At 43.6% G+C, this 71,816-nt stretch overlaps 1 protein-coding gene and 1 long non-coding RNA gene across 4 annotated transcripts; one reads left to right on the forward strand and one right to left on the reverse strand.

Annotated features, from left to right (window-relative positions):
* Positions 1-17,181: 17,181 nt before the first annotated feature.
* LOC127212332 (uncharacterized) lies at positions 17,182-38,936 on the reverse strand. Of its 2 annotated transcripts, none has more exons than XR_007833540.1 (3): positions 38,386-38,936; positions 22,205-22,455; positions 17,182-17,314 (listed from the first exon to the last, which is right to left on the reverse strand). It is a non-coding gene; the product is annotated as an uncharacterized LOC127212332 (long non-coding RNA). The 2 variants fall into 2 exon arrangements; XR_007833541.1 differs by lacking the exon at positions 38,386-38,936 and adding an exon at positions 35,510-35,784 and having other exon boundaries at positions 22,205-22,451.
* A 602-nt stretch (positions 38,937-39,538) lies between these two features.
* Positions 39,539-48,640, forward strand: Nr2f1 (nuclear receptor subfamily 2 group F member 1). Of its 2 annotated transcripts, none has more exons than XM_051172384.1 (3): positions 39,539-40,088; positions 42,600-43,127; positions 48,162-48,640. In XM_051172384.1, exons 1-3 carry the CDS (start codon positions 39,635-39,637, stop codon positions 48,440-48,442), a joined length of 1,263 nt encoding a protein of 420 aa, XP_051028341.1. In that variant the 5' UTR covers positions 39,539-39,634; the 3' UTR covers positions 48,443-48,640. The 2 variants fall into 2 exon arrangements, with proteins under 2 accessions (XP_051028341.1, XP_051028342.1); XM_051172385.1 differs by lacking the exon at positions 39,539-40,088 and adding an exon at positions 41,653-41,914.
* Positions 48,641-71,816: the final 23,176 nt, after the last annotated feature.

The following is a 71,816-nucleotide window of genomic DNA, read 5'->3' on the forward strand; positions in this document are numbered from 1 at the left end:
TAAAAATGGCCATCCTACCAAAAGCAATCTACAGATTCAATGCAATCCCTATCAAAATACCTACACAATTTTTTAAAGACATTGAAAGTTCAATTCTGAACTTCATATGGAAAAACAAAAAAGCCAGAATAGCTAAAACAATCTTGTACAATAAAAGGTGCTCCGGAGGAATCTCCATACCTGATCTCAAACTGTACTATAAAGCAATAGTAATTAAAACAGCATGGTACTGGCACTGCAACAGGCTGGTTGATCAGTGGAATCGAATCGAAGACCCAGATATGAATCCACACACATATGGTCACTTGATTTTTGACAAAGAAGCCAAATCCATTCAAAGGAAAAAGGATAGCATCTTCAACAAATGGTGCTGGTCTAACTGGAGGTCTATGTGTAAAAAAATGAAACTGGACCCATATTTGTCACCTTGCACAAAACTCAAATCCAAGTGGATTAAAGACTTCAACATAAAACCAGAGACACTAAGCCACTTAGAAGAAAAAGTGGGAAAGAGCCTGGAACATATTGGCACAGGAGACAACTTCCTGAACAGAACAACCAATGGCCCAGGCCTTAATGTCAACCATTAATAAATGGGACCTCATGAGGCTGAGAAGCTTCTGTAAGGCAGGAGACACTGTCAAGAGAACAAAGCGACAGCCTACAGACTGGGAAAAAATCTTCACCAACCCTACATCTGACAAAGGTCTAATATCCAAAATATATAAAGAACTCAAGAAATTAAACACCACCAAACCGAATAACCCAATTGAGAAATGGGGCTTGGAACTAAACAGAGAATTCTCAACAGAGGAGTATCAAATGGCTGAGAAACACTTAAAGAAATGCTCAACCTCCTAGTCATCAGGGAAATGCAAATCAAAACAACTCTGAGATTCCATCTTACACCCATCAGAATGGCTAAGATCAAAAACTCAAGTGACACCACATGCTGGCGATGATGTGGGGAGAGAGGAACACTCCTTCATTGCTGGTGGGAATGCAAACTAGTACAGCCACTTTGGAAATCTATCTGGTGCTATCTCAGAAAAATGGGAATAGGGCTTCCTCAAGACTCAGCTATCCCACTCCTTGGAATATACCCAGAAGATGCTCCAGCACACAACAAGAAAATTTGCTCAACCATGTTCATAGCAGCCTTATTCATAATAGCCAGAACATGGAAACAGCCTAAGTGTCCCTCAGTAGAAGAGTGGATAAAGAAACTGTGGTACATATACACTATGGAATACTACTCAGCTATTAAAAACAAGGAATTCCCGAAATTTGTGGATAAATGGATTGAGCTAGAAATGATCATAATGAGTGAGTTAACCCAGAAGCAGAAAGAATCAAATGGTATATACTCACTTATATCTGCATACTAGCCCAAGGGGCATGTCCCACGAAAGCCTTCACTTACCAGGAAACTGGGACAGAGGGGAAGGCATCCTATTGGAACTCTATATGAGAGACGCATGGGAGAATAGCAAAATAAAAGGATACAGAGGGTCCTAGAAATCTACAAGTAGAACAATATGATAGGCAGATTTGGGCCCAGGGGTCCCACTCAAACTAAGGCAACCAGCCAAGGACAATACAGGAGGTAAACTTTAAACCCCTTCCCAGATCTAGCCAATGGTCAGAATATTCTCCACAGTTGAGTGGAGAGTGTGATACGACTTTCTCACGTACTCTGGTGCCTCACATTTGACCAGGTCCCCTGGAGGGGGAGACCTGGTGGCACTCAGAGGAAGGACAGCAAGTAGCCAAGAAGAGACTTGATACCCTATGAGAATATACAGGGGGACGTAATCCCCCTCAGGAACAGTCATAGGGGAGGGGAATAATGGGAAAATGGTGGGGGGAGGAATGGGAGGATACAAGGGATGGGATAAACATTGAGATGTAACAAGAATAAATTAATAAAAAAAAAAAAAAAAAAACAAAGTCTGGTTCCAGAGTAAAGAGTTAGAATAGACTCAATATAAATAATAAAATGAAATTAATAATAAAAATACTGACACAAATCATCTAAAAAGTTTTTAATCAATAACGTGTCCTTAAATGTGTGTTTTTATGCACATGTGTGTATGGTGTGTGTTAGTGTGTGTGTGTACATGTGTGTGAGTGTGTGTGCATGTATGTGTGTGTGCACGTAAAATTCATTTTAAAAAATCTAAAGGTGATATCAGGCCTCAATCACTCTCCATGTCATCTTTTCTATATATTTAGAGATTGTATTTATTTGTATGTATCTGACTGTTATATATGTCTATGCGCAGTGTATGTGCCATGTCCCATTGAGGGCACTAGATCTCCTGGGACTCGCAGTTATAGACAGTTGTTGGCTGCTATGAGGGTGCTGGGAATTGAACCCATGTCCTCTGGGAGATCAGTCAGTGCTTTTAATCACATTGCCACCTCTCCAGCCCTCCCACTGTATGTTTGAGAAGCTTCTCTTGGCAAATCTGAAGTTCACCATTTTGGGTGTCACTGACCAGTAGCCCCACTCAATGTCAGTATTGTGCTAACAGGCACATCACCTGTCTGGCTTTCCATGGAGTCCTCGGGTTTATGTCACAAGTAGTTTACACACTGGGCATCTGCCCAGCACCCAAGTATTTCTTTTTCACCCTTATTTTGTTTGCTTACACGCAATCAATGAAGCATCATGTTTCAACATCCCAACAGTGTCCCACCAAACACAGTAATTTTCCATGTATGAAGGAGGCAGTGACTCACCATACAAAGGGATGAGTTTCCAGCTGCTTCTGGCAGTGGAAATGCACCTGCTGGCTGGCTACTTCTATGTCCAAAGCTCCTTCCTCAACAACATCTCAATATCTACAAGGTGAATGCTGCCAACGCTACAGAAAAAAAAAAATGACAAAATGTTTAATATGGAATAAAACTCATCTTTAACTCCAAACCACTATATCCTGATTAACTAAAAAAAACAAAGAAAATCACAGAAATGTTTTTAAATTGTCTAATTCATGAAAATGTGCATTCATGTTTACTCTGGCACATTTGCTATATTCTAAGATGTCATGAGCATAGATATGGAAAAATCAACCCTAACCTCTACCCTCAACTGAAAATGCTCTCAATCGTCTGAAGGGAAAATTCTTTCTGATGTGTAGAATCAGATGTGTCTAATGGTGATGCTCAAAGCATGGATGCATGCCAGCCTCACATCCCTCCTCACCAGTAGCAATAACTGGGAAAATTACAGAATATTTTTGTTAATGTTAGCAATATTCTCAATAGCATTAAATGCAACATGACTACTGCCAAAATTACTTTGACATTTCCCAGAATTCTGAAAAATATTCCCACTTTTCATGAAGAAAAAATACTTTAATTTTTAGCCACTGTATTCGCTCTCTTTAATACAGAAGTTATGTAATGAAGTGCTTCTACCAAGTCTTGCAAGGGAATTTTACTGGTCTAGTTGACTCTGTTTATGAAGGTTGGGGAGCAGAGTAGACATTACTGAAAACATTACAAGTAAATTAATGTATTACCTCTATATTACATAAAAGGATAATATATTCCTGTGAAAACTGTTAAAAATCCTTAAGAAAAAGTTAACAATTACAACTCAAAATTGCAGTGCTCAGAGCACAGCACAGTTTCAGAGTCCTGTGAGCAAGAGGGCTTACTATATATACCATTTCAGAACAGCAGCAGCAATATCACTGAAATATTAGTTTTGGGAAAAAATCAGATGAGCAAATCCCAAGTCTCTGTCATTAGTAACTAGGGATGCATGGGATGAAATATATATATATTCTGAGAACTTTAAAATGGTTGGCATTTCTAGGAAGCAAATATATTCTATGTTCTTTACTAGTGTAATTTTGTAGGGAAACATCAGAATAACAAGCATTTGATCAACACAGTGACATGTGTGGCTCTTAGAAATATAGTTAAGAACTCAATAAAATTGGTTTTTTTTTTTTTGAACATCAATAAAATAATTGTCTCAGCTACGTATAGCTACTTACAGAAAGAAAAGGGTAAATTATAGCCAAGCTCCTCAGCTAGAGCAGATGGAGTTCAGTGGAAAGTGGAGCACCATACTAGAACATACGGATGGCCATAGACAAAGCCTGGAGTCCCCCTTGCAGGCACGGATGGTGAACAGCCAACAGAACTATGGAGGCCATCTGATGCAGCCTGTGGTGCAAAGCCATGGCCACCTGTAAACATGTAAACTCTGTTAGCCTTAAAGCACTGCAAAAATCAGTCATAGTTACATACTTGAAAGTAGTTCAGGTATATTCTTTTCATCAATAAAGTCTTCATAATGTCCTTTGTCCTTCAAATAACTGAATCTGGGATTCCTCTGTGAGGCTACAAGCTCTGACGATGGCTCTTCATTTTGATTTCCAATTTCTACAACACCTGGAAGAGCACTAACAAAAGTCTATATTATCAAAATACATTATATAAGCGTATATATGAAATTCTTGGATAATAAACATGTTATTTTTAAAGTCTAGTAAAAATGAAAAATATGAAAGTTAGCTTTTATCTTATCCTGTAATCAGTTCTAAAGTAATTTTTAAACATAATACTACAGATACTTAAGCATAAAAAGTCTGGCTTAAAATAAAGGCTTCAGAGGAACAATATTATTTGAGATTAATATTAAGAAAGTAGTTGCTAGGAAGAGGAACAAGTAAGACAAAAGGCCTTCTTGGTAGAGGAAGGGGTGAAAAGCTATGGCAGTGAAAAAGACTATCCAGTATTCGGAAAACAGAAAGTGGCTTTGGGGAAAGCAGATGATGGAATGAGAAAGACATCAGAAGGATTGCAGAAGGGCACAACAGATTAAAAAAAAAGCCAGAATTCTTTCTTCATCTAGAAGTTAAGCCAGGAGAACAATGTGATCATTAAAAATGTGTTGGCAGCAGTCAGAAAGTAGGAGGGACACGCCTGATGACAAAGAGCTCAATCACGCAAGACAAGTCTGACTCAAGCTAATGATGCTTGGAAACACAGTGACCCAACTCATCACCAAGTTAATCATCCAGCGGATAGTAAATTCAGATATGTATTGAGCATGCTATGGAGTCTAACTTATTTTAGAAAATATACTCTTTCATGAAAAATATGTTAAGAACTTAACAAGTATCTAGGATTCTGAAAAATTAATAATGTCTGTCTCTGAGCATGAGAGCTATGTGGCATGCTTTTCTAGTTAGAGAAATAGTATAAACACTGAATGCAGGAGTTGCGTTGTAGATGTGTCCATTGGAGCTGAGCACCATAGTTCTGCGTGTTGATTGCTTGTGTTTTTCTGTAATGGTCTTCATATGTTGCAAAGAGATATTTCCTTAATGAAGGGTGAAAGCTACAGTCACCTGTGGGTATAAGGACTCATACTTAGAATGTAGACAGGGATTAAGCTGGTTGAGTAAAATGGCAATTGTAGATCCTCCTCCAAGATGCAGGATTTCGTTAGCTTTTCCCTTCCTGTTGAGTAGGCTTTAAGTCCAATTAGAGAGCTTTTGGTTGCCAACAAGGCATTCATGACACTACTCTATCCTTAGGGTAAGCATGCCATTCTGGTAATTGTTTATGTGCATAAACAGCAGGGTACAAGTAGGACTGTTGGTTATTTCCTCCTTTGGAAGCTTGTGTGTCACTTCCTAATACCATGCAAGCTGGTCCTCAGGAAAGAGACTTTCAGGTTGCATGAAGCCTCCATCCTCTGGTCCTGCGTCTAATGTTCTTAGTGTCTTCAGGAACTTAGACTTACTTTCTGCCTTTTCGGGGTAACCAAGGACAACAATAATAGCCCAGAATGTTTTGGGAGTCTCTTGACCAGCAGTGGTCAACAATTCAAAGAGGAGATTCTCATATGTGGTGTTGGGGTTTTTGTTATTCTATGGCTCTTCGGTCAGGTCAGATGAAAAAATCTTCCTTTAGGAGTGACAGCGACACAAGATGGCAGCTGCCACAGACTTGGGAGTAAAAGTCCTTCGGAATTCCCAACTGTTGGAAGAGCAGGAAGAAGGCCAGAAAGGAGTATAGGTAATGGTACAGTTAGCTGGCATCTAGAGGACGAAGACACGACGCTTACAAGATGGACAGGGATAATAATTGGGCCTCCAAGAATTTATGAAAACCGAATGTACAGCCTTAAAATAGAATGTGGGCCCAAATACCCAGAAGCAAGATTTGTAACGAAAGTCACTATGATCAGCGTGAGTGGTTCAAATGGAGTGGTGGATCCAAGAGCCATGGCAGTGCTGGCCAAGTGGCAGAATTAGCACCAAATCATCCATCCTGCAGGAACTTCCACGTCAGATGATGTCAAAAGAGAACAGCCACCAGAAAAGGACAGTGTTACAGCAGCTAGTCACCAGGGCCCTGGCTCCTTTCCCCATCCACCTAAGTCTTCATTTTCCACAGTAGTGAATTTTCTAACTACATCCATAGACCTCAAAGTACTGGAGAGGAATCTCTACTGAGACATCACCCTGAGACACTGTTCTGAGACTAATTTCTTGTCCGTTTGAAATCCCTAAGTTGTGCTGTGTACCATCTTCTGTCGAGTGTAACTTCTGTCTGCCTGGTTGAACTTCTGGGACCAAGAAAGTGTGTTGAAATCAGTTTCCTCTGGAAGCAGTGGGCACAGCTAGTGCAACTGTGAACAGACACATCACACAATCACCTGCTGCTGGCACATGGCCTGGGTCTGCCTTTGCCCACCCCGCCCTCCCACCACAGCTGTGTGGTGGCCCTTAGACTAGATGGGAAGGCTTCAGGTGGCAGCCGTGGGACTGCTGCTGGGCTTGGGGCACTTTGGCTACACCCCTACTTTCTTAAGTCTTAAATGATGTCCCCTCCGTGCCATTGTCCCCACTCCTCTACTCCCACCCTTGGCCAGAGCTCAGATTGTAATCCTCCCTTCCCCCTGAAATTGGCTATGGGTGAAGCATTCAGGGCTTCCCGTCTCCCCACCTTTATCAAGGGGTGCTGCTTTCCCAATTCTCGGCTCCTCTTTTGCCCATTACCACCTTACACTTGCTCTATCCAAAAGCCATCAGATGAGATTGAAAGAACCTGGTTTGCGTCACTTAGCTCCCGACCACCCTTGCTCATCTGCCACCAGCCTGGGAAGGGACTGCCGGGTCCTCAGCCCTGCCACCACCATCAGCCCATGAGCTTTGAGCTCAGGTCCCGAAGGGAACAGAGCAGTCACAGGCAACCCAGACAGGCCAGCCATCAGGGTCTTTGGTGGTTCCGCCTAGAGAAAGGCCACGCAGAGAGTCTCGCGTGCACACGCTTCAGAGTTGGTTCCTTTTCCCACAATCACTTTGCTTTTAGACGTTGAAGAGGTCTGAGCAGGGCTCTCATTTCACCCTGGCCACCCAACTTGTCTAAGGTGGAGCCTGACAGCAGGAACACAAGGCGCTGACCCTGCGGACTCAGGTTTTACTGTTGCTCCTCAGACCTTTGGCGGGGACCCGGAGGAGCTCTGTGTCACCCTGTGTGCTGACCGGTGGGCCTGACCTCCTGGTTCATTGCCACGTTCCGCGCTCTGTTCAGGCCCGCCGAATGTTGAACTGTCGAAGCATACCAAAATAAAAGCAATTTGTTGTGTTGGGAAAAAAAAAGAAAAGAAAAAAAAAAAGAAAAAGAAAAAAATCTTTCTTTAAACTATTCATGTATATATTTCTTGTAAGAACAGACAAGTCCTGTCTCACAAAAAAAAAAATCATGTTTCATATGTGATTCATCTAATTGCATACACTCATGCCAGTGTTTTGATAAACTTCCAACATATATAAAACCACTATTAGAGAACTTTCAAATATACTATCTCAGAAACATCACCTGTTGTTAATGGGTTGAATTTTATCCCTCTCAAAAAATGATAATGTCCTAACTTCTAGTTCCTGTTAATGTGACCTTATCTGGAAATATGGGTTTTGCAAACAATCAAACTCAGATGAAGTCATTAGAGTGGATTCTGGTCCAATATCACTTATACACTTATAAATAAGGAAATTTGGATAAAGAAGGAAACATGCGCAAGAAGTGAAAGCACGTGAAGATAAAGGCTGAGACCAGAGTAACACATCTCCAGGGCCAAACCACCGCAAAGCCAGGGACAGATCCTCCCTCGCCACCTTACTGTGCCAACCCGCTGACACCCTGACTGTGCCATCTCCTTCAAAACTGTGAATAAAAACCATCTCTTGTTTAGGTCACCAGGTCTGTGTGACTTTAGCAGCATAAGATGATATGCTTTTTAGGCAAAACTATGCTTTTACTCCCTGAACGTGAAGATGTGAAGACAGATATAAAATAAATTAGGATTAAAAAAAAAATAAAAAATAAAAAAAAGATGGTGGAATGGAGTGGTGCCTGTGGCAGAGAGATGAGGAACTAGAGGTGCAGTGGAGACAACAGGTGTGAGAAAACGGTCAGCAGACAAAGCAGCAAGCTGTTGCCCACTAGGACCTGTTCTTGGGTGGCTGGAAGGCTCGAGCCAGACCCACCTTGCCCCATCGCTGCCATCTAGGCCGGAGCCGCTGCTCAGCCTGAAGGCCCAGATGCCTCTGATTGCACTGTTCATCCTTCTGGAGGGAGGGGAGCAAGGGGCTGCGGGGCTGCCAGTGGGCTTCAAACACGATGGCCAGCGCCAAGGGCAAGGTGGGAGCATATAACACCCTGGGGCTTGTACAGGTCCTGCCGCTGGAAATGCTGCCCAACTGCGCAATCGCTCTGACCCTGAGCAACAGCAGATAACCAAGATGAAGAATGGTTCATTTTCTGGGTTAAGTCTCCTCAAAAGACTTTCATGATCCATGCTGGCTCCGGAAGGAAACTATGTTGATGTCCGCGATCCCTGCTGCCACCGTAAACCATGCTGGTGTCCATGATCCCTGCTACCACCGGAAAACATGCTGGTGTCCGCGATCCCTGCTGCCACCAGCTGCTGCCGGCAGAGAATCCAGAGAATCTTTCTTTCTTTCTTTCTTTCTTTCTTTCTTTCTTTCTTTCTTTCTTTCTTTCTTCTTTCTTTTTCGAGACAGGGTTTCTCTATGTAGCCTTGGCTGTCCTGGACTCGCTTTGTAGGCCAGGCTGGCCTCGAACTCATAGCAATCCACCTGCCTTTGCCTCTCCAGTGCTGGGATTAAAGGCGTGTGCCACCACGCCCAGCTGAGAATCTTTCTTTTGCAGTAGTATCAATGACTTCAGACTCCTCACTGAGAATGAGAGACACTGAAGGCTTCTGTGCCAACCTCAGACTCCCCAAAAAGAAACAGTCCAGACACGGAGCTATTGAAAAGAGTCCTTAAAAGTTATGATAAAGATGGCTTGTGTCGTGGGGGTTGGAGAGAGGAGTCAGGTTTCTTTAAGGGGTTGGCCACTGGGAGTTTGACCATGCTCCGATGAGTACGGACAACAAAAATTGGATTTGATGTTTTTTCTTTTCTTTTGTAGGGATGGGGCACAAGGATAAGAGGGTAGACCTGGGAAGAATTGATTAGAGTATGTTGTTTGAAATTCCCAAATAATTAATTGAAATATTACGTTTGAGGTAAAAAAAAGGAAAGTAAACAAATTACAAAAGTAAAATGAAAAACTAAAAATGTTTCATTCAGCTGGTAGTAAACAGTAATATCTAAGCCAGCCTACTGGCAAAAATCCTCTATATTTTTTACACAGTTACATCTTTATGCTATATAGTTAGTACCATTGGTACAGATAATGTCAAATAATCAAATGTTAGAGAGTAGTATTATACTGTGGACATTAGGATAGAAGAAGAATGTGAAGTTATAAAAACTCTCCTCTGCTTTATACAAGTTGCTTATGCAGGTTTGGGGTCCTGTAAGAGTGTGACTTTATGCAGTATTAAAAGATAACATAAAAGGGGCTGGAGAGATGGCTTAGTGGTTAAGAGCACTAACAGCACTGACATGACAGTTCACACCTGTCTTTAACTCCATGATCTGACACCCTTACGCAGACACACATGCAGAAAAAAACACCAATGCACATAAGATAAAATAAATAAATGTATTTAAAAGATAACATAATAAACTACTTGATTGAGAACAATGACACCATCACCAACCAGAAATGGGTTTCAGACTGATACATATATTAACTGAAATCCTTATTATACCACTCGCTGTCTCTTCGACTTGGACAAATTAATGTCTAAGCCTCTATTTCTTTCTAAGGTTTATTTGTAATTGGGTATACTTATTTGTAGTTGTCTGGGAGGACGCACTTGTGTGAAGGTGCCTATGGATGACAGAAAAGGGCACTGGAGTCCCTAGAATTGAAATCACAGGTTATCATCAAGCACCTTTTGTGGACGCTGCAAACCAAACTCAGGCCCTCTGCAGGAATAGTTCATACTCTTGACCTCTGAGCCATCTTCAGAAGTCTTTACCAGAAAAATAGGAAGCTTTCATTTTACATTAAAATGAACTAAAGAGTATATGAAATGTGCCTGGCATACAATGATTGGCCAACAATACCACAGTAGTTCTTTATTTATAGAAAAGGAAAACCCATAAATTAAGGTGGATGGAGTTGGTAGTAGGTTTTATAGTTTTGAGGTTCAAGCCCAGGGATATAAGGGTGCCAGGAAGGTGCCCTGTCATGAGGTTTGTCACTGGAATTTTTTTTTTTTCTTTTTTCTTTTTAACTAGTTCTCACTATGTAGCCCACCGGGGCCCTGGACACAACAATCCTCTTGCCTCAGCCTCCAAAGTGCTAAGGTTACAGCTATCTCTAACCATCGTGATGATGCATACAGTATTTTAAAAAACACTGCCTTGTCTAATTCCTCAGTAGAACTATACAAGACTTACACAAGTTTTAGATAATTTCTCAAAGCACATCAAACTTAATCTTAGAGCTGAAATAGAAACAGGATCACAGTAGCCCTGGGCTTTAACACAGGCATTTCTTGGTAGTGCTTTCAGAGCTCCATAATACCATGCCTATTCTACCAGATCACCAGGGTCAGCCAGGTCACAAATCAAAATGGCGTCAGAATCATGTAATAGGGTTAAATATACTGTAAGCTTATGCCATGTACACTGGTGTGTCCCTTTATATATGAGTCTCAGAGAACATATATCTCAAAAACTAACAATGATTGAAACTACAACTCAAACTGGCATAGAATTTGACAAGTACATACACCTCCATTGTGTGCAGTGGGTCCCCAACACTGCAACAACAACAATAGTTAATTCAAAAAAAAAAAAAACTCAGAATTTTGATTTCAGAAATACCCAAAAATGAAAAAACAATAGATCATCAAAATCCAAGCAGATCTGTGACATCATGAAAGTGCACTGATCAAAACAAATTACTCTTTGACAGCTAATCATGAAACTCGGAAATTAAAATACATCTGTAGCTACATTTTTGTCTGTTTTTCTTTTTTTTTATTATTATTATTAAAAATAGATTCTTCTCTCATATAATACATTGCAACCGCAGTTTGCCCAGTTTCCCTCTCCCCGAGGTCCACTCTCCTTCTGTTTTCCTTCAGAAAAGAGCAGGCCTCCACGAGACAACAGACAAACTAAACAGGATGCATCAAGATAGGGCAGAAGCCCTCATACAGAGGCTGGAAAGTCAGTCCAATAGGAAGAAAAGAGTCGCAAGAGCGGCAAAGGAGTCAGAGTACTCCTATTTCACTGTTAGGAGTCCCACAAAAACTCCAAGCTAACCGCTAAAACACACATGCAGAGCCTCTGATGCAGACCTGTGCAGGCCACTGCTTGCCGTCTGTCTTTCTGAGCGTATATGTCCCGAGTGAGCCACGTTCCCCTGGTGACCTCAGTCCCTTCTCACTCCTACACTCTTCCTTTCCCATTTTACACTGTATTCGCCAAGCTCTGAGCAGAGGCACCCAATGGAGACCTCTGCATCTGCTGGAGGACGCCTCTCAACAACAACAACAAAATCAATGAAGTGATTCCTGATGATTTTCTGCTATACTCATATATTTACCCTTTTAAAAAGAAAAAAATAACACAGGCCAAGGAAGGCCGCAATCATCATAGGGGAAATGTTGGCATTTTTGTCAACTCTTTAAAGATCTAAAACATCTATCTATACTTGGATAAATTTAATGGAAAGTATAACAAAAACTCAACTCTTTCAAAATAGCTAAATATTAATTATTTTTAAATATTATTGAATAAACTTTGGTGAGCTACAAAAAACAATAAAGATTCAGTATTAATATCAAAGCTCATGTGTGTTTAAAGCCAGACAAAGTAATTTTCTAAATATTTGTAAAAGCCAATCTTACTTTGTAGTTAGGGTGCCCTAACTTTAAATTAAATATGCTGTTAGTTACACTTTAGAAAAATATGAACCTATTTTTTGTTAATCTAACAATCTAAGGGCCTCTTTCCTGAAAATTACCATTACACAATATGTTTTCACTCATAAAAAATAATTTGACATGCTTAATTTAAACAAAATATTTTTTGTATTTTTAAAATTTTTAATTTTATTAATTTATTCAGATTATATCTCAATTGTTATACCATCACTTGTATCCTCTCATTCTTCCCTCCCTCCCGCTTTCACCCTATTCCCCTCCTCTATGACTGAGGGGGACCTCCTCCCCCAGTATATGGTCATAGCAAAAATGAAAAGTCTTAATCCATATAAATTAAACAAAATATTTTTAAAATATTGAGAAAAATTTAAAACTGAGATAAATGCTGCAAATGTCATATACTACTCAGGGTAAATAGCATGAGATAATTGTCCCCAAACTATGATCTGAATTTTCTTTCAATGTGGCTATAGTAGCTTAGACTTGTAATCCTTTACAAAAATTTGCATTTAATATTCATACGTTCACATAATATGTTTGGATCAAATCTACTACCCCTTCTTCTCTTGCCCCCGACTCTCTCCCTAACCTCTTTATGCTACTTTTCACTTTCGACTTCATATGATCATTTTATTTTTTATTATTCATTGATCCATTTAGTGCTGCCTGTATGGACATCGGTATGAGACCATCTACTGAAGATGGGCAGCCTTTTAGGGCCTACATCCTTGAAGCAAACTGATTCTTCCTCATTTGGCCATCAGTTGCCAGTAGCTCCTCAGCTAAAGGTGGACTTCATGAGTCCCTCCTTCATCCATACTGGGATTTTGACCGTCTTCATCTTGCACAAATCTTGTACATGCAGTGCCAGCCACTGTGAGCTCAGCTCTGCAACTGCACTGGCTTATCCAAAAACACTGTTCCACTATAGATAGCTACCAGGCTCCTGCTCTTTCTGTCCCATCTTCTGAGCTAATCTCTTAGCCTTGAGGATAGAAAGTGATACAGATATTTCATCTAGACTTAAACACTCCACAGTCTCCTATTCGCTTCAGGTTGACTGGCTGTGAGTCTATTCACCACTATCTACTACATGGAGAACCTTCTCTGGTGGGGGTTGAGAGGTGGGCTGAGATACACACACCACAGATCACTGGGAGTTCATTTAGTACTATGTCCACTTAACAGGCTAACAGCATCTGGTTCTTTTCTAGGACCTAGGACCTATCTATCCATTAAGTTTTGACCTAGTTAATGGTATCAGGCTGGCTGTTCAGATATTCAAGTCACCCTCAACTGTATAGGAAGATTGAATTCCACTGGGCCACCATGAGACCCCTATCTCAAGAAATAACAAACAATCTAAAATAGAAAGAAAATGAGATGTATTTCATTTTTCTGTTAATATAGTCATATTACTAAAACCACGTGAGCATTTTAATAAAAATGTGATCTGTTGAATTTTGGGTAAAATGCAGGATCATTACTATCATTATCCTGGGGGTAAGGCCTATGTCTTTGTCAATCCAGTATACCTTAATTATAGCAAAATGTGTTTGTATTTATACTTCAAAAAAAAAACTAAGCTAAAATTTTAACTTTCTAAAAAAAAGTCAAATAAAAGAAGAATCCTAAAGAGATAATAGTTCAAAACAAAACATGAGGAAAATTTTACAATGTGCAAATCTAACATTTACTGAAGAAAATTATTTTACCCATAGACAAATTCTGTGGTCACAGAAACAAATTACATATTGGCTGTGTCAGTGGAAAAAACCATAGCTAGAGTATAAAAACAAACTTCAACTTGGACTAAAATTAAGTCTATAAGAATTGAAGACAAGATGTATACAAATATACTATTCAAATTATAGAGTATCAAAAAATTTTTTTAAACATTACTTTTTATTCTCGCAAATGGACTTGAGTGTCAACATTTTCTTTTTTTTATTATTATTAATTTATTCTTGTTACATCTCAATGTTTATCCCATCCCTTGTATCCTCCCATTCCTCCCCCCCCCCTCATTTTCCCATTATTCCCCTCCCCTATGACTGTTCCTGAGGGGGATTACGTCCCCCTGTATGCACTCAGAGGAAGGACAGCAAGTAGCCAAGAAGAGACTTGATACCCTATGAGAGTATCAAAATTTAATAAAATAAATAAGATCATAGAAGTGTTACATCATCCTTAACAAATATATGTAGAAAAGAGTCCTACATTCTTTTTAGGTTTTTCTACCCATTGGAGCAACATGGGAAAATTTTAAAAAGTGTACAAATTTTCTCACAACACAAATATTCACCAGAAATATCAGTTAGATTTTTTTTTTTACCTTTTAAAAATATTCTCAATTGTATACCCCTCAAAAAACTATTTGCAGATGAGAGAAGATTTATGTAGTAACCTTGATCAAGGCCATACCTAGATAGAAAGATCATAAACTTTAGAGTCATACTCCCCAACATAATACAATGTGACGTTGTGGGGTTTTTCCTTCATACATGCATATTTGCATACCATATGTATGCCTCGTGCATGTAGAAGTCAGAAGAGAGAATCAAACCCCCTGGAACTGAAGTTATGGACAGTTGTGTCACTGTGTGGGTACTGGGGATGGAACCAGATCCTCTGGAGGAGCAGTCAGTGTCCTTAATCACTGAGCAGCCATCTCTCGAGACCTATACCCGAAAAAATAATTTGACCTAATATATTCAAAGATAAATATGTTGCCTGGTTTGATTATTAAAATGCTAGGCACAGTGGCTCCTATCTGTAATCCCAGCTCTTGGGGAATAAGGCAGGAAAGGCTAGCCTTGACTTCCCCCTTGCTCCAAAAATATATTTTAGAAAACAAGTAAATAAAGAAAACCATTCTGAAAATATTTACAGCACCCTAAAGAACATAATTAATGTGGCAAGGCTGCTGCTATTATTCTGCTAATGGAGAACAGCAATAAAACGTATCTTATGGACATACTGCAATACCTGCATTTCATCATTGCATTTCCAAACTCTCATCATAGAAGCTTCTTCTTGTAGTAGATAGTTATTAGCACAGAGATCAACAATTGGGAAAGATGCAGAGAATAAGGCACTTTGGAATATTCAGCCCTAAATGAGATGCCTATATTACACCCATGCCCTCAAGGCTCAGGATCTGTATGCAAGAGTGGGTGGAAAGGTTTCACAAGCTAGAGGTAGTGTCTGACTCCAAGGAAACAGCACTTTCCAGATACAACAAAGCACATGTGAACTCACAAATACTGTGACAGAATGCATAAGACTTGGACAAGCTCAAGCCAGACAAAATCTCAGTGTGGAGAAGAAGTGGGAAAAAGTCCCATCCCTAGCCAAGAAGCTATATGCAAATGACAGCTTCTAGGAGAGGGGAAATATGATTTCTTCACTTATGTGACACATTCCAGGGCAGCCTCGATGCTCAGGATAGTCAGTCAATACAAACTGCATTTCATGGTTTTGTTCGCATTTAGGTTTGTTTGTTCCACTTTGTTTTGTTTTTGAGAGAGAAAGAGAAGATGAAGTTGAATAGATTGATGGGGATGCAGAGGAGGATCTAGAAGAAGTTGGGAGAAAGATGTTAATACAATTTAAAATATACTGTATGACATAAGGGACCAAAAATGCTATCAAGGGATGCTTACAGCTGATAAATATCTTCAGCAAAGTGGCTGGATACAAGATTAACTATAAAAAAACAATCAATAGCTCTCCTATATACAAATGACAAATGGAATGAAAAATAAATCAGGGAAACAACACAATCCACAATAGCCACAAATAATACAAAATATCATGAAGTAACTCAAACTAAGCAAGTTAAAGACTTATATGATTTAAAAGAGAGAGGGGATGCTTAACAGCTAAAGATTCCCAGAGACGGTCATGGGCAAACCATGAGAGCACTAGCACCCTCCATGAGCCACAGAACAACAGAATATAGTAGTAGAACTAATAGCAAACTACAATAGTAAGAATAAGTGAAGCTGGAGACCACTGTGTTCAATTAAGAAAGCTAGACTCAGAAAAGCCACTATCACATATTTCCTCACATCTAAAGAGAGACAGACAGACAGACACAGACACAGAGACAGAGAGAGAGAAAAGAATACATAGAAGTAGAAAGAAGACCATAGGAAAGAGGAAAAAGACCACAGGGAAAGGGGCAGAGGAGAAAGGAGGTACTGGCAGTAAGTATGGTTAAAATGTGTCCTACACCAAATAGTCGAAACACTAAGAATGTAACATTTATATAATTAATTCCTGATTGTGTCATGGTTCTTCTTGCTATAGGTAGTTTATATGTATATTATATGTAATAATATAAATGTATATGTAACAAATAAAAAATGTTTAATTAAAAAAAAAAGAAAGAAACTTCATAAATTTGAAAAAAGAAATGGGGGAAGATATTAGAAGATGGAAAGATCTCCCATGCTCATGAATTGGTAGAATTAACAAAGTAAAAATGACCATCCTAGCAAAAGCAATCTACAAATTCACCACAATCCCTAGCAAAATTCCAACACAATTCTTTATAAACCTTGAAAAGACAATACCCAACTTCACAGAAGAAACAAAAAATTCAGCATAGCTAAAACAACCCTGAACAATGACAAACTTCCAGCGGTATCACCATCCCTGATTTCAAGTTTATTAGAAAGCTATAGTAATAAAAAACTATTTGGTATTGGCATAAAAGCAGATATGTTGGTCAAAGCAATTGAGTTGAAGACCCAGATATAAATTCACACACCTATGGACACCATGATTTTTTAAAATCCAGAAATTCACACTGGAAAAGAAGACAGCATCTTCAACAATGGTGCTAGTCAAACTGGATGTAGAAGAATACAAGTAGATCCATATTTATCATCTTGCACAATACTCAAGTCCAAGTGGATCAAAGACTTCAACACAAAACCAGATACACGGAACCTGATAGAGGAGAACACAGGGAGTAGCCTTGAATACATTGGTACAGGAGATGGCTTCCTGAACAGTAATTCAGGCACTAAGGCTAACAATCAATAAATGGGACCTTATGAAAATGAAAAGCTTCTGTAAGTCAGAGGATGCTATAAATAGGACAAAATGGCAGCCTGCAGAATGAGAAAATATTTATACCAATTTCACATCTGGTAGAGGACTAATACCCAAAATATATAAGGAACTCATAAAACTAGATATCAAAAAACAAAATAACTCAATTAAAACAGAGAAGAAATATCAAATGACTGAAAACACTAAAGAAATGTTCAGCATCCTTAGACATCAAAGAAATCCAAATCAAACCTGCTTTGAGATTTCATCTTAACCCTGTCAGAATGGCTAAGATAAATGACATACTGGTGCAGATGTGGAGAAAAGGGAACAGTCTTCCATTGGTGGTGGGAATGCAAACTTGTACAGCCACTATGGAAATCAATATGGCAGCTTCTCAGAGAATTGGGAACAGATCGATTTTGAGACCCAGCTATACCATTCTTGGGCATATGCCCAGAGGACATTCCATCCCACCACAAGAACTCTTGCTCAGCTATGTCCATTGCAGCTTTATTCATAGTAGCCGGAAAACAGAAACAATATAGATGTCCCTCAACTGAGGAATGGATAAATAAAATGTGCACTCTCACGATGAGTATTGTTTAGGAGTTAAAGAAAATAATAATATCATGAAATTTGCAGGCAAATGGATGGAACTAGAAACAGTCATTCTGAGTGAGGCAACCCAGACACACAAAGACAAACATGGTATGTACTCACTTACAAGTGGATATTAGCTGTTAAGTAAAAGATAGTCAGGCTACAATCCACAGACACAGTTTGTAACAAGGAGGACTCTGATGGGCAGAGAGGGGGTGCATGAATCTCCCTGGGAAGGGGATATAGAGTAGATTTTGTGCCTGGAGTGGAAGTGGGTGAAGATAGGAATAAGAGAAATCAGGTGGTGGGGAAGAGTGCAGGGAGAGAGTACTGGGAAAGAAGACAGGAAATGGAGAGTATCTGTGGGCAATGTGGAAATCTAGTGCACTAGAAACTCCTAGGAAGGACTCCTAGTACCTGGGAGGTTGGGGGGGGGGGGTATAGAACCTGAACTAGCCATCATCTGTAACTAGGCAAGGCCTTCAGTGGTGGGACTGGGACACCAACCCAGCCACAAGACCTTCTAACTATAATCTGCCCTGCCTGGAAGATGTGCTGGGGCAATGGTGGCACAGAACTTGTGAGAGAGGCCAACCAATGTCTGATTTATCTTGGGGCCCACTACATGAGATGGATGCCATGGCCAACACTACCTAGATAGCTAGGAACCAGAGACTGGATAGCCCAGAGACCTAGGATAGAAACAAAGACAACTGGAAAAAAATTCTGCGAAATGATTCCTAATGATATTTAGCTATATATCCATGCCTAGTCCAGTCATCATCAGAAGGCTTCCTCTGGCAGCTGATGTAAGCAGATGCAAAGTCCCATTGCCAAACATTAGATGGAGAGAGAGCCCAGGTTGGAGTTATCCATTGAGGCCCCTCCCCATTAGAGCTCAGGGAGCTGGCAGAAGATGGGGAGGAGAAATTGTAGGAGCCAGAGGGGTTGAGAGCACTAGGGGACCATGGTTTGCAGAATCAACTAAGTAGCACACATGCTCTTGAGACCCTTTTCCTCCGCTAGGTTGGCTCACTGAGCCTTGATGTGAGGTTGTGTGCCTGGTCTTATTGTATCTTGTTGTGCCATGTTTAGTTTATGTGCCTGGAAGGCCTGTTCTTTTGGGGGGGAAACCTGGAGTGGGGGTGGTGGAGTCTAGGGGAAGGAGGAGGGGGGTACTGGAAGCAGTGGGTGGAGGGGACACTGCAGTCAGGTGTATGTATGAGAAAACATATTTTTAAATTCTTAATAAACCATTGTATAAAATTCTCAAAGAATAAATAAAAACATTTTATAGAGGATTATTAATAGTTTTATAAATTCCCAAATAAATGTCCATATTTTTTGGAACCAACGAGTTTATGATTATTGAAGAAATAAATCCAAGAAAAGATGAGTTTTAACTGTTGTTTTGTTCATGAGAGGAGCCCTGTGTGAACACTGTGAATCAGGCTTACTCATCTCAACTAAGAATGAATTGAATTTGCTAGAGTGAAAGCCTGAAAGAGAAAGTGCATCCATGTGGATCTACACAGCTACACTTAGAAGGTTTTTCTCCAACGAGATTTTTAAGAGCATTTCTGCAAATCATTTCATTTGTGCCACTTTCACTTTCATGCCCCTGTACTAAATAAGGAGAAACCAAAGGCTTTCTCAAGTAGACAGTCATTTCTGCTGTGAACATAGCACAAACTGTATACAGGACAAAGTCATTAAAGTCCTGACTGAGAGAAGGTGAAGGGATCTTTGTAGCCATGCCTGTTTTCCTGGTCCAAGTCCTTTAAGGAGGGCAGACAGTAACTGGAGGTAAAGAGACCACTGAAATCCCTCTTGCTATTTAACTGTTGTTCTTTGCAAGTACGGTTTTTGAAAAATACAAAAAGGATTCAAATGCTCTAGACCCACATGCTCCTTTGTTCTCTACCAAACTTGTAGCTTGATGTAACTTCACTATTTTTTCTTTGCCCTTACCACACCCTTCCTTTCTATACCGCCCCCTTCTCCTTAAGAACCATCTTACAACCATCACACTATGAAGTAGAAAAAGAGTACCCAGTTAGGAGTCAGAGGACCTGACTTTGGATCTTGTTCTTTGACTTGCTATACGGTCTTGGTCAAGCTAGCTAACTTCTCTAATCAAATCTTCACTTTTTTTCTTGTCATATGGAAAACACAGGATAATTTCTGTTTTTAAGTATGGTTACAGTCACACCAGAAACCAATTTTGTAGACAAAGATGGCAAGGCAGAGAAATGCCTCATCAGAGGGGATCAGGCATTCTAACAGCAGTCACAGAGCCAGCATTTGTATTCACTTACTGAAGCATAAATCACTGATGTCACATTTCAGACTATTTTTTTTTTAAGGCAAACAGATAATAACCACCAAACCTCAGACAAAGTCATGTCTTTAGAAGCCATATGAGAACACATTCCAGAGGGCTTCAGTTTAACTGGTAATGTTTGATTTTTCAAGTTTAGGTAAAACAGATATACATATCTATAATTATACATATACATCCAGTCATTTTTCACATGAAATGCTTTTTTAATCATTTTTATGTAACCACCAAAGCATCTGTAATCGAAAGCTAAAGTAAATGAAAACATTTCTCTGGAATTGTAAAGGCCAGCGGAAATGGTTCTGTGTGCCTAGCATGTGAGGACCTGAGTTTCCGCTTTGGGGGTAGCGATCATTATGTTCCCTTAATATAAGAAAAAAAATGAAACATACTATTTAATTTCCACTCTTCCATATAGTGAAAACAAGAAGTTCACAAAATGTACGAAAGACAAACTAAGCTATATTTTCAGTTTAATAAAGTCATTTAAGAGTGAGAGAGATGATGCTCAGCGGCTTGTATTCTAAGCGTAAGCCTAAGAGAAACATGGGAGAGTCAGTAATATCTGGAAGCCTAATATTACTTGTTTTTACTAAGACAAGTCGTAAGTGCAATAGTTTGCCTTAAAGTCAGCACAGGTCTTTCTAAGATCTTACATGGAGCCTACCTGTAAAAACCAAGTGCCTCTGGCATATAGGAAATTTTCCAACAAGAAAGTATAGATCACTCAGCAAAATATATTGACTCTATACAACCATAATGGCTCATTAATTGTCATTATGATGCAGATATGTACTGGAAACAGATGTTCCTCTTTTCTCTCAGCAGCACACAGGAAAAGTGTAAATTTGCTGATGCTGCATGGACTACCACCTCGGCACAGTAGAGGGGAAAAAACATTAGCACATGACAATATTGGTTTTTACTACACAACTAATTGCATAAAAAGTATAACTTGATATCATTAAATCAATATAATTTTCAGCACTACAGAAAGGAAATAAGTAGATTTGTATAACCAGCTTCCCTATTTCACATCTGCAGTTGGAAAAATACTTCTGAGACACTAAGTGTATGCAAAGTACTGGCACTGCTTTCAGAACACAGGGAAAGGGTGTGGTCCTGCCATCCTTGCCTGCTCAATGTACATTAAAGCACTGCATTCACAGAGAACTTCTTCTCAGAGTATTAGTATAGAGGGTAGAACTTTTCTGGAAAGCAGCTTGGCGATCAATGACAGGAATCTACAAAGCAGTCTGTATCTTCAGGGTGACTAGCTGCTTTTCTCTAATAATATATTGTGTGGAAATGGCCACATATGACTAAAGATTTGTTATGCACAACTTTGTAGTAATAGAAATTTTTAAATCGCATTTCTCCAAAAGTGCATCAAAAATTAATTACAGTACATGTGTTAAAATACTGTCAAGTTAATATAGATAACTTTAATAATAATTTTATCTTATTTAAATTCTTGGAGGTTGGAAAAACACACAAAATGTCACTTTTAATTTTTAAAAAGTCTCTCTTATGTGGAGACTCTACTTTTTAAATGAGAAAATGTTTTAGGTTTCTTTTTTTAATATTGTATTTTTATATTCCAATACAGGTCATTGTCCAGAGTTTCCAAACTATTTTTGGATCAAATTATCCTACCAAAAAATCCTATGAGGTAAATTGACTTAAAATTAGGTAATGTGTTATTTAATTTCTAAATCTGGCAGTGAAAGAAAAGCATTTGCCAGTCTCATAGGTAATATACATTCTCCCCCTTAGCTAAACAGGTCAACTACAAATTATAAAACATTTATGGAACGGAACAAACTTAAGTGTTTACTTACAATCTACATGTTCTGTTACGTGCCATCAATTGCAGAATTTTTCCAATTAAAAGTATTTCAAAAGCCAACAAAGTAGCTTATTAATTGCTCTCCTCTGTATGCCAGTAAAGATATTTGCCACAGCTTTCCTAGGACTCTCAGTTTCCTCATTCTATTTTACAAGAAGGAGCTGATTTGTCTTAGACTATTACTGTCTATTACTTCTAGAAGTCTTGAGGAAAGGTGGGAAGCAGCAAATTCTGGCAATCTGCCTAAAGAGAAATCAATGAAACAAATTAATCCTTCGCTGGCTGCAATGACACAGTCATCCATCATGCAGGGCTGCTTTCTATACCAAATCAGCAGCGGAAAGAGCCCTGGGGGACATCACAGACAACAACTCACACCAACACTGGGGAAACACTGAAGAATCAGTTTATTTAAAGAGGATAGATTTCAGTTGATTGCCTGTTTTGTCAAATAAATATTTTTCTTCCACAGTATGGTGAACTTCAGGGTCATGACTATATCTTTAGAATTCAGTACCAAATATACTGGCTGACACCTATAGGGGATGAGTGTTCTAAGTCATTTGCATTGTTAGTTAGTATGGTCACATATCTGAGGAGGAATCTTGCCTTTCCCATCTGACTTTCACGTGTTATGCATGTGCCTTTCTCAGTAGGGTTTAACTGTAAATCTACATACAAATCTACAACTTCTATAACATTTTCTAGTAAACCCCATATGATGTGCTTCTTTATGCATCATCAAATGTAATGTTAAAGACACATGTAATTTTCTAAGTGCTACATAAAGTTTAAAGAGTTGAAATTTGTAATGGCTTCTCATAGTGTGGATTTCACCAAGTAAACCAGATCGTATAAATAAATAAATAGCATTTTTAAAGGGAAAAATAATTATTTTGTTTATAATTGTCAACAGTGCTGAGAGATAAATGTGCTTTCTTTTTAAAATGAAACCGTTATAGTCAATGTACAATAACACGCCCACACTCAGGATAGTTAGTCATACAAACAGCATGTGCTGGGGACGCACTCTGTGTCAGATTGCTAGGATAGTATGCATGAAACCTTAAATTTGGGATATAGCACCTAAAAACAAACAAACAAACAAAGCCCTATTGTCTAAATTGACATGTTTTACGTATAAATCTATGCACATTAGTATATCTTACTTAGCTAATGTATGCTAAGGGGAAATAATGATTGGAACTACAACGTCACAGCTTATTACCATTCTTCCATGCAGGCATAATTTCTGTAGTTGTACATAAGGAGATAGCGAGAAGATTTTTTTTTTTAATAAACAAAATTTAAAAACATCACTGGGGCTCCTGAAATGTTGAAACTGTAGAATACTTAATCACAGATCAAAAGCAAGTAATTAGATTAAGCAAATGCTAACCACTCAGGTTTTGAGTGGCATCTTCAATCCCAAGGTCTGAGCCATATGATCACAATTCCTGGTCATGCTGATGCATTTTTAATTCAATGCATGAATCTAGTATTTATTGATTTAATAAGGTTAGGGGAATTACATTGTTGCTGCTACTGATGAACTGTCAGCAATTTAATCTAGTGAAATCTTACAGAGAAATGTGTGTTTAGGAAAAGGAGAGGTAGACAGGAGCAATACCGGCCTGTACATATCTACTCACGACTTTATGAACGTGGCAAAAGCAAAAACTGTTCTTTTCCAGCTGCTTTGAACTGCAGACATTTTCTTTTCCTAAAGATGCTTGCTGCCAACTGACTGAATTGACAGGGAAAGGGCTGCAGCGTAATTTTGCAGAGATCCCTTTAAAATGGAGAGAGGAATTATTGGCCCACACCTACCTTCTAGACTCTCTTCATAACTTGTTTCCTAACAGAACAGTCCAACCTGGCCTTGAACTCATTACAGGGTGCATGCTGACCCCAAACTCTTGATCCTTCTAAATCACTCTCTTGAATTCTGGATCCTTGCCAGGTTTGAGAAACCCTCACAGAGGGGGCAGGGAGAGACAGAGAGAGAGAGAGAGAGAGAGAGAGAGAGAGAGAGAGAGAGAGAGAGAGAGAGAGAGAGATGCGCACAGACTTGCACACACATGCACATGAGCACATGAATGTTGTCATCTAACAGAATTTCAAGGACTCAATGAATGTCCTCCCTTTCCTGGGCACTAACATTTTCTACTAAGCACAGAGAAGGACAGAATACAATGGGAAACTTTTTTAAAAGACAGTTCTGACAGAACAGAATCAAAGAAGAGAAGTTTTTAAAGTGAAATCAAAATCAGAGAGGGCGCCAAAACCCACCAGGTTCTGAAGCAAACACTCAGGCCCTGGGTACTGCATGGTGCCCTGTTTGTTTGTGTATTTCCCCTACCTGGACACCTGGGAAGCATGCTATGACACACACACACACACACACACACACACACACACACACACACACACTTTCCCCCACTTTGAAGAAGTGGCTAATCTAAGGAGTGGTGCTGCTGCTGGGGTCAGTAAAACTATGCTAATTATGAGCCTAATTGCTTCAAGCAGTCTTGCCTCTAAACAGGGAGAGCCCAGTTGATGGAGTCAGTCTGTTCCTAATAAAATGAAGAAGCACTGAATTAAATTCCCAAGGAAGGCACTATAAAAGTTTCCACAGTGTAACCAAATGACTTCACCTATGCTATTACCCCTGAGATGACATCTTTGAAAGAAAGCAGACCCCAGTTGGGCTCATATTCATAAATTGGCTGTGCTTAGGCCTGTAAATCTGGATTGATTTAAAAAGGCTTCTTCATTCTTCCAATCAAATGAAGTCATTGTTAATTAGATGGGTTTTTGTTAACAATGTCACTCTCTTTGTTTTACCTGCTCACACTTGCAGCCCCTCTTGCACAGCAGCATCTGGAACACTAGTTTCCCTGCAATCAGTCCTTTCCAACACATTGTTTTGGGAGGTGGTGGTATTTCCGTTCCTCGATCCCATCCCTGCCTGGAGGAAGATGCTTTTCAACGTATTTGGTGTTCAGTACAGGCCATTTTCCTATACTGAGAGATTATAAAGCAACCCCCGGAAAGACTCTTAAGATTTGGTGTTTTATGAACTACGCTGTAGTTCTTTCTGTGTTGACCCAGCTTTGCAGATGGATGGTTTAACGTGTATAGAAGGGGCCCGTGAGATAGCGCCGCTAAAAAGGCATTTGCCACCAAGCCTATCTAAGTTCAAACCCCGAGGAAGGAGAACTTCATTCTGAAAGTTGTCCTTTGACCTCCACAAAATGCCAAGGCATGCACACTACCACACATGGAGTGGGGGCGGGAGAGGGGTCCATATTAAAAACAGGACACGGTTAACGTCCACGAGCTCTCTGGCTTCTTAAGCTCAGGATCATCTTTAAAATAAAAAATAATAATAATAATTTTTTAAAAACGTTTTGTGGTCCTCCAATTCTGCCCTCAGATCGGTTTTTCCTTCCTTCCAACATCATAGCCAGGCCTATTGAATCTCCAGGCAATCCCCAAGAGCTGCGAGGCTCCGAGCTCTGGCCAATGCACAGGCAATGACTCGCAAAGACAGTTTCAGCCAAGGGATCTTTGAATTTTACGGGGCTGGGCTAGGGCAGCTCACCCTCCCTCGGGGCCCATTCCCAGGTACTTCGCAGTAATGAATCGGGGAGTCGCAAAGCCGCAGTGTGAACCCTGGCACCCGCACCGGGTTTTGCGGAGCGTGCGCCACCCCCTGTCCGGATCAAAGTTCCTTCCTGAACTCTCCTGCTCAGGCTGCGGGCTTTGTCACTGCGCAGCCTAACCCGTTGGGTGGCCTTCAGTGTCTCCAAGAGAGTGGCCTCATGATGTCCAAAGGCGACCTAGCAAGCCTGTCTTAGGCAGAGAACCTCTGAGGTACTGGGCGCTGCACTTTCACCCAGTGTCGGGAGATGACCCTAGAACAGAGGAGGAATGTGGATCTCGCAGCAGCTGTTGGCTGAGGGGAATTTGAGACTCCACTTCCTCAGGCCTGATGGGGAAAGCCTGGTGTGTTAAACCGAAGAAGTCGCCCCAAGGGCCTGCATTATGGAGGGTGAGGTTACATGGGAGAGTATGGGCCCTTGACTGTGGTGGGAAGGGGCCTAAGTTTGTCTACAGGGAGACCGCGCGGACCACCGCCCCAGTGGACAGTGCTCCGCGGGCGGGTCAGGACCTTGGCTGCCCAAAGACCGTTGGGCCTTCCCAAAAGCCCTAGTCAGAACCCGCCCCTCTCTCTCGGCTTAATCAAGGGGGGCGTAGGGTGCGTCTGAGAAGGAATCATCAGCTAGGCCATGAATTTAGGCTTAAGGCCTTACTTGTAAGAGCCTGGGGACGGTACCAGATCCCAGGAACCAGCTCTCCATCCTGCCCAGCTTGCGGCTGCGGAGGAGCTTCGAGCTCAACGCTAAGCTACAGTGAAACTTGATTTTCTAGAGAGCCACATAGGGCGGACACACGCTAGGTGAGGTTGGACAGCGACCTCAGAGAGCGGAGAAAAACAGACACCTGGATTCTTAATTGCATGTCTTCAAATTCTTGGCCTTGAAGATTTCCTAGTACCTCAGCATGTACTCCCTCCACAAGAGGGTTTGGGAAAAATCAATTTCTTGGCATTCTTTGGTCCCTGTTGTGTGTGCTTAAGGTAGACAGTAGCTACAGTCTAAACACCTGCATCTCTTACAGCAACCAAATATGAAGAGTGATTTCAGTCTTTTCTCCTTCTGAGTCTTGAGGAAGCGAGCCCTGAAGCATTAAAGTTATCGTCTCCAACACGTGCATCAAGAGGTTTGCAAAACCCAGCTAAAGAAACCGCTGCCCATATCCTGGGACCGTTGCCCCTGCAAACAGAAAAGGCAACCCGATTTTTTTTCACCCCCTTTCCTTTTAGTGCTTGTGTGAGCCTAAGTTCTGTCCTGGAGCCTATGAAACATTTCTTTAACCCTGGAGATCCATCTGGAACTATGCAATGGGAAATTGGGCCAAAGAAAGGGACACTGCTGAAGAGAGGGCTGTGAACGTAGGTCCTAAGCGGAGGCTGCTCTGCTCAGGGGTTGCTCCGACTCAGCTTCGGGACCTGCCTCCAGAACAGATAAATCCGTACGTGTCGGGCCTCAGGGTTCTGGACACCCTGGGCCTAAATACCGCCACGTGCTCAAGGCTGCTGTGCCCTAGCTCTGCATTTGGGGGCGGTTTGCGCGCGCATGCACTCTCACCGGGCGCGTGCTTCTCGGTCCCAACGCCTAGCTATCTAGACGGCGGCGGAACTTGCGAGGCCCCGCAGAGCACCCGCACTCGACCTTCCTGCGGTCCTTAGACCAGGGGTCCTCCTGGCCGACAAGGCCACCCAGAGCCTAGCAAGAGCATCTCCCCGTCTCTAACTTCCTCCCTGCCAGTCACCACACACACACACACACACACACACACACACTTGTCACTAGGCTCCCCTTCCCTCCCAGCAGCTACGGGAAAACTCGCAGCTGGACCGACCTTAGCGAGGGTCGGCTCCGGAGAGCCTGGGCTCACCAGGCGCCTCCAGGTAGGAACAGCATCAGTGCACTTTCCTAGCCTGAGACCCAACCTCCCCCTCCCACACACACCCTACGGAGCGTGGACCCGCGGGTGTTTGGGGTGGTTGTTGTTCTTTTAAAAGTATATTAAAGGATCATTGGCGTCTCCTCGTCAAGTCATTACGCCTTTATCCCCATCAATTAAGCACACCTCAGAGGACTGCTATTAAGAGCTAAATTGAGCTGCAAAAGTAGGTGTCCCGTTTCAGGCAGATGTTGTTATCTCCTGCTGAGGCACGGCGGGCTAGGCTCTACCTCCTTCCCTGCTCCGCCCCAGCAATGCTAGACCCGGCTTCCTGCGCGCCGTGAGGAGGTTGAACCCGAGGTCGCAGCATAAACAATGCGCGGGTGCTGGGAATGGACCCTAGCCGGTATCAAGCGCTGTGCACGTCAATAAGAAGTGTCTCCAGAGTTGAGTGGAGGACAACGCCAAGAGCTAGCTGCGCGGTTTTTTTTTCCCCCCCTCAGAGAGGTGGAGAGTATCTGTTAATAGCTGGAGCCCAGCTAGAGATGCAGAAGGAGATTGCGAAGGAGAAAGCAAACGAGCGAGCGAGAGTGCCAGGCAGTCTCCTACCGCACACCCCGCTCCCTCCACCAGCTTCTCCAACCTCCTTCCTGGGTGGCAGGTCCCTAAGAAACTCTGAACGTCTTGGATCAAAGCTCGGTGAGGTGGGGATTGGGGATTTGGCGCTGGAGAATCCGGAACTGAAAGGTGCGTTTAAGACAAAGGAGACTGAGTTGGGACTCCTGTGGCCTTCCAGCCAGATGTGTCTCTCTGCCCCTTCTCACTCCAGACGCCTAAGGCACCAATGTTTCCCGCAGCTGGGAGACTTTAGAGCGCCAAGGAAAGGAACAAAGGGACGCGGCCCTTACTGCAGTTACAGGGTTTTCTTCGTGACACTATCCACAATAAATTAAGCCAAGGCTAAAGGAGATTAATTTCCCAACATAATCCAATTAAAAGATTTCCAAACTAATCTTTTACGGAAAAAAAAAAAAACTTAAAAGGTGTGCGGTTGAGGGGGCCGGCGTCTGGCTTTGGTGACAGTGATTTGTCTCCTTCACACTGAAGGCAAGCAGGGGACAGGAGACATTTGCTCTCCTACACGCAATTTTACCAGAGCACCGGGTTGGCGCCTCCAGTTCAACCTGTGCCTTCAGGAAAGCCATTTACCACACTAACCTAGGCCTGGCAGAAAGTCAGGGGACTGGGGTTGCTTACAAGCACCATAGACTTTTTAAAGTGCTATTAGATTTATGGTCTCTTTGTCGACGCCCATCCAGAGTAATTAGCACATATGTTCTAAATAGATGATAGGTTTGTGAGCAATAAAGCAATTACCCATCGTTGGAGCTGACAGTTCCTCCAACTAAACTCCAACCAGCAGCTAATTGGAAAAGTCATTTCAGCTACATTGTCTGCAATTAGTCCTGCTAAACTACTACACCCCAACTTGCTGGTTTGAGGTTAATTTATTCAATGTTGAATTTGCATGGACAAGGCTTTGCCACAAAGGGACTTGCCTTTTGCCCCCTCTGGACTGTACCCAGGAGCTAAAAGAGCAGGTGGGAGTAAACAGCTGACTTTTAGGGGCCAGGATGGACTCTTGGGCTAAGGTGTGGGGCGGGAAGGGGGGGTATTCCATCCAGTCTTAGCTTCAAGGTCAGAGTCCATCAAGCTGAATACCTACGGAGAAAAATCACCATTTCTTCTGAGCAGTAACAAGAGACAGCTGTCAGTTTGTGCCACCAAAACCTTCATTAAAATTTTAAAAGCAAAACACAGAGGAAGCAACCAGGTTCTGAACTCAGCCCTTCATCACATCCACCCAGGACCACCCCTACTGTCCCTAAGAGATAAATGTAAATCAAATAACACCCACCTAAGAAGAGCTCTGAGTTCTCATCTGGAGGAAGCAGCCTCTAATTCCCAAAGTGACTTCAGGAAAGAAAAGGCTAGAAAGGTCAGGAAGCCTGGCTCTGCCTGCTGCGGCTCTGAGCAAGCAGCTGCTTCGCCCTTGAAAATGGGAGTCTCCATAACTTTTAACTTTCTTTTCCTTGTTGTTTTTCCTTCCCCTCCCCCTGCCCTCTTTTTTCTTGCCATGTCCTTTTATCTTCCTTCTTTCTTAAAGTTAAACCCAATCGGGTCCAGGATGTATGCACATTGAGTGGAAACAATGTATTAAACGTTGATTTGATGCCCCACAGGCGCTTCCAAGTATCCACAGTTAAGACCCTTCTACTTAGTTTACTTCTCAGTGGACCAGGCTGCCCTACTGCTTCTATTCACCAGGAAACCTGAGGAAATATATCAGTCGGGGTACAAAATCCTAAGTGGGAAAGAGAGGCGTTAAAGAGAGATTAATCTGCTCCTACCCAGGCTCTAACTTTTGCGATGCAATCTCAGCAGGCTGGTAGTAGGAAAAGGGCGGCTGGGGCTCCCAGCCTCTACAACCAAGGGTATCTGTATCAGGAAGCAGACAGGCTGGCAGGTTGACATGAGAACTTGTAGCCCTGGTAACAGAGTATTCCCCTAAAGGAATTTATAGCAGTGGCCCAGGCTTAGAATTCTGCTTAGAAGGACATGGGGCGGGCGGGGGGGGGGGGGGGGGGGAAGAAGCATGCTTCCTAGGGAGGAAAAGCCCACTGCTTTCAGTCCTAGAAATCAAATGTCCTTTTCCAGATAACTATTCATATTTCTTTTTAAAATAAATGTAGCAAACTCAAAGGAAGACACACTGAGTTCTGGTTTTTTGTTTGTTTGTTTGTTTTGTTTTGTTTTGTTTGTTTTTGTCAACCTGAGTCTTACTAAAATAATTCTAATTTCAAAATAATTTGTAATCAATTATCAGCTCCAGTAATTTGGAAATACAAATCTAAAGGAGAAAAAAAAAACTTTGGAGCAACTTTATGTCCAGCTCCTGCCTTCTGCTTGTTTATTGCATTTTGTCTAATTGAATTTGAAGCTAGAGAAATTGAAAGTAAAGGGCTTGCTTTTCCACCTGTCATCCCATCCACATACTGAGGAGAAACCCTTCAATCTGGTGACTTCTGCTTGCAGACAGAAAGGAAATAAGATGGCTTTTCTAAATGGCTGACAATTGAGTTCTTACTAATGTGTTTTTATACCACTTAAATGTGGCCTGAAATTGAGGACAAGAAAAAGCTTAAGGGAGAATCAGCTGAAAGTATCACCGATGTGATGGCAAATTACAATGTACACGTGTGAACATACTTATACACAAAGGACAACAGAATCCACCCAACCCCTTCAGTATATGAGACATACCCATGCATCCATGGCCTCCAACACCCTAAGCTCATGTGTGCAAAGATGCAGTCCTATACAAGCTCAGCTAGCTGTCCGCAGGCATGTATTTGCTTCTGGAGCAAAGGCATTTTTGTTGCTCCCATAGTTTCTTTCCATTAAGAGCGATTAGATGATGCCTATTCAAAGTTGCTGATCCAGAGAGAAAATAAGAGTAGATAAAAGGAGATTTCAAGTGACCTCCTCATCCCTTTCACACCAACCTGAGCCCTAGAATAGCCTAGGATCAACTAACACAAAGCCCTTTGCTTTCTCCTTTCAGCTTCAGAAGATTTCATGCAAGGGGTTAACAATAAAACATAGAACTACCCTGAGTTTTGTTAGGTCCTGCATTTGGAATACTTTATTAACTCCTCCTGTGGATGAGCTATGTGGATTTTCTGCCTCTGAATTGGGTAAATAAAATATACATGTCCTAGCATAAGGCATAATTACTAGCTGCTCTGTATGGTGTGTACCAGAGATGTACATCCTTTTTCATTTAAACTTTACCTGAACCCTTCCCCCCTCAAAGATGGAGGACACTGTGATAAACACATCTTTCCACTGACAGTTTAGAAGAAAAATATTAGGTTTACTATTTTGATCCATTTCTGGTAGGTAAATACAATTGCAGTATGACTGCGGTTTCTAGATTTACTGGGTACTTCCCCAGTCACTAGTTTATATCAGTAGGTGGAAAAAAAAATGGCATTAGAGATTCAAACACATTCAAGCAGTCTTTAGGCAGAGAAATGTCCAACTTAGCTCTCTTCTGATGGGCTAATCCTGGAGTAAAAGAAATAGGTGCTCTGACAGGTAATTATTATGGGAAATGATTATACAGTACAGCTGGTTGTGTTGTCAGAGTAATCTAACAACCTTCAAATTCATTTCAAAACCTCAACTTTTCATCTCAGCCAGCCCATTTTCTCTGGGAAGAATAGCCACGTAGTTGCTCTTCAGTCAAACCAGGCATTTAAAAATAAAAGAATATGCATTGTAACATTAAAAAAAAAAAAAAAGCCAGCCTTCTTTCTTTTTTGCAAATGTTCTTTTATAGTCAAGCCTTGGTTTTTATAAAAAGGTAAATATTTGGCTCTGGCTTTGCTGATGTGCTGAAAATGACTGTCACTTTTCCTCTTGGTCTGTTTCTAAAGGTCAGTTCTTGCCTTGTCGTCCTGCCATCCTCCAAGACTGTTAATCCTGGACTCTAACCGGAAGCCCAGGCAGAATATGGGAGTCTCTCTTATGTTTCCCATAACACTTAGTAAGGTAAAGTTCTTATCTCTGAGCTTTTTTTTTTTTTTTTCCTCAAAGATGACAAAGAAGAAATGTCTGAGCTACCAGAGTGACAGAGGATATGAAAGCCTGCTAATTCTGAGGCTCCCTATGTGCACCTAGGTCCCCCTACTCAGGCCAGCAGAAGCCCAAATCCTAGTCTGGCCTTTCCACTCTGGCTTTCTTACTTTTTGCAGTTGGACAGCTTTCATGCAGACTGAGTTCAATCTTAGGAGTGGGGGAAATATTTCTGATCTACTGAAGGGGCTGGTTTGTTTGCTTTCTTTTTTAGTAATGTTAAAACATTCGGTGGGCATTCCTGTGCTATTCTTTACTGTTTCCCTCCAAAAAAATTGTTCAAAATCTTGTTAAATGCATCTTCTACTGTATTCTTCCTGGTTTTAATCTTATGCCAGGAGAGATTAGTTGATTTGGTACCTTTAAGACAAAGCTCTTTAGAGAAGGTCTGCATCAAGATCAGAAGAACTGACCTTTCTTGCAGGGTCTGCAAGCTTGTTCATCACTCCACATGAGATGAGAGTTATTTCTGTCCTGTGGTTTCTTTAAAGAGAATAACACTGAACAACTCAAGGGTGTAGAAGTGATGTACAAGAGAATTTTCTGTACATACTTGGGGGTTGTTTGTTTGTTTGTGGGTTTTGGGGTTTTGGGGGGGTTGTTTGTTTGTTTGTTTTGGTTTTTGGTTTTTGGTTTTTTTGTTTTGTTTTGTTTTGTTTTTTGTTAAGTTGTCTCTTGAGTTAGATTTCTAAAATGTCCTCACAAAGCTACTTTTTCCTCAGCGTGACATAACCTAAAATATATGAACTGGTGTCTTTCTGGAAAGCAAACTGCCAGTGCGAAAGAGACTGAAGGGTTAGTGAAGAATAGGCTAGGCTGCTTCCTACCTAGTTTTTTTTTTTTTAAGCTATGCAAATGGGGTAAAGAGACACTTAGATTCAGACTCTGGGGCTGGGGTCACCAGTTTCCACTACAAGGGCAGCCACAGACCACCCTCTCCTCCCCCACGACCTATTTACCAGATGCCTGACTGGGAGATCAAGTGTTGTGTGGCAGGCTTTTTAAAAAAAAATGATTAACAGCCAACCATGTTATTAGAAGCTCATAAGGGATATTGTAAACCGCAGCTTAATTCCTCTGCCCAAACAGAGGGCACCTTCGCATTGGATCTAGGTAGAGTTGCATTGGAAATCCTGTGTGTTGAATGGGTCTATAAGAACTAGGAAAGTAGAAGAAAATTACAAAAAGAAGGCTGTGGATCTGAGGCCTTCCCGCCAAGGCCCTTTGAGTCCGCAGACCTACCCTGGAGAAAGTGGAGCTCCTTGCTGTGCCCTCGACTGGCACTGGCAAAACACATACAATGCCAAGACAAGGCTGGTCCGCAATGGGTGCCGGTCCAGTAACCACTTTCAAACTCAATTTAACTTTCCCAGGGCTCTGGCTGGTGTGAGGCCAACAGTGTGGATGAGAAGAGGGGAAGAAATCCGAACAAGAGAACAGAAGAGGAAAAGATGGAAATTACAACTGCTTTTTCCATTCCAGCAACTGAGCATGCCTGGACATGTGTGTGGAATTTCACAGTTTGAGAACTCTGTTGCCCTTAAAAAATCATATGAGCATTTTCTCTTAGGTACCCTATCCAATAACAGAAATTAGGACCTGAGGCAAGTACAGCAAGCTGGTATCAAACCACAGCTTTAAGAAACAAGATTAGACCTTCCCCAAACCTGAACTGACCTCAGGGCCTCTACGGAAGCCATTTTGGTGGAGGCAAGACTGTGAGCACATGTGGGTTTGCAGCTGCTTTGAGGAGCTCAGAATCCCAGGGGACACTGAGTCCTGGGTGCTGCTGAAGTAGAGAGGCCCGTAGGTGGATAAGGTCCTCCTCAAAGTCTCTGCTTCGCGTTAAAGCCTCCCACAGGAGACTAGGGACCCTTGACTCAAAAGGGCATGAGCAGCTCCCCTTTCTGAAAGCCTAAGGCTTCCCCTGCTGTGGGCAACGTCAACAAACAGCATCTCACCCCTGCTCCTAGAGCTAAGACTGAGAATTGCAATCTCCGACCAGAAGAGCCCGCAGCTTCACCCAAGGCCTGAAGAGGCCGACTTCCTCTACTCCGGGGATCAATCGGAGGCCTTTTTTGCAAGTTTCGAAGCGTGGGTAGGAGCGCAGAAAGGAGAGGTTGCACAGTGAGAATGGGTGAGAGCCACTTCTCCCACTGAGTCTCTACCGACCCCCCAACTTTGCTACAAGACTTGACCCCGGGCTAGCCCTTCCAGGCAGGGCTGACTCATTGAAGAGCTCACCCAGCCCGCGGGCGCAGTCCCAGGTTTCAGTTCCCCACCCCCAACCTTGCTTGGCGAGCCCGCCCTGCGCGCCCTCTGACGCAAACGCGCGCCCCTGACTGACGCGGGGGGTGGGGTGGGGGGTGCGGGGGTGGAGGGAGCGCTCCTGTAGGTTTTAATTGAAGCTCTTCTTTTCACACACACGACCTCGGTCCCCACTCCTGGGAGGCTACACCCTCCCCGCCCCCCAGCCCGCATTGCCCTGCGAGCAGAATCTGACTTTACTACCTCGAGGCTCTCCCTTCGCCGCCGCGGGTTCTCTACTTGGGAGACCCACTGATGTCCCTTTTAATCCGCTGACACTATCGCCCACATCAAACGGGCAGTCATCGATTGCCTTACTTCACTCTCGGCGACGGACCGCTGGCGGCTGAGTGCGCCTTGCTAGGTCCATGTTGCAGCGCGGCTTGGCACAGGTGCCCAAGCTTGCCGGGTCCATCTCAGCTTCCTCCCTGAACGTTGCGGGCTGGCCGCGCGGCTGCTAAACTTGATGCAGTCTCGGGTCCCCTGACGACGCAGCCTTTCCCGTTCCCGGTGGGGAGTTTAGTGAGGGGACCTGTTTGGATTTGGACTGATGGGCTAACAGGAGGTGCAGCGGAATGGATGAGCAATGGTAGCTCCGGACCAGGCCCCGGAGAAAGTTCTCCCGGTCCCACCTGGGCTGCCTTGATTACGTTTCTAGGCTGCGGAAGCCGAGTAAAGATTGCTTTTCTGCCGAACCACGTTATCGAAGGTTACAAACGATTCCCCGAGTTCCAAACGATTATCGTTGCGTTACTTGCCTGGTAGGGCAGAGCTTGGCCGAGTCTCGCTTCTGGTACCCACCGTGTACAGTCGAGAGTCCGAGGGAGGCAGACCGGCACCCATCAAGCCGAGCGCTTGCTTTTTGCTTCATCTCCCCTCTTTTACGATGCTTCCCTCCCCCAGCCTCTCTTTCTCTGTTCAGTTCCGCTGCTCTCGACTCTCTGTCTCTGATTGTTGGGGTGTATATTTTAGAATTTCTATATAAACAGCGCGCTCGCGCGCGCTCCCTCGCTCCCTCGCTTTCCCTTTCTTCTTCTTCTTTTTTTTTTTTTTTTTTTTTTACCCCCTTGAGGGGGGGGTGTCATATTTTAATCAGATCAATTTCACCTTTAAACGAACCGGGAGAGTTGATCAGGAATATTAGGGCTAAGAGAGCTACGGCCAAGAGCCCCTGCCACCCCTCTCCCGCCTCTCCATCAGCTTCTTACAATGGGCTGCAGCACGCAGGGTGCAGTCTCCATTATTTGAAATAGAAGAGCTGTGCGGCACACATAAGAAAGTCTTTATTCTGCTCTTTAAAAAATTATCATTGACCACTAAGCGGTAGGTCCCAGAGACGAAGAAGTGCAAAGCGGTGTGCCCAAAACACACAGCGCTTTCTAAAGCCCTCCCTAGTGAGTGGGAGCCAATATTAAAAGCCAAACCCTACCTCTTTCGATACAGCTTGGCCATTTACTTCCATCTTTACCTGGGGGCACTCGGGACGCTTGAGCAATGACAAACTTTTACGCTTTCCCGAGTCGAGGAATGGGCTGGCAAGAGGGACTCCCATTCCGGGTAGTGGCAACCGCCTCGGCTTTGTCACTCTGCCGCTCCGCGCCTGCCTGAGCCTGCCTATGGGAGCGATCTTAAAACGAGGGGGGGTGCAAGTGTGGGATTGGAGAATATGTAACTAATAGAAGTATCGTTTTCCCCCAGTACGATCTTTCAAGGAAAAAAAATCCATTGAAAGAATTTTCAAAGTGCTGTCTTGGTTTGGAGAAAAGAACTGGCTGCCTGTGGGGAGGGGAGGAGGGACTCGGCTGTGTGCCGCCTGGGAGCGGCTCCCGTCCGCTAGGTGGCAGCCCGACCTAGCGATTCCTGCAAGGCCCGCGGCGGGACCCGCTCCTCCCGCTTGCCCCTCCTCCTGCGACCAATCACCTTCCGGAATAGGGTCTCAGCGTGTTCCCCCCCCCAACACACACACACACACACACACACACACACACACACACACACACACACACACTCTGACTCTTCTTCCTCCTCGTCCTCTTCCTCCTCCCCCTCCCTCTTCTCCATCTTCGTCTTTGCTCTTTTCCTGTGACTCTGACTTGTCGCACTAACAGCCACCCCACGACAATATGAGGACCAATACTAATGCTTTATTAATAATTATTGAAGCATTGTTTGGAGTTGGAGCATCCTGGGGACAAATTGATGAAGAAAGGAAAAACAAGATTGATTGGAAAGTTTATTTTAAGATCATCTTTGAGATGAATAGGAATCATCGATTCGGATCGAATTTGTGGCAGTAGCTGCTATTTCATGAGTGTGCTTTGTCGTAATTACGCCTCCGAAACTATGATATACTTCAGATTTTTTAAACGATGGGGCTTTTTTTTTTAAGTACATAAAATGATCGGGATCCAGACTAGGATTATGCTGAATGTGAACTAAGATTATAAACCAGAATACTTCAGAAATCATTAAAATGGTAGAGTTTCGTCCTCATTAATTTTTTTCCAACCGTTTTCAGTGACACTCGTTACGCTCATAAAAATTAATTTTGAAAACTTTTCAGAAGATAGAGAGTAATTTCTTTCTCGTTCTCGCTTTTTCCCATCGCAACACGTTCTCCCTCTCATCATCCCTTCCCCCTCTGGTGTGTGTGTGTGTGTGTGTGTGTGTGTGTGTGTGTGTGTGTGTGTGTGTGTGTGACCATACACGACCCATACTAATCAGGTCTCAGAGTAAATAGCAGCGCAGGGCGATCTCAATGTAAATTACGCTTGTCAGAAGCACACCCCCCCCCCTCACTTTCTCTCCTCCTCCTCCCCTCCACATCCCAGACTGTAGGTAGCTGGGGGGGGGGGGAGGGGGGAAGGGCTTTCCAACCAATGGCGTGCAGGAGGCTTGGCTAACCTTAGCCTCCCATTTTCTCTCCCCCCCCATTCAGGGCTCTGACCAGTCAGTCGCCTTTGATTATCAGTTGCCAGCAGCCCTTCTCTTGGCTCCTTGACACGAGCTCCATATAAGGCAGCGATCTCCATAGAAACGTGTCAGTTTCAATAGTAGTGTCAAAGTTCACTATATACAGACATTCGCGCAGATCCCCCTTTCGGAAACATTGCTCTGAGTGTCCTCCCGTTTAAACGCATTCAATTTTTTGGTTCCTCTCTTCTCTCCTCTCCTCTCCTCTCCTCTCCTCTCCTCTCCTCTCCTCTCCTCTCCTCTTTCTTTCGCCCCTCTCTCCCTCCTCTCCCTTCTCTCACCCACTCTCCTCTTGCCCTATCTCTCCCCTTTCCTTTTCTTACATAGTCTACTAGTTGTCCCCCTTCCTCTTTTCCTCCCTCCTCTTCTCTTTCACTCCTTTCCTGCAGAAGAGAGAAGACTAAACTTGTAAAAGAGGAGGAGGCACCCCCTGCGTATTCTTCTTATCGTTATTTTATACACACACACACACATATATATGATTTTTTTTTGGAGGGAGGGTGTTGGTTCCCGGCTGAAGAGCACTTATTTAAAATACTAAAAAAAGAACATTTTTGGGCGATCTCCAGGGTTTTTTTAACTAGCTCTGTGTGTTATAGCAGAAGAAGCAGAAGAAGCAAGAAAGAGGAAAAGAAGAGGATTATTTATTCGACCTACTTTGGATGTCTCTCTCGCTTTCTCTTTTTCCTTTTTTTCTCAAGTATTTTCTTCTGATTTTTATTTTTTTTCTATTTCGCTGTGAATTCGTCGCCGGCGTGAATTATCTCATATTTTTCTCCCCCTTCCGTCACCTCCCGAAAGAAGGCAGAGAGGACCCGGCGCCACCCGCACAACAAAAAGAGCAAAGTGTGTGATCTTCCTCGCCGGCTGCCTCCCGCTCTCCAGCGCTGCCTTCCTGAATGGCTGGCTGTGTCCGGCCCTGGACCTGGCCCCCCGACACCCGAGCGCCCTGATCGTCTTCGGCTGCTTCTCTCCGCATCCTGCTCGGCTCTCCAGGCTCCCTGCACTCTTGAAATCAGGCGAGGGCTCCCGCCGGGACAGCGGCGGCGGCGCGGGCAGCCCCGGCCTCGGCTCGCACTCCGGCTGCGGCCCCGACTCCAGCTCGGACTCCCGCCCGGGCCCCAGCTCCTCCAGCGGCGCTCGCAGCAGCAGCCGAGGCGGCTCCTCCAGCGGCGCCTGCAGCCGCGACCTCCTCCTCTACCGCCGCCGCCGCCGTCGCCGCCCTCGCCGCTTCCTCTATGTCGGCTCAGCCCGCGCGCTGCGCGTAGCCCGAGCGGCCAGCCGGCGGGCGGGCGCCCGGCGCGGGTGAGCGAGTGTGTGTGCGAGTGTGTGTGTGCGCGGGGGTGCGGGCGAGGCGGAGGGCGAGTGTGTGCGCGCGCCGTGGCCCATGCCCGCCGCCCCCGGCGCTGCGCCCCGCGCCGCTCCCGGCTGCCGCCTGTGCCATTTCTGATTTTGCAACTTGGGGAAGAAGAAAAAAGCGAGAGAAGGGAGCTCGCTTGCCGGGGGGTGGGGAGGGGGGAGAGAGAGCGCGGCCCCCCCAGGAACGGAGCGCGGGGGGAGCGGGCGAGGGGAGCAGGGGTGTTGAGGGGGGAGCCTGAGAGCCTGGGGGGGCTGCAAAAAGAGAGAAAGAAAACAGCAGGAACCACAACAAAACGCCAGCAGGGCGGGCGGGCGCGCAGCAGCAGCGGGGCGGCCAAGGCAGTAACGGCGGCGGCAGCGGCGGCGGCGCAGGCAGAGGCCGGTGCCCGGCTCGGGCTCGGCTCCGGCGACCCCGGGGCGCCCAGTGGGCCCCCCGCCCCCTCCCCCTCCCCCCTTCCCCTTCCCCTTCCCCTCCCAGCGCGCCCGCGCGCCCCTCGGCCCTCGGCGAGCAGCTCGGCTCCCCCCAGCGCTCCCCGGGCCCAAAGATATGGCAATGGTAGTTAGCAGCTGGCGAGATCCGCAGGACGACGTGGCCGGGGGCAACCCCGGCGGCCCCAACCCCGCAGCGCAGGCAGCCCGCGGCGGCGGCGGCGGCGAGCAGCAGCAGGCGGGCTCCGGCGCGCCGCACACGCCGCAGACCCCGGGCCAGCCTGGAGCGCCCGCCACCCCCGGCACGGCGGGGGACAAGGGCCAGGGCCCTCCCGGTTCAGGCCAAAGCCAGCAACACATCGAGTGCGTGGTGTGCGGGGACAAGTCGAGCGGCAAGCACTACGGCCAATTCACCTGCGAGGGCTGCAAAAGTTTCTTCAAGAGGAGCGTCCGCAGGAACTTAACTTACACATGCCGTGCCAACAGGAACTGTCCCATCGACCAGCACCACCGCAACCAGTGCCAATACTGCCGCCTCAAGAAGTGCCTCAAAGTGGGCATGAGGCGGGAAGGTGAATATTTCTTCTCTGCTTCTCTCCCTGCGCTTCGCCCGCCTCCCTGCTCTTTCTTTCTCTCTCGTCCTGGGTGCTGTGGCTGTGGCTGTGGCTGTGGGGATGGGGCTCCTGTGGTCCCCAGCCGGTCCGGGCTTCCCAATCCTTGCTGCTTTCCTCCCCCAGCGTGCCCCCCCCCCAGCTCGCTGCCGCTGCCTCCCCCTCCCGGCCTGCGCTCCTCTCCCTGGCTCCTCTACCCCGCCCGCTGCCTGCTCAGGATTGTGTCCCTGGGACCGTGAGCTGTGGCTTTAAAAATCCCTCCCTTCCTCTGTTGGATGTGCTCCGTGTGTGTCTCGCTCTCGCCTGTGTGTGAGGATGCTTGGGGCTGTGCTGGCATGAACTTGGGCAGGGGTGCTTATTTCCCGCAGAAAACTGCTTCTGTGTTGTTGTTGTTGTTGTTGTTGCTGCTGCTGCTGCTGCTGCTGCTGCTGCTGCTGCTGCTGCTGCTTTTTCATTTCACTTTCTTCTCCTCATCACCGAACCCTTTATTTGTAATGGGAGAGGGCTGGGGCTGGAGGACCCTGAACCGTAGATTCATTGCCGCCATCATCCTTTAGGAAGCTTAGCTTGGAAAAAGAGGAGTGAGATTTATTGCACTTGTAGGTCTAATTAGGGGGGAAGGGGGGCTTCTGGCCTGCTCACTGGTTCTGTCTCCTCTTCAGGGATCTGGGGCCGCCTCCTCCCGAGCTGTGGCCTTGTTTTCACCCCTATACTTTGAAAGGAAAGTTTGTGACTGAACCCTGCCTTCATAGTAGTGTCATTTTTAATACTTGATACTCGTTTTATTTCTTCATCAAACTCCACCCTCTGCTTAAATACTGCATACAAATTACAATTTACAACGGCATTTACCGATGCTTGTGATTTGGCTATAATACATAGACGGCAGCTGGCATGAGCTTCGGCATCATTTAATCGATGTGCTGTATGGGTTTTTGTTTTTTTATTAAACAGAACTTTTGATATTGAATTTAGATATGCTTCATGTTCTTGTGGCATAAGATGGAGCACTTTTCTTACAAATACATTTAGCGGTCTATACTTAAAGTTTATCTCCTGACAATCATTAAAGATATAGTCAATTAGTGAACCAGTCAATTTTGCAGATTGTAGATTACTTCTTCTTGTAATTGACTTGAAAATTATATTTTATATGCCACAAGAAAAGAAATTGAATTCCTTCAGATCTCAAGGAGAAGGCAAATATGACGACTTCATTTCTAGCTCCAGGGAGATTCTGTAGGCATCTGAGGAAGAAAAAAAAAACAAAAAAACAAAAAAACAACTTTGAATTGTGCTCTCATTTAATGGAAAATTACTGCCAAGTTCAAAACTATAATTAGAAAAAGTATTCTAACCATTGTATTTCAAGAACACACATTGCACTGGAACTCTTGTTGGAATTAGAACACCCCCCCCAAAAGCAGTGCACAACCTGACATAGGACAGCTCTGTAGACATGGACCTACCTCTGCTAATTTGTTGGGGGGGGGGTGGTTCAGTGGCCCTAACTTTCCCTAAAGTTGTCTTTGTTTACATGGCAATTTAAAATGCTGGCACTGTTGAAGTAAAACATACACATAAAAAAAAAAAAAAAAAAAACTTTGGTCAGCTTTAAGAACTCAAAGCATGCTTACGTTTTGCATTCAGATGGTTAATGAATCCAGTGTTTTTGCAGTTGCAAGCTCGTGCATTCGCTGGGCAAAAGCTGGCTGCAGGTTGCAGTGGCACCGCACAGGACAGACATTAATTATATTTCCTACTTTTTTCAATAATGTTTGGCTACTGTAAGTTCAACTTTTTCTTGAATTTTTTCAATTTTCTTGTTGCTTTTAATGGCGAGAACTTTGTATGGGGCAAGCAGGAGGAGGAAAGATGGGAGGAGGGGTGTGTGTGTGTGTGTGTGATGCTTGCTGGTGGACAAAACTTTTAAGTGCTCAGTAAGATATGTAACTTGTATCTCTTTTAAAGCTAATTCTGTAGCACTTTAGAGATTATAGGAACATTTTATGCACTAAACGCTGCTTGCTTGCAAGTGCACTAAGGCTTATGGCCGGTACCACCACAGCCTTTCTCAGGTTTCACTTTTTTTTTTTTTTTCTTTGATTTGTATCTTTCTGGGAGGATGAATGGGGCTTCATTTATCTGCGTGTTGGTTCTTAGTAGCTGGGAGGTTAGGTGATACCTTCTTAGCCATCCTGAACTAGGGGCCTGGCAGTCAGGCCTAGTTCATCCCTGGCTCAAATAGCCAGGGATGCAGACTCTGGCTGGAAACATCTACCGGTGAAGGCAGAGGACTTCATTCCAGATTTCCTGTCAGAGGGGTCTGTGAGTGAGAGCCAGCAGGAGAAGATGCTTCGGGAGAGTGAGACTGCAGGAAAAAACTGCATTGCGCTGGGTGCGCTGCGGCTCGGCAGTGTTCACAAGCCTCCTGGATGCACATTGCCTCTTTTCTCTCTTTCTTTTTGTCAGCGGTTCAGCGAGGAAGAATGCCTCCAACCCAGCCCAATCCAGGCCAGTACGCACTCACGAACGGGGATCCCCTCAATGGTCACTGCTACCTGTCTGGCTACATCTCGCTGCTGCTGCGCGCAGAGCCCTACCCCACGTCGCGTTATGGCAGCCAGTGCATGCAGCCCAACAACATCATGGGCATCGAGAACATCTGCGAGCTGGCCGCACGCCTCCTCTTCAGCGCCGTCGAGTGGGCACGCAACATCCCGTTCTTCCCGGATCTGCAGATCACCGACCAGGTGTCTCTGCTACGCCTCACCTGGAGCGAGCTGTTCGTGCTCAACGCGGCCCAGTGCTCCATGCCCCTGCACGTGGCGCCGCTGCTGGCCGCTGCGGGCCTGCATGCCTCACCCATGTCCGCGGACCGCGTCGTGGCCTTCATGGACCACATCCGCATCTTTCAGGAACAGGTGGAGAAGCTCAAGGCCCTGCACGTCGACTCGGCCGAGTACAGCTGCCTCAAAGCAATCGTGCTGTTCACGTCAGGTGAGGATGCGGTCGCGGGGAGGGCAGGCTGTGCCCGGAGCTGGCGCCTGGGCACCACGCGGCGGGTGCCCAGCTTCCTGCATCTCCCGCGCCTCCACGGTCGCTGTGAGGCCGGGCCCTCGACCCACGTTGGGCCTGCCCAGGGTCTGCAGCCTCCATACGTGAATGTCGCGGCCCGCGCCGCTGCCATCTTGAAAGCGTAGCGGTGCTGGGGCTGAGGAGTCTCCGGTGAGGCCAGCGGCCTGGCCTAATGGCCTGGACTTCGCGCGACCCTAGACTGAGGGGGACTGTGCGACTGGGGAGGGGAGAAGCAGTGCACTATGGATGTGTGTGTGTGTGTGTGTGTGTGTGTGTGTGTGTGTGTGTGTGTGTGTGTACCAGAGCTCAGCGTTTCTGGGGGAGGAACAGTACAGAAAGAAGAGAACGTGGGAAGGTGCCTTCCTACTCTGTGTGGCACTCTCCTTGGATGAGTTTCCCGACAGAGAGACACAGACAGAGGCGGAACGAAAAGAATACTCACAAATAAATCATAAATAATCCCGCTTTATTGCTGCCTGATTTTCCCTTATCGGAAACCATTCATGTTTGCAGTTGCTGAGGTTATTGAGGGTCGTAAAAAACGGATTCGATCTAAACAAGAAAGATAAAAAACAAAAGCAATACTGTAAAACCCGCAAGCATGAGAGGATTCCGGGCCGGGAGATAAATTTCATAGCTATGCAAAACATAAGAACACTGGAAATTTGAAAGAGTGCCTTAAAAAATATCAAATTAAGTATAGGCGGTGGTAGCACGCATGTTAACAATCTCTCTTATGATAGATGGTTCAAATTAACTTCCAGGAAAGTGCACTAACGTTGCCTTTGAACGGCTCTGGTCTGAGCTTGTGAGAACACTATCTGCCTTTTATTATTGGAACCTGCAAGAGGGAAACATATAGACACCAGGGACAGCAGGTAACAGTAACGGGGAAATACAAACAAAGCCAGAAAGAACCCTGGTTGGGGCAGAGCTGCTTAGATGGGTTTGGGGCCCTGCCCACTATGAGTAAGGTTAGCTGCAATTTTGCCACTGTTATTGGCACTATTGTTTTTAATTCCTCCGTTAGGAGAACAAATAAACCATTCTAATAAATCTATCCCAGAGCCAGGCCCTCCAAAAGCCAAATTAAAACAATTCTTGAGAAGAGATGGCAAAAAATATATTTTTTCCCCAAGGCTTGTTGAACATTAAGCATTGGGATAATATATCAACGTTTCTTGACTTCCATGCATGAAGAATCATATTTACATTGTATTAAAATGACTCTTAAATTTGCACAATATTGTAATGTAGCAAATGTAGTATTAATATCGATCTGAACAGCAGATAATTTATTTAGACAAGAGCAACTCATTTGTATGCAAGGCGGCCAGAGCCATGGACTTGCCCCCCCCCCCCCCCCCCCCCCCCCCCCCCCCCGCTTTACTTTCAGGGCAAATGCAGGTCTGTTAGTGAGAGAGGGAGTTATTCTTTGCAAGGGAAGAAAGTGCAAAACTTAAAACAAAATGCAAGATTTATTAAATAGCTTCCCTCGTATTTGGATGCATTTTATCTTTATAAGCCTTCTTGAAGGAAATACGTTTTTCAAAAGTGACAAAGAGCCTGGGAAGCAGCAAGCAGGGTACTTTGACTCTGGCAGGCCCAGGCCTGGCTGGCGCTGTCCTACCCATCTCTTTAGCCAAATCCATCAGGAAGCAAGCCAGTGTGGAGAGCTAGGGTTTTTAAATCTCACCCAATGAAGTATCTTAAAGCAGAAGTGTAGCTTGGAGCTGGACAGAGGTTTTCCCAGAAAGGTCTCTTTTCCCATTTCCTTATGCCCCTAAACTTCTCTGGATAGCCTTGACTTTGCTGATCTTGTGCCATTTGCCAGAGAGAGGCCTAGGATTGTGTGGGCTGCGAGGAACATTGTGGAATTGCGCATGTTTCGCTTTTAAACTTTCCATCCTAAATGATTCCTGTGAAAAAGTCCCTGAAAAAAAAAAGTTTTCCAAAGAAGTTTTTTTGAACCAAATCTTCAAGGTGCAAGGGGTGCTGAGAATGAACAATGACATTATTTTGTTGGAAAATTGCAGGCAGAATATCTGAAAATGGAAATAGAACTGTCAGTAGTAATTCACCCCCCCCCCCCTTTCCATACAGCACATTTCCACTTTTGACTAAACTTGTTTTGATTGCTAGCCTGAAGGGAATTCATGGGAAGCCTTCCTTAAGTCATCCAACTTTTAAGCAAACTTTGAATGATGGAAAAGACAGTTTTAGACATATTGTCCAATGTGGCTTGCCCTGACTAAGTATTTGAAGCTGGCATGGGGGGTCCCCTGTGGTGATTTTCACATTTGGCCTCCGGATGGTATGTTTAATCCTTAATATTCTGGATGGCATCCAAAGACTAGGTCATGACCTGAACTTACTTTGAAAAAAATATTTAATTCATATACCTAAATATTCCTTCAAATAAATGAGACTGACTCTGAAAAGAGCCATCTAGTTAACATAAATACAATAAATCCATTTTCAACACAATAATAACTTTGATTTCTAGTTATGGCAGCTGGCTACATCTATATTTCCTGAACACTAAACTCTTCTGAATGCACAACATGAAATACATTCTCTGCACTACAAAGGCTAAGCCGGGAGGGCTTGAGCAGTAATGGTTATTTATTTACATAATTTCTTTTCCATATACTGTAGAAGAAATATTGAAGGTTCCCACATTGACACTACCATATAAAAAGTGAGACATGGATTTTTGTATATTCTGTCTCCTTTTCTTATCTGGAGTATAATTCATGGAGTGCAAATATGCACTAAATTACACCCTTTGCTCACCTCTCTTTGCCACCACAACCCACCAATTGATTCCAACACTCATAATGTCTGTCTGCAGATAGGAGAATCCCACTGCAGGGGTGAGTGATTACATAGTGTGTGAAGCTGGGCTAGACCTAAGATTCCTGGTTGATAAAGGCCACTGGGATGGGTGACTGGTACCTGACAGGCAGACCCAGCTCCAAGCATTCCATCTCAAAGGTGGAAGAACATAAAAGCAGCCAGTTCAGGACCCAAGTGTACCAGTTTAGGTCTCTCCTACTTGAAGTCACCTATATGGGAATGAAAAAGTGCCCTTGTACTGTAGGGGGTCCTAATGTTTTACTGACCTAAGGAGACTCCATGTGAATATTTAGGGGGAAATTTGTTTGGATATCAGTGGATCTTTCTCATATTATGACGGAGACTATCTCATGGCACGAGGGACAGAAAATGTATGCGATACAAAATATAAGTAAATGCAAAGTATGCTTGATGGACATTAAGCAAGGCTATGTTAGAAAGCAGGCCCAAGGGCAGACCTCAGAGTCCCCTCTCTGAGCAGCAAAAACTCAAGGTGCACCTGTCCTGGCCGCATTAGATGTAATCATCTCCCTGGCTTCCCAACTCAGACCAATATGGATGCTCTGCACCAGCTGGATGGAGTAATTAGACATCTGAGAAGTACCCAGTCTAAACCTGAGGTCAAAGGAGACGTGCCTCAGAAGTTCTTGAATTATCACTAGTTTTATTTATATATTTGCTTGAGGCCATACCCTTGTAGATGAAGGTGGCAGAGTGCTTTGTGAAACCCAGTTCTTGAACTGTAAGGATACACAGCGTGGAAACAACAGACACAGGTTCTGCTTTGAATAATTTGTTGTTTTTTTAGGGTCACACTTCCCCATTATACAATGTCCTTTTACAGGTGTTGTCATACATAAATTTCTTCCCAGATCTATATATTAGCAAATTCTGTCTTTGATCTCTAGTCAACCTCCTGGTTGGCCCAGGGTTCCTCTGTGATCTTCCTATTTTTAAAATATGTATTATTAATATTAAGAAATAACGTAGGAAGTAAGGGGGGAAGCTTCACTCCGTTTCTCTGATTCCACATTCTTCTCCCTTTGCTTGGCCCTGGCTAGTGAATATAGAATAATCTGCCTTCTTGAAATATTTTTAGAGCACCAAAAGGCACGTTGGTTGGTTTGAAATAAACACAAAGGTTTTCAGTTGCCATCATTGTTTAAAAGTGCCTTGTTTACTTCTCCCTTGGTCCTGCTACAGGAAACCTGTCTCCCCCAAATCCATCTTTAACTCCCCCCCAGTTCTGAGACAGAAACATCAGCTGCCTCTAACCTAGCTTTGTGTCTGGTCATTGAAGATGTCTTCTTTCTGCAGCCTGGAGTAACTGAGCCGCATTCCTCCTGATTATTATACAGCTTACAGAGATGTGACCAATTTTCAATTATTTGATCTAAGGAACAGATAGAAGTGTCCACTCTCGCTGAGGATTTGTTGCAGAGTCCTTGCTTGCATATATAGTTGATCTCAAATCCTATAATGCTATAGCAGGGGCTTGAGCTGATTCTCGGTCCTGCCAGCTTGTGGTCCCTCACCCCCTGCCACGTGTCTTCACTACACAATCTAGGTTCTCCTTGAGCTTGCTGGTTGGGGTCATTTGGGTTTGAGGGGAGACTCCAAGGAGTCTTTTAAAACTGCTTCCAAGGCTGTGTCCCAAGTACCCTAAAATCATGAGGGAAGGGGGCAAGCACCCTTGTGATGAACACAGCCAGAATTATGCTCCCCTGCAAGGAAAGAACAGGTTGCTCTATGCAGCAAACATGGAGTCACCATCGTACATTATCTAATTCAGAGGTGAAAGAAGAAAAACAAAGGCATGGCAAGGTTGTACCTCTGTGTGCATCTGTGTCTCTCCTGTTCCCCTAGACATGGTGGGGGTTGGATTTATTTTTATTTGTATAAGGGATAGGGAAAGAGAACGGTATAAAAAGGAGCAAAGAGGCATAGAGGAAAGGGTTTCTTTTCTTTTTCTTCTATTTCTTTTTTTTTTTTTCCTCTCTCCTCAAAACATTAATGGTTTGTATTTCTTTAGTGCTCACTCACCTAACAGCCTGTCCCCCCTCTCCCTGTCTCTCCCTCCCGTGGCTGCTCTGGCAGATGCTTGTGGCCTGTCGGATGCTGCCCACATCGAAAGCCTGCAGGAGAAATCGCAGTGTGCACTGGAGGAGTATGTGAGGAGCCAGTACCCCAACCAGCCCAGCCGCTTTGGCAAACTGCTGCTGCGATTGCCCTCTCTTCGCACAGTGTCCTCTTCTGTCATCGAGCAGCTCTTCTTCGTCCGTTTGGTAGGTAAAACCCCCATTGAAACTCTCATCCGAGATATGTTGCTGTCCGGGAGCAGTTTCAACTGGCCTTACATGTCCATTCAGTGCTCCTAGGCCTTGGGTGTTTCCCACCTGCCCCTGCCCTCGACCCCCTAGAGACTAAGAGGATTCACCCTGACCAAGGACTCAAAAGCCTTTGGGGATGCTAGTATGATGGACCAGGCAGGCCAGGCAGAGGGGAGGAGGGCTGGAAACAAGAACAGCCCACTCTGCAGGAATGCAACCTGAGCTACAAACCAGGAGAAAAAGAGACTCATTTAGGATTTGATCTGTAAGTATATTGGAAGGGAAAGAAAAAGGACCTCGTGTCTGGTGAGAAAAATGGAAAAAAAAAATGGAAGAGAGGACCATGAGAAATTTAAAAGTAGAAGGACTCTAATGGACTTCCAGGATTTATTGTGGATGGGTGTGGATACATTCTGTACAGAGAACAACCCATATGGAAGTGGACTGAATCCTATGTAGAGACACACACTGAACATTGCTATTCATTTTGTAAAATACTAGTCTTTATTTTCATTTTTTTGTAAAATTTAAACATCGTATGCGCATAAAGAAAAAGGAACAAGAATTAGGGGAAAATAACATTTTCCAAATAATTATAAAAAAAATTGTCCTGTGTCTATGTATCTATATCTGTTTTGTATTTTTTTCTGGTTCCAAACCAGATTTCCTGTGATTCTATACTAATAATTTTTGATATAACCCTTTGCTTCTTATAATGAGTGCGATATATGTTGTCGAGGCTGTTCTTCAAGAATTAAAATTGAAGTGAAAATTTAAACAAAAATAAAAGAATTTAGCAAAATCCATGTGTCTGGTTGCTTGAACTGTACCCTCAGAGCAAGGGATGCCTCTGGATAATTTGTCTTGAGTATTGTTAGGCTCTGGATTGCTGAGAGGCAGAGGGGGTTTTCAAGGTCCAATGCTAAGATGGCTGCATCTATTTCTTAGGACAGCCACTGTGTTGCTTTTGTAAAGCTGAAGGAAAGGCCAGGCTGTGTGGGATGGGGTCGGAGGGGAGGGCTGAAGCCTCAGTGGCAGACAGAAGTCTTTGTATCTTTCATGCTGAGGGCAACCCTGAGGCAGAGCATGGGGCAGGATGCGTTGCCTTTGGGGCATAATTTCCAGGGGCTTGGGCCTCACAGCTTGCCTCAGTGTCCCAGTGTCAGCACGCCCAGATTCTACCTGAGGTGGGGGACCTGCTAAGCTGGAGAGAATTTGCAAAGGCGGACACAGCAGGCTCTTGGGGGCTTGGGTGGGGGCACTATTCAAAGGTTTTGAGTCTGGATGGACTGGACAGCTAGCCACTTGCTATTGGCTCTAGGTCTTGCCTCTCCCAGCCTCTGGGCAAAAACTGAGACACCAGCGCCATGAATTGGACTTTGTTCCTCTTTTGGATCCCTGGAGAGCTACCCACCTAAGGTTGGTTTGCCTTTCTCTCCAGGTTTTGTCCAGGGCTTCCCAGTGGAACCTGGAGCTCTGGTGGGTAGACAGAAGCCCCACCCCAATCACACCCCACATACACACTTTATGGTACTTGGAAGCTGGACTCAGAAACTAGGAGTAGGAGTCAGGAAGCTGAACTGGATGGGTTTCCTTCCTGAAGTGCTGTATGGGTCCTAGTGACCCTATGGAAGACAGACCTCTCTCACTGAGGCGTCCACCTGGGCACATGTGGAGGGGCAAGCTCTGTGACAGCTTTCAAAGTATGAATGTTTTATGGGATCTGCGTCCTTAACATATTAATAAAGCCAGATCTTTAAAAATAAACACACACACACACACACACACACACACACACACACACACACACACACACACACCCTAACCCCAGGCAGGCTTAGATGAGGCAAGAGCTCACTTTCAGGACTCATGTGTAAGCTTGTGATTACACTTTGCTGTCTGGAAGTCTCCAGGTCTCCAAAATTCTTAAGCAAGCCCCACCTGCTTGACATTTCTAGTAATCTAGAAACAGCACACAGCATCTAAGGTGCGGGATGCCACTGTAGGTCCAGGTCTCTCGGACCAGACCAGTAGATGACTACCAAAGCTCTGCAGCGTGGGTGTGGAGACTTTGAGCCTAAATTAATTTTCCTGCAGTCTAGACATTGGAGGCAGAGGGACAGAGATAGTCATGTTTAATCCAGGGCCTTCCCAGGATGGGAGGACGGGAGGAATGTGGGTTCGAGGGTGGGCCACATCTAGGGCGCTGAGGGGGAAGGGAGCCGAGCTGCCAGGAGAGTTCACCGATCTTTTCTGCCTTCTGGAAATGAGATGTAAATATATTCATTACAACGTGATCCCTTTGATGAAAACAGATAAACATTTTTCGTAGTTCAGAAGTGTACTTTTCAATTAATTTCTATATGGAGGCCCAAGCACAAGGCGCCCAGTGTAAAAAAAAAAAAAAGAAAAAAAAAAAAAAAAAAGAAAGAAAGAAAGAAAAGAAAAGAAAGAAAAGGGTGGACCGCGTGGGTCCAAGATGTGCAAGGCACTTCCTCAGGTTTCCAGGGGTGTTCACAATGATTTGACTTTTGCTGACTGGGGTCAGGAGGGTGCTGGTAATCAGAGAATTCCAGAGACTTTTATAAGCCTGGGCCCAACCTCCTAGCCATTTCATAACGTGGAAAGAAGAGCAGGTCTCCCCAGAGGCACCTCCAGTAGCCCGGGAAACCCAGAGCAGAGAGTGAAAGAAAGATGAGTAGGGATCCTTGCATGCCCACTGGCCGATTTGGAGATCCTGGGCAGTAGTTTTTGTTGTTGTTGTTTTGTTTTGTTTTGTTACCCCTGTTCTACCGCAATAAACGCGCAGAGAAAGTTGTGGTTTGGGTCTACGATAAATGAGGACACCACAAGATTCAGGGGTCAGGTGGTTGCGCACCCACACTAAGCTCTTGAACCCACCGACTTTCCACTCTCAGAGCACAGCACACAGCACACACACACACACACACACACACACACACACACACACACACACACACACACACACACACACACACACACACACAGTTTTCACCCTGAGGAAATGTTGAGGAACCAAGACCGCGGCAGGGTCCCTAAACTGCTGTTGGAGCCTACTAACAACTGGGAAGCACCCGCCTCCAGCAAGGGGGCTTCCGGGGCTTCTTGGCTGGCCTTAGTGGGTGCTTATGGAACCAGACGAGCCGGCAACAGGCTCCAGTGGTGGCCTGAATTGTACATCTAGCGTTTTCTCAGGCTCTGGAGGCGACATGGAGCAGGTGGCAGCCTTTTCTGCCTGGGTGGCCGGGTGGGCAGCCCTCAATATTGAGCCGCTTTCATGCTAGGCGCCAGGGGGAGCCATCGAAGCAGGGTGTGAGTCATTCTTGGGGAGTAGCACCGGCGCCGGGCCCCCCAAAGGGTGGGAAAATGGAGACTAACTAAGGGGCATGGAAAAAACATGGATACCCCAGAATCAGCGGAAACTGAGGCAACCCTCCCCCCCCCCCCCGTGTAAAGTGACTTCTTTCTCGAAAGTACCCACGATTTAGGAAAGATTAATGCTCTTTTCTAATCCAAACGTGTGCTGGCGCCAGAGAACTTTAGGAGCTTTGAAGTACGTTTAAACTACCTTAGCGGGAAAATATTAGAAAATGTTTCTCCAAGAAATCGCTAGAGAAACCAGGCCATGCCTTTGCAGCCGGTAGGACAAGGCAGAATAGAAAGATAGGGCCTCTGGCCTATTCCACTCTTCCTAATGCAGTTGTAACTTGGGACTAGGCGGAGTGAAAGAAGTCCCACAGTTCACCTTGCACTTCTAGGCCCTCCTTAGTAGTTGAAAAGCTAGAACACAAACAGAAGCTCTTTAGGGCAGGGGTGAGGGCGGGGGGGGGAGTTTATTTTTTGGAAATGTACTTTTTCCTTTTATCCATGCACAGGGTAGCCCTTATATTTCCCACGGTGTCTGACTCGTGTTTTGGAAGCTCCCCAGTTCCTCAGAACAAATCACCTGAATGCCCTGCGAATAGGAGACCACAAGAGGCATGAGGAGAGAGGGGGACAGAAGTGGCAACTAATAAAAGTCTTGTTACAGGGCCTGTTAAGGCTCTGTGGCGTCACTGGGCTTTTCACTTGGGAAGTCAAAGAGTCGGATTCCTAAATGAGTTAAGACCCATTTACCTCTGTCGTGTTCTATTCATCAAGCCACAAGTTGAGAGTTCCTAACATGAAACTATTTGTTTGCTTACACAACCAGCTGGGCGCAATTTCACGTCTGAGATATCTATCTGAAAGCACCTCTCGTTTATTATCTCCTCTTGTCAGGGAATCCATTTTCCAACTCCCCCTCCCTCTTTCAGAGTTTGTTTATTTATCTATTTATTTATCTATCATCGGACTTCTTTGCTTGGGAAGACCCTTTTCCCCAGGGAGCGTTAGCAAAGGGGCTCAGCGGCTCCTGTGCCCAAGATCTTGGACCAGAGAGCGGTGACTGCTGCTGACCCCAGCTGGCTGGAAAGCAAGGGGTTGGGTGGGTGGTGGGTGGGTCAGACCCAAAGTTGCTCGCCAGCCTTTCTCCTTGGAAGTTCTTCCTGCTAATTCTACTCACGAAAGCTTCGACCACCTGTGCAAGGCACAGAGGTAGGTGGAGGAAGGGAGTAAAACCTGACATCTTTTCTGAAATCTGGGGCTGAAGATTTGGATTTGAGAGCTACTCTGACAAAGCCTCATCTGGTTCCATGTTGGCCAGTTTCTTCTTCAGGGGCCGGTTTGCAGCAGAGTGAGTAACCAAGATGTAAATAGTAGAGTGATGGGTTGGGGGAGGGTGCAATGCATTTATTGTGTGTGCGGGAGGAGAAAAGACTGCACGTGGTTTCAATTTTGAAGTACAAAGACATAACATGCAATGCAGAAAATAGGTTTATGAATGTAATTGAGAGGAAAGAAAACAATTAACACGGTGGAAGGTTGTGCATCAGATTCCCCACCCCTTGCTTTCACTTCTATCCGAATTTGAGAAATCCGGCTCATGTAGAATAGAGTGGATCTAGGCAGTTGGATCCTGCTAACAAGAGAACCCCTGATGGGAATCTCAGTGATAGCTAAATAACGGTGTCTATATGTCTTTCGAACTGTTAAGGCCTCTTCCAACCAGCTGAAAGCAAGGATCAAATCCCTAAATATAGCCTATAAAATGTTCCCAATTGTGAAGAAGGAAAAGAGAAGAGGTGTGTGTGTGTGGGGGGGGGTGTATCTAGAGGTTTCTTTAAGAAAGACCAAGTTGGTCTCTGCAAGCTATTCTATTGTGTTGATTTAGGAAGACATTTGCTGTATATAATGTTTAAGGATGATAATATCATTGCACAGCCAGATAAATAAAGCTTCGGTCTAATAGTGGGGTCAGCAATCGATCTCTGGGCTCAGAGGGAAAAGGCGAGAGACAGGGTCGGGCATGATGCTCTGTCTGTGTGCCTGTCAGCCAGCTTGCAGGACCCCAGTGTGTGTGAGCATCAGTGTGTGAGAAAGCAAGAACCAAGTCTTGAGCTGGCCAAGAAGCTCATTAGCATTGCTAACCCATGGACCTGTGCTGACAACTAACAGAGATGCCCTCTCACCACCAGGCCTTCTCTCCTTTTGTCTTCAGATCTGGAGGAGGGAAGAGAAAAGATTTCTCAGTGGAAGCTGGAGTCTGAACTTCTATGTGATTGTTGGAGATTCAGTGTGTGTGTGTGTGTGTGTGTGTGTGTGTGTGTGTGTGTGTGTGTGTAGGAGAGAGAGAGAGAGAGAGAGAGAGAGAGAGAGAGAGAGAGAGAGAGAGAGAGAGCAGCATTTTGCACCATCTTTCAGTCTGCTTTTAATAACTTCCCTCCTCAAAAAGGAACTTTTTTTGTTGTTGCTTTTTCTCTCTAAATGTGTAACATGCTTGTGGAAAGTCCGAGTTTAAGTGAGAGCGAGTCCCCTGCAAAGGCTTTGCGGTCCCTCCTGTTGGCGAGGATAGAGGTGGGTGCTTATGCGGTTGGCTCACATGCACATGGAAAACCGATCCTTCCAGTTACAGAGTGCTAAAATGCAGCAGCAAAAGGGCTGCCTGGGCTCTGGTCCTCTTCTTTCTCCTCCTGCTTGGTTTGTTCTGTATCCTAGACACCCTGCTTGTTATTTTAACACTGCCATTGTTTTAGAGTAAAGTGCATTTTTCAAAAAGTCCCATAGAATCTAACTTTGTATTGACCCAGGAAAAGATAATTGTAAAGTCATAGTCACTTGTGAAGTTTTAATTGTTGTTATACTTGTGGGGTGGAGTCTTTAAAAAAAAAACAAACAAACTACATCTCCCAGAGACAAATATGTACCCACTTTACAGTCTTAGATTCTGTTCCTTGAACTCCATAGAGCTGGCCAGATAGTTTTGCACTCGAGTGTACAAATTACCCATGTTGACAGATGTTTGTCACTTAGTAACTTCTTTCCAGGTCCCCCCCCCTCCCCTGAGCCTTCTTTCCAGCCCGCTTTGTTGTTTTAAAATATGCACGTCTCTCACTGGAATGCTAGTCACGACTGCAAACTTTGTGTCCAACCTCCCACATGAAATGATCCTTTTAGAAGAAACTGGATATGTCTCAATCTGCACTTCACTCAGAGTCTCTTGGTCCTGGCCACTCACTCACTGGTCCAGGGTCCAAAATAACTTAGCAGAAACAAACTTCCAACTAAAAATCCCCTCGAATGCCTCCCAGGGAAGAAATACAGTGCCTATAATTAAAGGAGGCCACCGCCGGAGGGGGAATGCAGCACGCAGCCAAAACCCAAGAAAGTAAGAATTTTATTTCTTTGCTTATTGAATCTGGATTGTTTGCCCACACTGAAGTCTGAGGTTTGTTCTGAGTGCACAGGTGAGAGGGCTGAGGGAAGACGGGGAAGGGTGGAGTGGTAAGAAATAGGAAGAATGAGAGAGAGGTCAGGCCAACTCTGGGAGAAAGTGATCTCTGTGGGACAACATAAAGGCAGTTTCTACCACTGGATTTGAATAAAAACTTGTAGCTGAGTAATACGGGGTGGGGGAGCTCAGAGGAGATGAGAGTGTAATTATAGTAAACGCTTAAATATGGGGTATCATCAGGGAAGAGAAGACTTGAGCTGTTTGCCTCAGAAAGGTAATGTGACAGCAGGAAAATTATTAGCTGTGCTGTGTGTGGCAATTCAGTATGTGGGGGGTGGGATTATGGAAGGACAACGTAGAGAAAGGAAGTTCCGGGGTGCAAACCAAAGCAGCCTTGTAGCCTGGAGTCCTCCAGCCGGCTTGACAAAGGTTGCTTGGCAGGTGTGGATGTTAAATCCTCCCTAGATGTCGTCCACTTGGCACCTTATTTCCTCTGGTTCCATCCGGAAAGAGCTGATCCTGCCACCACAACCCTGCACAGGACCATTCAGCTCCCAGGATGCAGAAGCTGCTCCCGACCTTGTGGACCACCCCACAAAAGGGAGCCGTGACTTCAGAACAGAAGGCGTACTCATGCTGGGCGGCTCATCTCTATTAAAAAGGCAAAAAATTTAGCACTGATGAAAAACACATGAATTTTTTTTTCTCCCTCTCTCTTAAACAGTTACTCTCTTTTACTGATGTGCAGTGACGTCAACAAGGCTGCCCTATCCCCTTGGAGAGTAGGGAAAGAGGAGGAGGGGTTGGAGGATGAGAGCAGGAGAAAAGCTAGAGAAAAAGAGACCAAGGAGCTGAGACAAGAGGGAAAAAGGGGAGCTGGGAGGGACGGATAATGGAGATGTACATTTGACACAATTTGGCCAAAATTCCACCAAAAGGGGCAAAGAGCTGCTTTTCGAAGCTGGTGATTGATAGAACACCTTTCCTTGCTCCCACCCCATCTACATGTTCTAACATATGGAAAGCTTACAGGCCCCGTGCACTTATAGAAGCCGATAATGCATTAGCGCTCAGCAATATTTACAGCACCGCTTTTAATACACACCAGATGGTTCGCGACTGTGCCGCCTCAGCCAGCTCACTCCTCGATTTTACTCGGCGGCACTTTGTTGCAATTACACTCCATGCTGAGACCAATTTTATTGGTGACCTATTTTTCATATTTGCAGCATTTTATGTTAAAACCCTCCTCTCTGGCCTTTTTGTAAAGGGCAGCGCCCAGGAAGGGAGAGTTTAGGACGGCGGTGCTGAGGGCCTGTGGAAGTGTATATTAATATTTATCATAATGCTACCTACATACCTTGGGTTTAAGTGAGCAAACCCGATAGACATAAGTACTCCGGTCATTATGTTTGCTCACTCGCCCCCTGTTTGCCAGACCCCCACGGACTGTCTACGCGGCGCGCTTGCCTCGGAGTCAATACATTGGGCCATAAATATTGTATTCCATTAATTATTACGCCACTGGCTTATCCTGGGCGCCGGCGTCCTCGAGCGACGCAGGGCAAATGAGGACGCTTCCGGAGTGTACTTCTAGGCTGGGAACCCCGCTGAAATTTCCGTGGTGCCTGGGAATTCCGAGCCCTGCCGGCCTAGGGCGGGAGCTGGGAGGGGGAGGAAGGGGAGGGAGAAGGCGGGGCGGCAGGAGAAGGCCCCAGCCGCCAGGAGCGCTCAGTACCTGTTATCTTACCACGCAGAAGGCCTCAGGGAGAATCCCATTTGGCACGCCGGGAAAGGCTTTCAACTTTATCTCCCGCCATGTAAATATCCCCGAGTGCCCGATTGGGGGACTTTGTTTTGCACCGAACAATATAAATATCCCATTTTCTACAGCACAGGTGCGTCTTCCTTCCCAAACTCTTTTTTTCCCCCTCCTTTCTCTGTTGTTTATACTAACTCTTTATGCCCCTCCTCTGATTAAAAAAAAAAAAAAAAAAAAAACCTCGGTTAGACCGAGAATAATATGTTTCAGCTAACAGTCATTTAGCAAATAATAGAGGCGTTCTGGAGGCCTTCCAACGTTACACATGTACTTGGTCATAAAATGATACGTGGAAAAAAAATTAACATCTGCTTTCCGAAAATAAAGAGTGCCAAGCAGTTTTTTTTTATGAATGCCTTTCTCATTTTAGAAAGAAATATGGAGAGAGAAACTGGTACCCAGATGTATAGCATATTTATAATAGTTTTAGGGCTTAAAGGTAACTTCACTGCACAGGCCAGTTTCAAAACTGTCTCTCAAACGACTTAACCTTAGACATATGTGAATTCTGAAGGGTATTCCAAATTTTCCCATTTAAGGAGGAATTTGCTATATAGTTTAATTGTTTATCCAGGCGGAACTATATGTAAGGCAAGCTCCATAGCCTTAGTGCAAAATGAGCCCCCCCCCCCCCCCCCCGCTCATCTTTTCTTTACCTAATTTCTCAGCAAGGTTCCCAGGCCCTTAAGAAAGCAGAGTTGGAAAGTTTAGTTGGGTTCCTTTTTGTTGTTGTTTAATTCCACTATTAGGAAAGAGGCCTACCTTTGAATTATTTCATTAGGGTTTGGCCTTTTGGGGGAAGGGGTGGGAACCATAATCATTAGTGGCTTTTTATTATTTCTACAGTAAATGGCTAGATTTTTTTTTTTTTTTTTTTGAATAAGCTGCTTGAATGTTTTGCAGATGTTCCACTTAGAGCAGACCTGACCCTCTGTTTTTTCCTCCCACATACGTCGTTTTAAACTATCCGACGGTCCATTTGCTCACGGCCCATCCTCTGCAAGTGTCGGATACAGCCTTTGAAATTTCCACCTAGTTGCACACACATGCACACACCACACACTTTACACACACTCCCACCCACTGAGTCGTTGGGAGTGGTGGAGGGCTGCAGTGGGAGACGGTAGGGTAGACCGGAAGGGAGAGAAGTCTAACCAATGGTTACACCGATGTACAGAGGCTCGCCCTCCACTGGGCCCCTTTGTGCCTTTGGTTCGAAACTTTGGAGGTGGCCCAAGTAGTTTCCCCCCAAAGGACTGGGAATCTTATTTTGTTAAGTGCTTCGGGGCACCCACCCAAGGTGTTTCAGGGCCTTCCGGGTGAGCCGAAGCAAAATCAGGGTTCCAGGATTGTCAGGTTTGTTCCTCAGTCTGGGTCTGGCCTCAAGGCCCCAGCCACTGCAAGGGGCCCGAGGTGCTTAACAAAGGGCTCTGCAGGGGAGCTCCGGGAGCGGCCCACGTGACAAGCCCGAGTGTCCCGCCACGAGGAAGGGCGGGCAGCCCAGGGTGCTTGGTAGCTTCTTGGCACAAAAAGAATTGCCAGGGCCTCAGCCGGCCCAGCGCTGGATAGGGGTGAGAAGTTCCCGTCTGGCTCCGCTGAGGAGAAGCTGCGCCTCTCATCTCTTCAGCACTTGGAAGAAACTGTGTGTGCGCGCAGGGAGGGCCGCGGGGTGGGCCAGGGCCGGGCTGCTAGGCGGAGCAGGGCCGGCTGGTGGGTGGATGCGGAGGAAGTTGAAGAAACAGCTCAGTTCTGAGTGACAGGACCCCTTTTCAAAGGGCGAACAGGGAGGGGGGTATCCTAATATGAATAGAATTTTCAGTGTTTCACAGTTCTCTCTCTTGTAGATCTTTTTCTTTCTTTTCTTATTTTCCCTTTCCTTTCTTTTTATTTCATGTTAAGTTGCACATGCCTTGATGTGTTCTCAGTAGTGTGAGCCATTCACTTAAAAACAAAACAAAACAAAACAAAACTTTTTGGGTTGGAAAAAAATTGACTGCAGCCAACATGCTAGCATGTTTTTGTGCACTCACTGACCAAAGCAGCAGCAGATGAGTCAGGATTTCACCCAAAGATCTTTAAAGATGCTGTGTCTGGAGAGACAGGAAAGGGGACATCTGAAAAGTTCTCCCTCACCCGAATAACATCTGGGTACATCTTTACTTTTTACCAAAAGATATAGTATCCTCATTTTCTCACTGGAAAGTCTGAAAATTGATATTAGATGTCACTGTGAGAAATCATGAGGGACAAGAAAACCTTCTCTCTCACAGGAAGAGTTCTTCAAAGCCTGCTTCCGCCACATTTAGAAACACTGTTATTATGCCCATTTCCAACCTTAGCTCTTTTTTTTTTTCATAGACCATGCTTTATAGAGGAGAAAGCTGTTTAACGCAGATTTAAAATCACACTTGTTTGTTGTTGTTATCGTGAATATGATGGTTATTATGTCATCTCCTCCTTTTTTGCTCTTGATCTGATGGGGGAACTTTTTAAAGACTGTGAAGCAAAGAAAACAAAGGCGGTTTATCAGTGAAAAGAAGAAAGTGGCCTTTTTTTTTTTTTTTTTTTTTTTTTTTTTTTTTTTTTTTTGCGACTAAAGAAAGCCCAGATGTAGATGAAGTGTATCACAAAAGCTGCTTCCAAAGCCATCTAATTCCCATGGGCTCAGCCATCACCCACATGTGATAGCTGGGAGTCCCTCTGGAGGTAAGGTGGCCATGGGTGGGGAGCTACTCAGATGAAGCTTCCTGCTCTAGAATTGTAGACACATTTCAACTAACAACATGGTGATATTACAGAACCAGATTTGACTACTCCCCCTTCAAGCAGTGACCAGTACATTAAAACAATATCTTTCCTTCCTTGGTTACTTTGCTTACTAGGGACCCCCGGTCCTCCTTGCTACCTCTCTCAGGAAGTTTGTGTATGCTGCGCCAAACTCTTAGGATTTTTGTTGTTGCTGTTGTTGTTTCCTATTATTCTGTGCTCAACTCTGCTTAAATCTCTATTTATTTTTGGAGCTCAGCCTTTTGGGATCCCAAATGTCCCCACAAGTAACGCAGCAATAAATCTGAGCAAAAATAAGACAGATCTCCTCACCGATGTGTGATAAAGTTAAAGGACATTGTTTTGTCAGACAAGCGCTAAGTAGAAAATAAATCTCAGAGTCTGGGGAAACAAAACGGAGCGCTGCTGGCATGTGTGTAAATTTACTTTTAAAAGCAATAAATCAATGTTAAATTAAACAGCTGGGTACCCTGTCTAGAACAAGGTTCCACGTTTAAGAAGACCTTGATGGGAGAAATGTGGTATTTAACACCACACACCACACACACACACACACACACACACACACACACACATTTGTGGAGATCCAGAGGCAAGACATCTCTGGTAACATGTCCCATGAATGTCAGGTAGGTAGAGGAAAGGAGAGAACACACAGATACTATGAATGAACTTTACAATCCATCCTCACATTTTTGCACATTTTCAGGCATAAGGAGACAAGGAGGCATTGAACAACTGTTATGGGTTATTTCTAAGTTGTTAAGCCTAGCACTGAACTCCCGTCTGCTTACTGGGTTAGTTTGTAGGATAGGTTGTCATTATTTTGTTGTTGTTGTTTTGCATTTTTTTTCTGTAAATAATTTAACCTGAAGACATATTATAATGAGCTTACGTAGCACGTTTGTGTCTGATGCTTTTATTCTTGATGTGGCCGTTTTATACAGCAAATAACATAGTAAAATATAAGGGCAACTATTATTTTGTATCTGTTATGACTGGTTGAGAAAAAAGTTGATGTTTGAGTAGCACTAAAGCTAAACTATCAGTTTAGTGGGGTTTTTGTTTGTTTGTTTGTAGTTATTTTTTCCTGTTATAAAATTTCACTGGGAGACATTGTGGGAGATGTGGGGACAGGAGGAAGAGGGAACAATGGAAAACCTAGGGTCTGTTTCCACATTCTAAGAATAGTGTGAACCAATGCATTTTTTTTTTTTTTTTTTTTTTACAGAAGTTAATATCAAATAGGAGAAAATTGGGCCTAGCTTAAGGCTATTTTTTTTTTCAAGCTTGAAGTCAAATCATAAAAAGCTTACTAGTTCTTTGGAAGTGAGACATTGCTGAGATGTACTTTTTTAGCCTATTGAATGGAGAGCTGCTGATTTAAAAGAAAAAGATGGGGTTCCTGCTTGTATGTAGCACACGAGAGTGTTCTTACTTTCTTCATATGGATGCCCTGTAAGCTTTAAGTTGTACTGTTAGCCTACTTTCAAAGAATATTCACATAATTCCGTAACGTCATTCAAAATTAAAAAACTGAAAATGCTGTTTCTTCCCTTAGGGGTGGCTGTGCAATATCCCAGCCACTTTGGGCTTTGCTTCAGCCAAAGGAAATAGCAGAGACCAGCTTGCTGAAAGAAGAATAAAAGTTATAGTATTTATATTTTTAGATGGCACCATTCAGTTTCCAGGACCATTTGTAGCTTGTTAAGTAAATCCGAGTTTTGTGTCACTCAGAGATAGCTCAGATTGCCTGTCAGGAGACATCTGGGTAGACTTAGAAACTCAAAATGACTTTTCCAGCTCTGCTAGGGTTTTCCAGGGATGTACTGCCCTTTGCATTGAAGCCCTAGGAGTCATTTCAACTCAAGGAGAGGCTTTTAGCCCCCGTTCTTTGTCCTCGTCTGGATAGGGCGGAGGGTCCTGAAACAGTGGATTCTGGTCCGGTTTGGAGAATGCAAGAGAGAGGAACGGCGGCGAGGCTGCCAATTCTAATTAAAGACAATAAGCAACCCAGTGACGAGCTATCTTTCAGCTTTAGCTTGAGGTAGAAACCTTCTCTTCACCTCACCTCAGAAGTTAGTTTGTCCGAGTTGGGTAGTGAGACAAAGAGCAGAATCCTGTAGGTGAGGTTGCTCTCAGGTGAGAGGAGGCTTATAGCAGAATCACAGCAGGTACGTCCTCAAGTTGCCGCGGGTTCCTTTCCCATCCCCTAGTCTCCTGGTGTTCTGTGCTCTCCACGCAGACTCCCTTAGATTCTAACTTTGCTTGCTAGATGGCGCTCGGTGTCTCATAGACGTTCCAATTGAGAACTAAAGTGGCTTTTTAGCACCATTCTGAACTAGTTATGGGCGTTTGATTAGTATAGTACTGGTAATGTTATTGCTTTTTTAAAAAATTTTATTGTTTTTGTCATTCTTGTTCTCTTTTGTACTGAGGCAGTGTTTAGGTGGGAGCTTTCCATCTTAATCTTTACAATAATTAAATATAGGGGAATTCTGCCTCTGAATTTCTTCTGGCATACTTGTGGCTCAATTACTTGTTTTAATACATTAAAAAAAAACACTTAAAGTTTTCATAAGTAATCTTATAGAGAGTTTTAGGAAGAAGGTAAGTCAGGAAGTCCAGATGCTTACTGTATTGAGGTTTACCAACACAGTCCACTCAGCACCTCCCACCATCCTTCATTACTTGCCCGTTTGCTATCTCGGAGTGTCATCAACTGATGCTAAATGCAGTACGCTTTATTTAACTCTCAAATGTTAAAAATCAATGCCTACAGATACACTTTTAAATCCTTTTAACAAAAGTCACCACAAAGCTGTCTTAAATGAAGAATGATTTGTAGATCCTAAATTTTAACTTTTTTAGGGGGAACTGGCACTCTTTTGTGTTGAAGTGTAAAGAGAGAGTATAGACAAATAGTTCCAAGTGTCTGACAGAAAAATGAAGATGAGCCTAAAGGACCTATATATTGCTCTGTTAAATGAAGATGTCATTTCACAGCACCTACTGCCCTGGTAGGTCTACCCTTAAAAAAAAAGCGGGGGGCTCCGAAAGGCAGTGCTCACATGTGAAAGCAATGTGTGTCTTTATAGACACAGGACCCTTAAACAGTGGAGGCTGAATTTGCTTTTAGGCATAGGAACTGATTTGTATAGAAGTGTTCTACCTTTGGGAATATTAATAACATCCAGAGCTGAGAGGTTTGTCAACCTTTTGTAAAATCTTGGCTGCGGGGTGGTGAGGATTCAGTAAAGTCTCTCTCTAGGTGTTAGGCTGAAAGTAGCAGGCGCTGAAAACTTAAAGAGGAAAATTTACAACTTGATCATCTCCAGCCACACACCAAAAAACCTGCTACTGTTGCAAACATATGTTCCATATTAAGTTAAGCAAATGGGTCTCATTTTTTTCAAGGTTGAGTTGATGGTGAAAATTTAAATTTAAGTGTGTTGGACTTCCAAGGATCATTAGGTTCTCATATGTTTACAAATCTCCCCTAGCCATTTACTTAAAGACGTCATATATTTTGTTACCTTCCTGAGATACTAGTTTATACTCTTGCAAGTTGAATGTAGTCAGTTGCTGTTTTCCCAGAAACATATGTAGTTGTAAAAGTTGAGTAAATTGCAACCTGAGTGTATTTGTCCCTCTAATATTAAACCACCAGACAGCTAACGTCTGTCTTATCTAAGCTCCCAATATACCTACTTATCAAAAAGCTGATGCAAAACTTCAGAATTTTATTTTAAAGTTCTTTGAAAGTTTAACTCATGAAAAGAGTGGGTGACTTTCTTTCCCACAGCATGGGACAAAATTATATTAGAAAAAGGCTGAAATCATGGTGCTTCTTTTTAAGGGGAGTAAACTCCCTGTGGTCACCCAACTATTTCCCAAACTGAATTTTTGGAAGTCCAGTCTGACTAGTGAGGGCCCCACTAGAGAAGTTGAGAATAAACCCCCTCAGTTTCGAAGGTAGTTCACTGAGCAAGTTACAGAAGTGGAAGCCAGGAATCTGGGAACCCAGATGACTTTTTGGAGGGGACCCACACCACTCCCTCTACTTCCAGATGATCTTTCCAACACATTTGAACTAATATTGTGCTATTGTCATCTGGTAGTTATGACTTGAACTTCTCTCTTCCCCAAGGAACCCTCAAGGGCAGTACTCACTAATTCTCACTCTCCCCAATTCATCCAAGAAACATTATTTTGTAATGCATAAAATATATTTAACTAAAAAGGCACTGTGTATTTGATATTGACAAGTCGTCAACGTAGAAGAAAATTTAAAAGATTTAAGAGACGAAAACGGTTAGGACAACAGTAACTATAGGATAGCATGGGAATAAACACTGTTTGCTTTAGGAAGGTTTGAAACGTCACCAAATGTATATAGGCAAGTAGCAAGCATTGATAAATGGACTTACTTAATCTCTTTCCTCAATGTTTTGAACCACAGAAACTGAGCTCATACTTTTTTTTTAATTCACAGTTTTCTCTGGCAAAAATAATCTTCAAATATACATGTATGTCTGGAAATTTCTAACTTATTTAAATAAATGCAGGCAGGTCATTCTGAAACTGTATCAAGAATATAGTTTTCTTTACTGTTAAAAAGAAAATAAAGGAAAGGTTGCATGGAGGAAAAAGGTCTCCTAGCATCCATACCGAGACCAAACCCCAGCATCTGGGAGCCCACTCAGCACCATTCCTGTCACCTCAAGTCTCCACAATTCCTGATCTTGCACCCAAGCGCCCTTTACTCCAGAACTCCAGAAAGCTAGAATGAAACATTTTCCAAGGTAGAAACATAATTCATAGAAAAAAAAAATACACTGGCCAGTAACTTGGAAGCACCTAGAGATATTTGAGCTGTGAATTCAGATGGTGTGTGTGTGTGTGTGTGTGTGTGTGTGTGTGTGTGTGTGTATATAAGTAAGTCCCCAAGTTACCCATATTCAACAGGTCCCCTGTAGCCCTGCACACTCCAGATGCCCAAGTGCATTGAGCTAGTTGAGTTTCCATCAATTTTCCTAGAGGGTCCAGCTGGTAGTTTAAACAACTTCCAGCATGACCGAGCTTCTCTAGTAGCATGGATTCATACACAGTGACTCTTGAGACTCAATTAATGGTCAAACGGAAGAGGAAAAGTCTCTTTGAGGGTAGCAAACCCGGGAGTGACTTTGCAGGGGGAAAGGGTGTCTAGCTCATGTGATCAGTGTTGTGTGAGAGGAGGACAGGCTTATAGCAGGTCTGAGAGATGACATTGAAATGCTAACTAATGGAAGATTTAACCAATTATTTGTGTGTCTCATTGGAAAAAAAAAAGCATGGTGTTTTGCGGCTAAATTGCTGCTAAATGGAGATACACACTGACATTTGTATTGTGGTGCTGTGTCAGAGAGAGAAAAGTTCTATCCTGAAATGTATCATATAGCTCCTGTGATATAGAGCAGTGCTGCAATCCGTTTGCAAGGGTATTTCTTAGAAAACACACCAGATTTCTTACCCTGTTTCACTTATCACTTATACTACAAAAGTTTGCATTAAGTTGGTTTGGAACGGTTTTTATTTTATCTTTAATAGGTATTAGTTTTGACAGTCTCACCCGCTTTAAACAGCGTTTTTCTAATAACACAAAGTCGACTCAGGAGAGTGGATGATCCGGACTGTGTTCTCAGGGGAGGGGAGAGGTTTCACTCAAAGCCAAATAAATAAGAAGAGGGTTTCAACACAGCAAGATGTATTTTAAACCTGTGAAAACTTGGGAGTGGTGGCTGGGGTTGCCAGGGAGATACGCAGTGAAGCAGGTGCCACCCGGGAATGGTCTTCATTTACTGCACTTTGCTCAACGCGACAATTAAACAAACAAACAAAATAAAAAAGAGATTCATCGAAAATACAGCTAGGGCTAAAGTTTGAAGAGGAGAAAAAGTCGCGGGTAGGAGCCAGAGGTGGCCCTTTTGATGCTGTCCACTAAGTTGCTGTCAGCCTTTTTAGCCGGCCAACAGAGAGCCTGCTACAGAGAGCGGCTTCACTTGCTCGGAGAGGTGATTACGCAGCGCCTAGGCTCCCAGAGTTAGTCCTACAGCTTCCGCCAGCAGCAGGGTGGTGACACCAAGGGATGATGGGTCTGGATGTAAATTTTTTGAAACACAGATCTGTGGAGACTGAGATTATAGGCCTGTGAATAAAGTGGTCCCAGCAGAGACACTTTAAAGTGGAGTTGATGCAGATCTTGCCAGCTAAAGAGAGGTGATGAAAAGTTGGTCCAAGACAATTTGGGTTAGGGGAGGGAAGACCCTCACCATAGCAGTGACTGCGGTGTGGAGCTACTGTCAGCTTAGACTAGATGTAAATTCGGGAGACTCGAAGGCAAACGGAGCATCAACTCAGGGCGCTCTGATTAACACCGTGCAGGGAGCAAGCAAGACTCTCCACCCACAAAGTACAGTCTTTAAGCTCACTGTTGTTTTGGGCTCAGATCCCGAGGTTTCAGAAGAGAGTAACCTATGGCGGGGGAGTGGCTGGAGGGAGGAATCCCGCCAGGCCAGAACTTTGGGGTTCTGGCCAAGGGGGAGAAGGAAGGGGAGCTGGGCGCTGTCCATGGTGCTGGGAGAGCTGGGTGCCTTTCCGTAGCTCCGTTTCGCTGTCTCCAAACCAAGGCAAGGTGTACAAAGGGGAAAGGGACACCAACTCACAGGGCTAGACATTTCCCTCCTAGCAAATGTGGAAAATACAAACGAGGCAGTGCAATTAGAAATATTCTAGACGGGTCTTACTTTTATTTCTGGGTCATTGCAGCGTAGACAGCAGTGTTAACTGGTCATTTCTTGTTATAGGCTATTTTCCTCCTTAACGTGTATCACATTTCAAAGTATGTAATTAGCAATTGCTGATGTGCAAAATAAAGAGGAAAGAAACAAGAAAAAGTATGACCGGAGACCCTAAATATACCCAAGGATAGGATAATTAGGTAGTTCCAGAGAGCTAGAGAATCAAAGCACAGGGTGACTTAAACCTGCTAAATCACATTTTATTGAGAAAGATATATTGTTTTCCCAAAAATACTTCTGTGAATTCTATACTTGTAAGACACTAGTATAGTTATATTTGTTGTAAGAATAAAAGGATCGACTTACCTGTTGGCTAAGAATTGTGTGTTGTAAAGAAATGCTTTTAATTGCATTATTAAAAAGCAAATAACCTCTGTGTGTGTGTGTGTGTGTGTGTGTGTGTGTGAGAGAGAGAGAGAGAGAGAGAGAGAGAGAGAGAGAGAGAGAGAGAGAGAGAGAGGAGAGAGAGAGAGACAGACAGACACCGGGGGGGGGGGGGAGCAGGATTCAGACAGAAATGATTTCAATATTAAGATAAAGAATATGAGCTCTGTAAATAGGAATACAAGCTATCCAGTAAGGAGCCATAGTCTTGGAAAGGATTGTACACACATGATACAAAAGATAGATCATTCACTATGTTTAGTAAAGTCAGAATTATGAGAAACAGGAAAGGAATTGGTCTTAATTATTTTAATCATGAAAATCTTATGTAGCCTCAACAACTAGAATCCATGTGACAATGAAGAACGAAGAGGACATGAATTCAAACAGCTGACACAATGATCAGCAGCAACTGACAGCATCTCATTTGATATTTGATATCAAGCACCAGATCAATATTTGTGAGATCAATGCAACTTTAATGGTTTTCTTTCAAAACTGCATGAAAGCCAAATTGTGTCACTCTGTGCTACTGTTATTTTTTAGAGCTGGTTATTCTAGGGGATGATATTAAGTAATTTACAGAGGGAAAGCAGAAGCAAAGGGGGTGGTAGCAAACACCAACAAAGCAGAGCACAGCTCTCCAGTTGATAAATTCTGATGATACATGTGTCCAGGGAAGGTACACATGCTCATGGAAAAATCCCACTTATTTAAGTATGACTTATAAAAGATGGAAATCTTTTGAAAATTTATTAGGATGTATGTGAGGATGAGTTAGATCAGAGACATCTTTTCACCGTGTAAGAATTAGGTGGTAATTGATGTACATGATAGCAGGGGGTAGGACAGGGTGGAGATAGGAGGCTTTCCCTATTCTTGGTGGAGTAGAACTGAGCACCATAGCATACTTCAACAATGGCCTCACCAAAGTAAAATAGGAAAAAAAAATTGTCTATTGTATTTCTTAGAAGTTTCTCTCTTAAATATGAAATACTGTTGACCTGACTCAGAAGGACACAGTTATCTAACCTTTAGTTCTATTTTGTATAAAATTCTAAACTTGGATTTATTGGCTTTTTGCAGATTCACTTTGAGGAGTTTCCACCTAGAGGAACGCAAGGCCTTCAGTCTCCACAGACACTCTGAGGGGGTGTGCAACTAGAAGAATATCTTCTCAATAGGACCCGTGTAAAGGGGAAAGTTGCACTGGGGAGTGATCTTGACAAGTAGTGACTTGACTTTTCAGATGATGAACACCAAAAAACAGCTTTCATTCATAATTCAACTTTAAAACTTGGTGTGTGTGTGTGTGTGGGGGGGGGAGATAATAACAACATCTTGGGAAATCTCTGATACCCAACTTTAAAGACCTCTCAATCTTCAGACAGAGAGTAAAACTACATCACTCTTATGCCCCCAACTGCATCCTTTTTCTTGATTCTAACATGTTACCTGAAGAAACTTTAAATGAAGTTTGCATTCCAGTGCTTTTACAAAAGTCCTACCTTGTACTCCTTAAAAAATGAGGTAGAGCCAGAATTTTCCAGGATTTTTAATAACTCCCCCCCCAAAACCTCCAACAGGGTCTGCATGTGTCTCCATGCTCTTTTGTATTCAAAATTGGCAGACTGCCTACAAACTAAAGGCATTAACAGTTTAAATCAATTTTCTTTAATGAAATAAAGCCAACCTTACACAAAAGTACATATTACATACAAGCAGAGATTTACAGATGCAAACAAGCTGGAAGCATTTAAAAATATTTATTGCAATGCCGTGAGGATTTCGAACATGAAAAATTTTCATAAAAAATTTACAAACTTTCATGGAGATCAGCACATACGGAGCACCTACTGTTACAGGCGCTGGAGAGACACACACACATTTTGTATACATTTTCTGTAGATTCAGTTGTAATGAACAGCAGTGGACATGAGTACTAGCAAAAGACTATGGATATGTGAGACATATATATGCATATATGCACCCTTCTTTTTCTGTTCAGAAACTCTGAGGTATTTTAAGGAAGGAAATTAACTTTATGTTTAAATGGTAATTAATTTGGGCTTCATTTTGGCAAATCATAATTCAATCAATATTTTCCTTCATAGTATGAAGAATTTTAGGGTTTAGTGCAGCAGAATTGCTGTTCTTACGCCACTTTGAAGCAATGTTAGTGAGTCTACAATCAGATCTACATGTTAATCTCTAGTTTTGCCTTCAAACAGAATTCAGTTACAAAGAACTTGGAAAGATTTTTGAATCTATTCAGGAGAGGAAAACTCTTTAATTTTCTGAAGACTAAAAACTCCCCAAGAAACTTCATATAGCTTCTTAGATTTTGCTTCGCATACGTGATAAAACATTGATTGTTGCGGTCTGGTGACCCATGAAATTTGGGGGTTAGTTTTCTCTTCAGACCAGAGCATATAATTATGCAAATAAAGAGCTGTCACTGATCTAGTGAAATACTCACAAACACATGCACTCTGAAATTGGACAGAAAAGTGAAATGGTTTGTGACGTGATGGTGCTGTAGCTTGCTTTCCTGCCAACTTTCTATCTGAGTTCATTATTCAAATTGTAAACTTTAAAGAGACGTATCATTTTGGGGATGTTAGGTGTTTTTCATCTCAGATTCTTTGTTTTGGTCACAGTGTAAGTTAGTTCAATATCATTTTACCTATGACAATTTCACACAATATAACAGCCACAGAGAAGAAGCTGAGTGATCTGGAGACACAGGTGCTGTCTCATGGCTGTTTAAACAAAGTTCAATTCCAACAATACTTAGAGTATAGGGAAAGGTTTTCTACAAGCTTCAAGGCAAAGAAGGGCCTGAAGGAGTTGCCTGGAAAGACATTATGGATTCAGTCTAATTTTCATTTTCTAAGTTTTACATCCACAGTGAAAATACTGGCAACTCTATGATGTCCAAAACCTTCAGGACAGCTTTCTCTAAATAGTGGATCTTTAGCTTTTGTGTTTCATTTCCCATTATTATTTCTTTACAATTTTTGTGCTGCGAATGAACAAGATTTCTTCATTCTACCAGCTACATTAGTCTTGAGATCTCCCAGTCCCAAAGTTACCATCACAGGCTGTTGCATAGTTGTAGAAGTCATGGAGGGTCCCACTGATGAAAACTGAGAGGTCTCATGTCAAACCACTGACTGCTAAAGACATCACTTCATGAAAGAGCAGTAGTGTGAAACTTTAAAAACACTGATCCAAATGAATCAATTAAATCAACATCCATCCCTTCTAAGTGTAAGGTTTAGAATGATTATTGTCTCCTAAAAATATGCTGGACCACTTTGATAACCACTTCTATCCATGGGCCTCTCTTAATGCACTTTGTGTTCCCTCCCCAACACCCCAATTGGTGTACATTCTTATTTGAGTTCTGTGATGTTCAGTGTTGATTAAGAAACCCTTTCCCAGACTCAAACTTATTTTTTTAAAAGATTAATAGAGTATTAGATAAAAAGACAGAGAACTCAAGAAAACCCCTTTTTAGTCATTCTATACAAGGAAAGAAGAATTACAGTTTTTTAAAAGGGGTATTTTTTAGAGACTTTTATTTTATAATATTATGCCAGAGGGTAGATAAGTAGTCACCACAACTATCTCCACTTTGCTCACCCATATTTCAATTATTTAAATGCCTCATATTTATTTTTTAACATCTTCTCACAAGACATGAGCAAAATTTTCAAAAATCCATACTGGGGAATTTTATAATGTGAAAGTTACTTAACAATAATCTTTCTTAAATGAATTCAGAGTACAGCTTCCAAATGAACCTATCAGTTAACAATCTAAACAATGATTTCATGTAAGATATACTTGTTTGGATTGGATCTCTAGGCAATCCACAACAACATTTAAAAAAATCGAGTTTATTAGCAGTGCTAATTTAGTTAACATGCTCTCTCACCCACACCCTCTCAAAGGAGTGAGAGGGTTAGAAAGGAATAGATGTAGCATAAAGGTGAATGTGTTAACTCACTGCACACTCACCATCAGCAGTTTGGGAGCCATGTACCAGGCTTCCTTTGGAAAATATATTCACTGTCTATTAATGTTTATTTTATAAAACATTTTGAAGACAAGTTGTTCTAATTTCCTTGCTAAGAAGATACTTATATACTGAGATATTTTATAAAAGTGTTATCTTTATGAAATGTGTGAGCCACACAGTAACTCAGCTGAGGTTAGGGTATTGCCTTACAGCAATGACAGGAGCATTGATAAGGAACTATGAGGCTTATACTATTGCTGGATGTGGTCACATCACTCCTGTTAGGTTTCAGCTTTGAAAGCCTCTGTGCAGTTGGTGAAAAAAGAACTTCCGAGTAAGAATAATACACAGTTGTCTGTTGGAAAACTTTTTTTTTTTAATTTTAAAATGGTAAGCAGAAGATTATAGGAAACTCCTGTGCTTTATTATTATTATTATTTTTTTTACATACAAACAAAAAGAAAATGCATGCCAGGAAGCATAAGGCAGAAATCCGAGAAAAGAACAGTCATTACAAGTAGATGCTCTTCCAAATATCCAGGATGACTTTCAAGGACGGCATGTTAGGTTCCTTAGCTTGAAGTTTGAATCAGACTATTATATATTTCCAATTTATGCCTTTCTTAATCTATTTACTCTAAGAACTAAGTGTAAGATTAAAAAAAAAAAAATCCCACAGCCTACCTTTATACCCCTGCGTGTTAGAAATACTAACAGTGGCCACTCCATGC

Source organism: Acomys russatus, chromosome 30 (assembly GCF_903995435.1).
Source record: "Acomys russatus chromosome 30, mAcoRus1.1, whole genome shotgun sequence".
Classification (NCBI taxonomy): domain Eukaryota; kingdom Metazoa; phylum Chordata; class Mammalia; order Rodentia; family Muridae; genus Acomys; species Acomys russatus.

Bases quoted from the DNA above. Each gene is read 5' to 3' on its own strand.
- Nr2f1 (XM_051172384.1), top strand. From the start codon at position 39,635: ATGGCAATGGTAGTTAGCAGCTGGCGAGATCCGCAGGACGACGTGGCC. The intron at 40,089-42,599 runs GTGAATATTTCT...TCTTTTTGTCAG, and splicing joins AGTGGGCATGAGGCGGGAAG to CGGTTCAGCGAGGAAGAATG. The intron at 43,128-48,161 runs GTGAGGATGCGG...CTGCTCTGGCAG, and splicing joins AATCGTGCTGTTCACGTCAG to ATGCTTGTGGCCTGTCGGAT.